The 72,089-nt window shown below is 35.9% G+C and overlaps 6 protein-coding genes and 1 pseudogene across 10 annotated transcripts; 3 read left to right on the forward strand and 4 right to left on the reverse strand.

The window, feature by feature from the left end:
* Nucleotides 1–342: 342 nt before the first annotated feature.
* On the reverse strand, nt 343–1,460 carry LOC106373703 (beta-glucuronosyltransferase GlcAT14A-like). Its single transcript, XM_048750573.1, has 2 exons — nt 1,343–1,460; nt 343–910 (listed from the first exon to the last, which is right to left on the reverse strand). Exons 1-2 carry the CDS (start codon nt 1,443–1,445, stop codon nt 615–617), a joined length of 399 nt encoding a protein of 132 aa, XP_048606530.1. The 5' UTR covers nt 1,446–1,460; the 3' UTR covers nt 343–614.
* Nucleotides 1,461–20,580: 19,120 nt separating this feature from the next.
* On the forward strand, nt 20,581–29,727 carry LOC106373702. Of its 4 annotated transcripts, none has more exons than XM_048750576.1 (5): nt 20,581–22,179; nt 22,278–22,692; nt 24,136–24,206; nt 24,362–25,799; nt 25,880–29,727. In XM_048750576.1, the coding sequence occupies exon 5, from the start codon at nt 27,909–27,911 to the stop codon at nt 28,980–28,982; it is 1,074 nt and encodes a 357-aa protein (XP_048606533.1). In that variant the 5' UTR covers nt 20,581–22,179; nt 22,278–22,692; nt 24,136–24,206; nt 24,362–25,799; nt 25,880–27,908; the 3' UTR covers nt 28,983–29,727. The 4 variants fall into 4 exon arrangements, with proteins under 4 accessions (XP_048606533.1, XP_048606532.1, XP_022549981.2 ...); XM_022694260.2 differs by having other exon boundaries at nt 20,736–22,179; nt 22,278–22,389; nt 22,558–22,692; nt 24,362–26,187; XM_048750575.1 differs by having other exon boundaries at nt 20,590–22,179; nt 24,362–29,727.
* Nucleotides 22,718–24,086, forward strand: LOC125575185 (glutathione S-transferase T3-like). The gene has a single exon (XM_048750577.1). It carries the CDS (start codon nt 22,940–22,942, stop codon nt 23,909–23,911), a length of 972 nt encoding a protein of 323 aa, XP_048606534.1. The 5' UTR covers nt 22,718–22,939; the 3' UTR covers nt 23,912–24,086.
* A 91-nt stretch (nt 29,728–29,818) lies between the features above and the next one.
* On the reverse strand, nt 29,819–30,803 carry LOC106376748 (annotated as a pseudogene).
* A 5,920-nt stretch (nt 30,804–36,723) lies between these two features.
* LOC106373701 (beta-glucuronosyltransferase GlcAT14A-like) lies at nt 36,724–38,725 on the forward strand. Its single transcript, XM_048750578.1, has 4 exons — nt 36,724–37,324; nt 37,399–37,474; nt 37,575–37,690; nt 38,155–38,725. The coding sequence occupies exons 1-4, from the start codon at nt 36,781–36,783 to the stop codon at nt 38,685–38,687; spliced, it is 1,269 nt and encodes a 422-aa protein (XP_048606535.1). The 5' UTR covers nt 36,724–36,780; the 3' UTR covers nt 38,688–38,725.
* Nucleotides 38,726–40,991: 2,266 nt separating this feature from the next.
* LOC111213634 lies at nt 40,992–58,459 on the reverse strand. 2 transcript variants are annotated; one of them, XM_048750579.1, is made up of 2 exons: nt 58,019–58,459; nt 40,992–42,064 (listed from the first exon to the last, which is right to left on the reverse strand). In XM_048750579.1, the coding sequence occupies exons 1-2, from the start codon at nt 58,244–58,246 to the stop codon at nt 41,213–41,215; spliced, it is 1,080 nt and encodes a 359-aa protein (XP_048606536.1). In that variant the 5' UTR covers nt 58,247–58,459; the 3' UTR covers nt 40,992–41,212. The 2 variants fall into 2 exon arrangements, with proteins under 2 accessions (XP_048606536.1, XP_022571152.1); XM_022715431.2 differs by lacking the exon at nt 58,019–58,459 and having other exon boundaries at nt 40,992–42,580.
* Nucleotides 49,869–54,739, reverse strand: LOC106374786. The gene has a single exon (XM_013814734.3). It carries the CDS (start codon nt 52,853–52,855, stop codon nt 51,749–51,751), a length of 1,107 nt encoding a protein of 368 aa, XP_013670188.1. The 5' UTR covers nt 52,856–54,739; the 3' UTR covers nt 49,869–51,748.
* Nucleotides 58,460–72,089: the final 13,630 nt, after the last annotated feature.

The raw sequence follows: 72,089 nt of genomic DNA on the forward strand, positions 1-72,089 counted from the left end.
CCCGCTGGCCACCAGGGAATTCACATGCGGACTTGCTCTGGCGCCCGAGACCGAAGACCACTGTCTGGGTGTTAAACCTGCTAAGGACTCGGTCTCTAGTCTGGACCACCACGGTGGGGCCAGGACACTCGGTTATCAAAAAAAAAAAAAAAAAAAAAAATACAACACATAAAAATGTACAAATGATTCTATCTTTAGTTCACCAAAATAGAAACACTGCAGTTGTATCCTGAAAATTTGTGCACTATAAAACTGTCACACTATAAATCGTTTAAAGATTTAAAGAAATAGATTTATTATCTTGACTTTGCAATTCATCTTTATCAATTTATTTCAGTATGGTAATTTAAATTTATTTTCTTATTATTTTTACAAGTATCCTTTGTCCCATTGTAGTAAATTAACGTTCCCACAACTTTTTCCTGATTTAGCTTCTGAAACTAACCTATCTACAAGCCCCTTGAGCCTCTCTGCTCCTGATCCAGGATTAATCCTAGCCACGTCTTCCACAACCGAGCACTCAGGTTTCCCACCGCACCACCCACCAGGAGTGAAACCCTCTTGGTTCGTACGCATAAGCAGTTCCTTATCAATCCTATCCATAGCACTGTCGTTTAATTTCTACTGAATTTTCGAGCAAATGCAGCACCGCTCGCAATAATCGGTCTCATGTTTGTTAAGGACAACAAGCGAGGATGCTGCCTCGGCAGTCTGTGCCACGCAATGTAGTGAAGATCATGGTTCAACGCGGTTTTGGAGAACTCAGGCACGTTACATATGATTGTGTGGAAGTAAAACTCAGGAGAAGAAACAAAGTTTGTGTAATACATGAGTAAAGTTCTTGGTAAGTTGTCCCAACCCCAAATGATATACTCCACGAATGGGCGCGAGAGAACCATCCAAGCTGATCCTGCGAGAAACCCGACAAGAAGTTTTAAACTTCACTATAGCTACAAGAAGAGCATAATTATTGTTTATTGCAACAAGAACATAGTAAATATGTTTTAACTACATGACAAGAACATAGTTACTTCTTATTGCAACAAGAACATCGTAATATGTTCTTAACTACATGAGTTATTGCTTATTGCATCAAGAAGATAGTAATATATGTTTTTAACTACATGCAGGACAAGAACATAGTTATTTTTTATTGCAAAAAGAACATTGTAATATGTAACTACATGACAAGAACTTAGTTATTGCTTATTGCAACAAGAATGGTACGTAATATATGTGGTTTTAACTACATGACAAGAACATATAGCTAATTATAATTGCTTATTGCAACAAGAACATAGTAATAAGTTTTTAACTTGAGGACTAGAAGAACAATACTGACCGGTATGTAACTTAAACGCATTTGGTAAACTTCGATCAGGCCTGACCCAAATAATGTTTGATTTGTTTAGCATGTAGAGTGCAGGATCAATGATTGATGGCATTGCTCGGTATTTGCTTCACCATGAGACACCAAGAGTCATTTGATTCAGCCAATGGAAACTAAAATAGAGCTTGAGAAACTCATGTATATATATATATAGAGAGAGAGAAGCTCACTTTTTCCAACCTAAATCAGTTGTGTGTTCGATAAAGGTGAGGTTACGTCCAAAGTTGAAAACGTATACAACAAATCTTCAAAACATGTAACGTTGTTAGGTGAAACCCAAGATCAAGAAGATAAGGAAAGAAAGATCAAGCTTTTTTACCATCTTGAGTCACAAGTGGATAATCCGAAGCACTGAGATTGATAAACCAGTCCGAGTCCGGGCTTCTCTTTAGAAGAATGGCACAAGCATGAAGAGTATTCGCCACCATTCACTACAAGAAAACATCGGTATTCTGACGGACATTCCGACGGAAAATGAAATCCTCAGAATTTCCCGAGGAATTTCCGAGGAAATTCCGAGGAAGCCCAAATTTTGGGTTTCCTCGGAATTTCCTCGGAATATACCGACGGAATTCCGAGGAAACATTAATCCGTCGGTATATTCCGAGGAAATTCCGAGGAGAAATGTGTTCCTCACAAAATTCCGAGGAAATTCCGACGAACAAGTGATCGATCGATGCGTTTTTGGACATATACCCATCGATCGATCACATTGTTACGCTTTGGTCCATCTTAGTGATCGATCGATGCGTTTTTGGACATAAATCCATCGATCGATGCGTTTATAAAAAAACATTCGAGATTTTGAAACCCAAAACAGTAGTTCCTCGGAATTTCCTCGGAATATTCCGAGGAAATTCCGAGGAACACTTGATATCCTAGATCGATCGATGGGATAATCTCATCGATCGATCACATTGTTACGCTTTGGTCCATCTTAGTGATCGATCGACGCGTTTTTGGACATATATCCATCGATCGATCCGTTTTAAAAAAAATTGACGTTTTGAAACCCCAAACACTAGTTCCTCGGAATTTCCTCGGAATATTCCGACGGAATTCCGAGGAAGAAAAGGGTTTCCTCGGAATTCCCTCGGAATATTCCGAGGAAATTCCGAGGAAATAGGGTTTTTAAACCGAAAACAATGTTTTGCGGTTTGAATAACACATATATAACCCTTATTAAGTGTCTTACGTTCATTATGAAGTCAAAAATTTGTTCCTTACCCTATAATAAACACTTTTCCGATTGTATGAACGAAATCCCCACAACATAAGAGAAACACTTATACACTTTAATGAACGGTAAATGGAATACTTACAATTCGTTTTGAAATTTGTTATTTCATGGTTTATGCTCATCTATACAAAGAATCCTCAATGGTATACATTACAATTGTATAAGAAATGAAATACGGCAAAAAAAATTGATGTTTTGAAACCCCAAACACTAGTTCCTCGGTATTTCCTCGGAATATTCCGAGGAAATTCCGAGGAACAATATAAATTAATAGAAATATATGCACAAGATATTCTTTTTCCTCGAATTAATGAAAATATTCTGAGGAAATTCCGACGGATATTTAAGTGGCCGTCGGAATTTCCTCGGAATATTTTCATTTAACCGGGCAAACAAGCCGCCAAATATTTCGCGAAAATTGAAATTGAAAATACTGAGGGAATTCCGACGGAAAATATCCGTCAGACCGAAGGTTTTATAAACTCGAACTGCATCTTCTTCCCCATTTCTCTCTTCTTCCTCTCCGGCGATCTCTCTCTCCTCCCGGCGTTCTCCACCTTCTCTCGCGACGATCTCTCCGGCGAATCCTTTCCATTCCCTTACAAATCATGTAAGGACCCTATCCCACTCTCTTAGGTCCTATTTGTTAGGTTTTTAAGTAGATTTGATGATTTTAGAAGTTTTTTGATAGATTTTTGTTAGGGTGATTGGGTAGGATTGTGATTTGTTGTGTAATAGGTTTAGAATTGTGATTTGGTTGTGTTGAATTCGATTTTTGGATTTATAAAAGATGATTTCATATTTATAAAAATATTTATATTTATTAAAACTAATTTTGTATTTATAAAACATTTTTTTTATTTATAAACACTATTTTTTTTTTTGTATTTATAAAAACTATTTTCAAATATACAAAACATTCTTTGTATATAAATTCGATTTTTGGATTTATAAAAGATGATTTCATATTTTAAAATTAATTTTGTATTTATAAAACATTTTTTGATTTATAAACACTATTTTATTATTTTTTGTATTTATAAAAACTATTTTGTATTTATAAAAAGATGATTTCATATCTATAAAAATATTTATATTTATTAAAACTAATTTTGTATTTATAAAACATTTTTTTTATATTTATAAACACTATTTTATTATTTTTTGTATTTATAAAAAGATGATTTCATATTTATAAAATATTTATATTTATTAAAACTAATTTTGTATTTATAAAACATTTTTTTGATTTATAAACACTATTTTATTATTTTTTGTATTTATAACAACTATTTTGTATTTATAAAAAGATGATTTCATATTTATAAAAATATTTATATTTATTAAAACTAATTTTGTATTTATAAAACATTTTTTTTATTTATAAAAACTATTTTATTATTTTTTGTATTTTAAATATGTTTTCTATTTCAATTTTAATTTTATATTTTCGAATTTCAATTTAAAAAAATAATTTTATAATTTTTTTTTTTAATTTTGGAAATATTCCGAGGAAGTGTATCCCTCGGAATATTCCGACGACATCTTCCTCGGAATATTCCGAGGAATTTCCGACGAAAAAATTCCTCGGAATATTCCGAGGAAATGAATTTCCTCGGAATTCCGTCGAAATGAATTTCCTCGGAATTCCGTCGGAAATTTCCGAGGGATTTCCGAGGAAAGATGAATTTCCGAGGAATTATTTTTGAGGACTTTTTTCGTCGGTATGTCGTCGGAATAGCGTTATTCCGACGACATACCGACGATTTTTTCCCTCAGTATGCCGCTGTTTTCTTGTAGTGATTGTTGGTCCGGTATAGCTCACAAGATTAGCTTTAGTTATCATATAAACATTACCGATCTTTGAATACATAGAGTCGTTACTAACTCGAGAAGCCAGCTCTAGTCTCTCTTCAAAGGGTGATTCAAGATCCATGTGAACAATGTATTGGTTTCTTGGATGGTACAATGCTCTAAGAGTTCTCCAAAGGCTTTCAAGATCTCCTTTAGATCCCGACACAAGGTAAGCGAAACGTGGGAGATTGTCAACTTTGGAATGTGAGGAAGTTTCAACGATTGGTGGTCGAAGTGAAGACAATAATAGACTCATGTTGAAGTAAGTTACGATGAGGAAACCGCAAACAAGAGATGCTATCAGTAATGAGAATACCCATTTCTTCTCCATGTTTGCACACCCCATTGATGAAGAGAACTTGTGCCATGAGATATAGACTTCTCCATGTTATGCTTGAATCATAAAACTTACTTTAGCAAATTTTACAGAATAAACTATCATGGTGCATTTAAATGCTAGTCTCATTTTGTTTTCTTTTGGGGGAAGATAACCGTCACTCTCTTGCATCACAAAGCTGAAAATGAAAAAGATAAAGAACGTTGAAAATTTAGTATAACTTATACTACAAAAGATGATATAGATTATAGAGCTAGTGTCTAGATGTGAGTATAGGAGATTCACATGTGGCATAATCATTGGGTTAATGCAATTGATACGCACAAGCAAATTAATCCAAGTTACCAATACCATTCGCTTTTTAAAAACTCAATACTTTGCTTTAACTAAGAAACATTTCTATATATGAAATTTTATTAATTACGTATTTAATTTGAGTTATAAATCTAACATTCAATTCTCATAACCAATTAAGTTAGTGGTTAACTTATTTGATAAATAAATAAAATAAAGAACTTTTGTTGTAACTTGTAATAAATTGCGTGTAGAAAAACTATTTTTGTTTGCTCTTTTGGTTCAGTTGCAATAACTGGATCAGAAAAATAGAGCCATAAATGGTAATGAATGTACTTATCGACCACGTTTATTCCTGAAAGTAATATTTTTCTATATTTGAAAAATTGATGTTTAAAATTTTTTACATGTATTATTAAAAAATAAATACACTGTTATCTATTGAATTTTTTGTTTTTTTTTGTGTAGTTTCCAATAAATTATACCACTCATAATTTTAGATTTTAATTTATGTTTTAGTTTAAAAAATTCATTAACTAAAATCTTAAACATCAATTTTTAAATATAAAAATAAAAGTTAAAACATCATACGTAAGGAGTAATAAACATTTAATATTATTCGTGCTTATATTTTTTCTAAAAAATATTCCTAAGACCGATTAGTTTTGATTAACCAAGATTAACATAGAACTAGCTCTGAAGGACCTATAGCACAAATACTAGGATCAGGGGTAGGCCTGAGACTTTTATCCGAGATCTGGATTCGATCCGAGATTCGATCCGGATCCGATCTGAAAATCCGGATATCCGGAGGGGCCGAATCCGGATCCGGATAGTAAAATGTTGGATCCGTCAAAGCCGGATCCGGATCCGGATATCTTAATTTTTAAGTCCGGATATCCGGATCCGTAAGTTTTATTAATAAATATTTCAAAAATAGTAATATCTATATATAAAAATTAATTTTATTTAATATATTTTCATTTTTATAATAATATATATAAATTTTATGTAAATTTTGTAATATTGTACATAGAAATAATTAAAGATGTTATATATATATATATTTTAAATTATTGTTAATATTTTATATATATATATTAATATTATTTTTTATTTATTTTAAGGATCCAAATCCGGATCCGGATATCCGCCGGATATTACAATTTTTAGGAGGATATCCGACACCCGGATATCCGAGAACCCCGGATCCGGATAAGGATAGTAAAATTATGGATCCGTCGGATAAGGATCCGGATCCGGATACCTTAAAATTGCCCGGATATCCGATCCGTCCCAGGCCTAATCAGGGGTATAGTAAGAACATCTTCATCCACAACATATGTATAAAAATAAAAGCTTACTAGAAATTATGAACCATCATGATTTTTTGTTGTATATGTATAATATATTATTATACCAAATTAAATTTTTTTTAGTAAAATAAGTTAGAAACAGTATTGTGTTTATATATCTAAATTATTAAAAAAATGACATCTCATTTAAAAAAAAAATATTTATATGTAGATTTAGATTTATGATTTAAGTATTAAATGATATGGTTTATTTGTGGATGATGATTTATTATCACAAAAAGAGATATAATTAAGAGATGATATAAGGTCAAATAATAAGAAAATTAAAAAAATATGAAGTTTTATATAAAATTATGAAATAAATGATGATGTGTCAGTTTTTGGTGCAATACTTGCTTATGTGGCTTTATGAAAAAAGAGAAATGTCTACTTTATATATATAGATATTAGGATATCATCTATCAATGACTTAAAAATAGATTATGATTTATTATAGAGATGATTTCTTTACTCCTCAATTATATGTATCCCTTTGAATTGTTATGTTTTCACAAAACAACCTGAATATATATATATATATATATATATATATATATATATATATATATATATAATTGGTCAATTAAATGCACAAACTATTTAAATCGAATACATTTCACAGATTCAATAAAAATCCTATAACTATGATGGGCATATCTCATTCAAAATAAAATAAAGCAATGAAAATGATTTCAAAATTTTACTTTACAACTCTTTTTAAATTTTAAATTTAGCTTAAATATAAAATACACAAAGTTATTTTTCTCCTAATTTCCAAATTGTTAATTCATATGAGCTTCATCAAATGCTAAACAAAGACTCTAAACTAAAGAGAAGTATAAACGATTATCCAGCATGAGTTTTTAATGATATGATTTTGTGATCTCTAGCTAATGCCTAGCTAGGCCTTTGTCTTGAAATTTTGGTCGAGTTTAGTGCACTGTTGTTCTCTTATTCGAAATGTGTATGTATACACATACATGTTTTGGAAATAGTTTCCTGAAATTAATGAATTATCGCTGTGGACATGTATCTTTATGAACAATATTATATTCTTATTATCACGAGAACTGAGATAATTGTTTCGGTAGAAAACAACAATATCACATTTTTTTGCAGGACAATGTATAATTTTATTTATAATGGATAAATGTGAAATTACGATGATTTTTATTTTGTTAACCCAAGATGTTTAGACCAAAATTCAACTAATCTATCAAGAGATCTTACCGACGATTAATCTAACTTCAGATTTGTAAAATTTATCAAATCATGTTTTTACATTTGCAAAATGCATTAAAATATAGTTTGCATAATAGTTATTGATAGTTTGATATGATCACAAGTGTTTTGATTGGTGTATTTGAATAGACATTATCTTATTGGTTAATGTTGAATGTTTAGTTGACATAGTTCGTTCTACATTTGGTAGTTATTCAAAATAAGCAGCAATTAAATCATGTTATGAAGAAAAATGTGTTGAACATGGTAGGATGATGATGGTTATGATGATCATAAAAGAATGTTGGTAATGCTGAAAATATTATGATGATAATGATATCACTATGACCAAAATAATTACTTTATGATTATGATATTTGCTGTTATGATGGTAAGGTTATGTTAATTCTGATTTGTACTTGTAAAATTGTCTATTTTATATTTGATATTTAATGAATAATGAATATTATTGAATACAACATAAATATTGTTACTATAATAAAATTATGAAATAAATTGATTATATCCTGTGAGTAATCCATCTGAATATATTTTACACATTGGTGTATCATACATTTTATGTAGATATTATGTTTTAACTGTATTTTTTGTAAACAAATTGAGTGTTGTTAATTGAATTACAAGAAAGTAAACTATAGTAGTCTAACTGTTGAAATATTCACCATGATATTTGAAAATATATTAATTGTCAGTTATGACTTATGATTAGCTAATATATATATATATATATATATATATATATATATGTCTTAATAAGAACTCCACATAGATGTGTGCATCACCATATCAGTCCCGGCTTTGGAGTATGGCAAGTGGGGGCAATGGCTCTGGGATCTTGGGTCCAAAAATATATTTTAGCGTAACTTTACTAATTGTAAAAGGATCACATCAATTAATTAAAAGATCAAATAGTTTAGTAAACCTATAATAAAAAGCCCATACTCACCTAAACCTAATTAACCTACAAAAATAATAAACTAGAAAAAGATCTGTATGCTTCTTATTTTCTAATCTTACTGCTGACGGTAAAAGAGAAGCTCTTGAGTCTTGAATCCAGCGAAAAACACAAATCATAAACCAAAATATATATTCTATTCACTGATCGGTTAGTGAGATCCCTTTTCAAAATAGAGGGTTGTTTAATTGATTATATCAATATCTTTTATTTTCTTAGTTTATTGTTTCAGATTTTTATATTATAACTCTTTCTGATATTTTTGTTGCAGTTACATAATTTTTGTTGGCATCTGTTGAGTATTTTGGACTAGGCCTATTTTGGACATATCAATTCCAGGTGATATTGTTCTTTTAAATTTTAAAGATATGGTGTTGTGTGGAAATGATAAGAGAAAAAGAAAAAAAAAACTTTATGAACAATTTGTAGAACTTCAGAGGGGAGCTTTTGATAAGTTTGTTACAAAAAAAATATAAATACTGAGAGTTCTAGAGCAAAAACAAATGTGGAATCTCATGATGAGAAATATAGAAATGATGGATTTAGGTCTAGTATGAACATGGCTAAGATCTTGCTCATGAGATATGGATATTGATGCTATATATATTTCCCAAAAGCGTCTGTTTTAGAAAAAGAAAAACAATTTGATGAAACTAATTATAATGAAGTAATTCAAACAGTCGAAGATGATTTTAAAAACAATTATTTTCTTATTGTTGTGGATATGACAATTATTTCGTTGAATAATGGATTTGAACAAATGAGAACATTTGAAATGTTTTTGGGTTTTTATATAATTCAATGAAGCTAAAATCACTTGATGTTGTTGAATTAAGAGAAGATTGCACCAATTTTTATAAAACATTCTCTCATGACGATTCGTCAGACGATTTTTTTTTTTTTTGAGTCAAGAATGTTGCAGGTGAGTTTGTCCGATGAATCAATAACATCTATTCAGGTTCTTGAGTTGGTAAAAACTATAAATTTTACTAACCACACATGTGACAGTTGCATCAGCTGAAATAATTTTTTCTAAGCTAAAATTGTTGAATAATTATTTGAGATCATCAATATCTCAAGAAAGGCTGAATGGTTTAGCAATTTTATGCATAGAAAAATAAGTCTTAGAGAGTATGAATTTTGAATCAATTATTAATGATTTTGCATCAACTGAAACTAGAAAAAAAGTTTTACGTGATTGTCTTTTCGTTTTTAAAGAAATGATACCTCCTTTTTTAATTGTTTCAGGTCATGAAAAAAGAGTGGACACGATACTCGTCGAAGAATTGATCACGGTCAAGGCAATGGAATGAAGAAAAGTTGAAGAAACTTTTATAAAATGGTTCATATTCCAAGTTTCGCCCAAGGCTATAAAATAGTTTAAGACGGGGCTGCACACCATATAAACAATTATATTTCTAAACTCAGCGAAGAAGTGGAATGTCAGCAACTGAGCCACCAGCCATGACGATCCATAGCTTGGTCTGGTGGAGGTAAGAACCATAGTATTCAGTAATGTATGGGAAATGTCGCAGAAATTTCGTGGGGTTAATAAGACAAAGTGAACCACAATCTTGCATAGCTAATAATTGACAATATTTGCTAATAATTACCAAAAAAATTACCTTAATCCAAGAAATAGCTTCTGTATATCTTCAATCTCGTCTTCTCTGTCTTATGAAGTAAAAGGTCTAGTTGATCATTGTGGTTTACAGACAATATATCAATTAATACCTTCGAGAATCGCAAAAAGTAGCTTTATACAAGATTGTTGACACAAATATTCAAATTTATTAGATAGCAAAACATAATAAATCCAAAAGCGAAGTGATGACTACATATTTGACACCGAGTAAAAAACATATAGAAACACAAAATACTTACGGTTCTTCCAGATCAATAACTTTAATGGCATGTACTTCTTTGCTAAGGTCCGTCTCAAACCTGATAAGCAGAGGCAACAGCTCAGCATAAGAATAAGCAAGACACACTTTTCTAGTCAGTTCTTAATTCGAAAAGAGAGAAAACTAATGCCACTCAGATTTCCTAGAACAAGGCTGGAAGCCTGGAACAGGATAATGTTTATTCCACAAAGATTCTGCTTGTTTTCAATTAATATCAACACTCAGTCTCAAAACATAGTGGATCAGCTCCTATTGGTAGTGTTGTATGAATGATAAGAGAATACCAGAAAAGATGCTTCCATGAGTTTTTTCATATTTTCAGATGAAAGCACATCCATCAGAAGTACCACTCTGTTCTTGCCAGGGGAAAGAACCAATCTTGAGAGCAGATGACCTAAGATAACATATAACCTCATTACTACATCGAGGTACGAGCATTTTCAATGGCATGGTGGTCAAAGGCCATGTACGTGCCGGTGTGGAAAAAAGAATCAGTTTTGAGGATAGTGGAACACGTGAACAGATGCGTGGCAATGAGATTTTCTTCTTCGCTTTTGAGTTCTTGTAAAGAGTTTCTTGAAGAACAAAACACGTGTTGTAAGTTATTGAGATATTAATTGGAACTCTATTCTCTCACAGAGCATATACTAAGACATATTTATTTTGATGGTTGAAAGATTTTAAAGAAAAGACAGACTCTACTAGACTCGACTCAAATCCCAAACTTAATATTCTATATTTTGAGGTGGAAAAAAGTAAGGGGACGTGATTCTGTGAGTATAACTTATTATGGAAGAATCAGTAAGCTTGAAAAATGCCACCTCCCTGACATCCAAGATATTGACTTGGTTAGGAATCACCCCAGGAAAAGAGCTAGCACGGACACAAAAAGGTTCAGACTTTGAGAGGAAGATGGCGAGATCTCCAATGTCTTGAGTGTACACTGCATTTCCTGTAGAAGCCGGATAACCAGACTGAATAAACGAAATAATAAAAGCGATATGTTAAGGAAATAAACGATCGTAAAGAGCGAATACAAGAACGATAAGAAATCGTATTCGTAAATGAACATGGAGTCAAGATATAATTTCTTTCCTTAACTCTAAATATTCGCTCCGTTAGTGAAACGGTACTGTACGAATATCGAGTCTCAGGATACAACCATGACAGACGATCACGCTTCACTCGTGAATCGCCCTATCGAACTATAAATCTACGAAACACTCTCGAACTATAGACTTACGCTAAGGGATTTTTGCTGTTGGTTTTTGATACGGAAAAAATTGAGAAATGAAGAGAGAAGAGAGTCGATATATAAAGAGGAGACGAGGAGCGGTTTTTCGAAACTGTTGCCAACGTTTTCCGAAAATCTCTTAAGGATCTCGTAGTGGAACGTTGAGCAACTTTCTCCGCAAGTTTCTCTCTTGTTGACTCGGTTCTGATCCATTTCGAACAGATAAACTTCGTGTCGTTTTTAGACAAACTACATGTCGTTTATACACAAATGTTATGCTGTTTTTTGGAAATGAAATGGCAAAAACGTTGAGCTTAACTTGGTCCAAAAAGAATCTTATTGGGCCGGAGGCCCTCTACCAAGACCCAAGACCCAAGCCCAAGCCCAAGCCCACGCCCACGCCGAGCCTAGCCCACGCCCACGCCGAGCCTAGCCGGCCGGGCGGCGGCGGCGCGCGCGTGGGGAGCCTTCCTCTCTCTCCAAGCTGTTTAAGCTCTCATAGTGAGAAGGCATATTTATATCACTCCAATTTTCTCCTCTTGGCCGATGTGGGATACTTCCCCATGACCTCGTATTCATTTAATTGACATTTCCTTGGGTTTATTATATCTAAAGCCCATGTCATTTACATTCACCTTTTAATTAAAGCCCAAAGGCATTTAATTGATCCAACAATCCCCCACATGAATAGAAATGACTCTTCTAAACATATGCAAACTAAATGCAGACTCGATAGACTCTAAAAAACTATACTTATTCTAATCCTGACTAGACTAGATAGACTTATCGAGAGTGTTTGCAAAAAATTCACTGTGTTTGAGTTGGTGGCATTTTTAAGCCTTGAACCACTCATAGTCAATATATGTCGGGTCTACTTTACCAGAAGGTGAACATGATGTCTTGAACCAACCGGTGTTTTATGTAGACCGAGACAACATGCATAACACAACTTCATTTTCTCGTAGAACTTAGTTCTCTATTGTGTTCATTTTGGCCCTGGACTATTCCTGATTTTCATGAGTGAACTTAAAGAATATAGCCTTGCATTCATTCTCCTAGAAACGGTCCCATTTCACACTCATTAGGTGATTGACCATGAAAAGTATTGAGTAATACTCCGCTTTAGAAGCTATGGAATCAGTAAAAGCTTATGCTTATCCTTCTCACATTCTTTAGCACTTTTATCATCTTAGGAGCTGGGAAGAGACTACTTTGTCTCAAGTGCTTTGGTTAGATTATGTTTGATTTTGTTTTCCCTTTGAACCTACGTCATGGGATCTCCAGTCATGATAGGTAGGGTTGCAGTCAAGCATCCTCATTCGCTACAGGCTTTAAACTTTTGATGATTTAGCAACAACATCTCGTGGCAAACCTTTAGCAAATAGATCCGCTAGGTTGTCAGCCGATTTGATGTAGTCTATTGTGATTACACCAGTTGAGAAAAGTTGTCTAATGGTTTTATGTCGTCTTCTGATGTGACGAGATTTACCATTGTAGAGATTATTCTGAGCCCGAGCTATAGCTGATTGACTATCACAGTGTATGCGTATAGCTGGCACAGGTTTCTCCCACATAGGAATATCTTCCAAAAAAATTTCTAAGCCATTCAGCTTCTTCTGCTGCTTTGTCTAAGGCTATGAACTCAGATTCCATGGTAGATCTGGCTAACACTGTTTGTTTGGTAGATTTCCATGATATTGCTGCTGCTCCTAGTGTAAAGACATATCCACTTGTGGATTTTGAGTTTTTAGAATCTGATATCCAGTTAGCATCACTGTATCCTTCTAAAACTGCTGGTTCTTTACCATAGTGAAGCCCAAAATCTTTGGTGTAGCGCAAGTAATTAAGTACTCTCGTTATAGCTTTCCAGTGTGTATGACCTGGATTACTTGTATATCGACTAAGTACGTTTACTGCATGCGCTAGATCTGGTCTCGTACAATTAGTCAAGTACACGAGACTTCCGATCACACGTGCATACTTGTTTTGTGACACCGCTTCACCTGAATTCTTTGTCAAGTGCATTTTGGGATCTAAAGGAGTTTTTGCCGTACTTTTAGAGTAATTTTTAAATTTCTCTAATATAGTTTCAGCATAATGAGATTGGGTTAAGATAATTCCGTTTGAGTTTCTTATAACTTTAACCCCGAGAATTACATCTACCAATCCCAAGTCTTTCATCTCAAATGTCCTTTTGAGCATGTTCTTTGTTTGATTGATAATGTCTTTATTGCTTCCAATAATGAGCATATCATCTACATATAGACATAGCAAAACATACGCATTTTTTTGTAGTTTTGTAGTATATGCATTTGTCACATTCATTTATTTTGAAACCATTTGACATCATTGTATTGTCAATTTTTTGATGTCATTGTTTAGGAGCTTGCTTAAGTCCATAAAGTGACTTTACAAGTTGGCATACTTTGTCTTCCTGTCCGGGAACGACAAAACCTTCAGGTTGTTTCATGTAAATTTCCTCTTCTAAATCACCATTTAGAAAAGCGGTTTTTACATCCATTTGATGGATTTCCAGGTCTCTTAAGGCTGCGATTGCTATCGTCAGTCTTATTGATGTTATTCTCGTTACTGGAGAATATGTATCAAAATAGTCCAAACCTTCATTATGTCGGAATCCTTGAACTACAAGTCTAGATTTGTATTTTCCACCAGGTTTTCGTATCATTATCCATTTATTTCCTAATGCTTTGCAACCAGGTGGTAAATCTGTTATGTACCATGTATAATTTTGCATGATAGAATCAAATTCACTCATTACAACTTCGTTCCAAAATGGAGCTTCAGGTGAAGCCATGGCTTCTGCCAAAGTTTTTGGAACATTTTCTACTAAAAATGCCATTAGGAAATCTTCACCAAAAGATTTTTCCTTTCTAGCTCTTTTGCTTCTTCGAGGTTCATCTTTCTCTTCATTTTCTGAAATATCATTTGTAGAAATCTCGACGTTTGTCTCAGTTTCTGAGTTTTTGACATTGTTTATTTCTTCTCGAGTTCGTTTTGAACCTTGTTTTTCCTTATATGGAAAAATATTTTCGAAGAAAGATGCATTTCTTGATTCCATGACTGTATTTTCATGAATGTCTGATATTGCAGATTTATGTACCAGAAATCGATAAGCATTACTGTTATGTGCATATCCGATGAAGATGCAATTCACTGTTTTAGGTCCAATAGTGACCTTTTTTGGTGGCGGTACCGCAACTTTTGCCAAGCACCCCCACATTTTGAGGTGTTTATACGAAGGTAAATTACCTTTCCATAATTCATATGGAGTTTTGCCAGTTACTTTGTGTGGAATTTTGTTGAGGATATAATTAGTGGTAAGCAACGCTTTCCCCCACATGTTCTGGGGTAACCCAAATTCCTGCAACATTGCATTCATCATCTCTTTTAGAGTTCGATTCTTGCGTTCAGCAACTCCATTAGATTCTGGTGAGTAAGGAGCTGTAGTTTGATGGATTATTCCATGTTCTTTACAGAATGCATTGAATGGACCATCATACCCGCCTCCTCTGTCGCTTCTAACTACTTTAATAGTTGTTTTAAGCTGATTTTCGACCTCGAGTTTAAATTCTTTAAATTTTTCTAAGGTTTCGTCTTTGCTATGTAATAAATATACATAACAATATTTTGTGCAGTCATTTATGAAGGTCACAAAGTACTTTTTCTCACCTCTAGTTTGTATGTATTTTAAATCACATAAATCGGTGTGAATGAAATCTAGAGGTTTATTAGTTCTTTCAACACGAGGTGATGGTGTTTTTGTGAGCTTAGCCTGTACGCATACTTCACATTTTTGTTTACTTGTTTTTCATTTAGGAATTAGATTTAAATTCATTAATCTTTGTATAGATTTGTAGTTTACATGACATAATCTTTCATGCCATATATTAAAAGACTCAACCAAATAAGTAACTGGCTCTTTCTTATTCATTGAAACTTTTGGAGCTACAACTTTCGGAAGGACTGTCATTACATTCAACTTGACAAGTCCACCCTTAACATACCCCTTTCCCAAATACATCCCATTCTTCCTAATCACGAGCTTGTCCGCCTCAAAACTTATGGCGAATCCATTCTTGCTGAGCAAGGTTCCCGAGACCAGGTTCTTCCTCTTGTCAGGCACATGCTTCACATTCGTCAGAGTGACCTCACGTCCAGATGTCAACTTCAAAATCACATTGCCGCATCCTTCAATCTTGGAGACTGCAGTGTTTCCCATCCTGAGCTTCTCATGAGTCTCGCTTTTCTGATAGGTGCCGAACATCGCCCTATCGGTGCAAATGTGGGTGGTTGCACCAGTGTCATACCACCATTCCTTGGGGTTGTTGCTTTCAACCATGTTGGCCTCAGTCACCACAGCAACAAGATCCTCCTCAGTGAGATTTGCCTGAGCCTTCTCATCCTTGATCTTTTTGCGACACTCAACAGTCTTGTGCCCCACTTTGTGGCAGTAGTGACATTTCCCCTTGAACTTCTCCACATTCGCATTGATCTCAATACCTTTGTTCTTGAAGTTTTTTACAAAAGCCTTCAAGCGCTGCAGCAGTTTTGGAAGACTTGGTAGGAGAATTAGCGTGTGCCTTTCCTTTGCCTTTGTGCTCAGCCATGTTGACACTGTGCTCCTTAGCAGTGACCTTGTTAGCAGTTCAGTTTCTGGATTCTATCTGAAGCCTCATGATGAGCTCCTCGAGCCCCATCTTCTTCTTCTTGTGCTTCAAGTAGTTCTTGAAATCCGCATAGCTTAGAGGAAGCTTTTCAATGAAGCTGAGAGTTGTGAATGTCTCGCAGATGGACATTCCTTCAGCAGCGATTTCATGGCAAATGAGCTGAAGCGCTTCCACCTGATCCATGATGGGTTTTGAATCCACCATTTTGAAGTCGTGGAATTTTGAGACCACATACTTCTGACAGCCAGCGTCCTCACCTCTGTACTTCTTGTCCAGTGATCTCCATAGCTCTTTCGCCGTGGGGATCTCACAGTAGACCCGGTACAATGGGTCAATGAGACGACCCAAAATGTAATCTTTGTAGATGAAGTCGGAATGCACCCATATGTCAACAGTTGCGAGACTGTGAACATCATCAATCCCGTAAGGCATAAGGGGCTTGTCCTCCTGGATGAACTTGTCCAGCTTCATCTTTGTCAGGAAGAACATCATCTTCTTCTGCCACGTTTTGAAGCCTTTGCCATCAAACTTGTCTGGCATCAGTCCTTGAGTGAACATACTTGGGACAGCCGGAGGAGTTTGAACTGCCACCGGACCACTTGCAGTTTCTGAAGCTGAACCCGTCTGATAAAAACCAGCACCGAATAGGCTACGGCGAGTGGTTTTATCAGCAGCATTTCCCGCAGGGAGGATAGTGCTTGTTGTTGACGCTGTGATGTTTCCAACGTTTGTCACGGTTGCATCAGTTGCTGCAACGTTGAGTGGAGTCTGATTGACATTTGTGGTGTCAATGGGGGTGTTGTTATCGTTCGTCATTGTTTTTCCTGTAGAGAAAACCATGAAGGCGAATCAGTACTCCATTCAACAATTAACATATTATTTTAAAGAAAAATAATAGTTTAAAATCGATGGTCATTTTTGGTGTTTGAACCAAATCATATCGATATTAGTCTGGAAAAACGGTTTCTGCAAACGCTTCTCTAAGCGAGTTTGGAAAAACCATTTCCCAAACTCGCTTAGAGAAGCGTTTGCAGAAACCGTTTTGTATAGACTAAGAATGTTTCATAATCTCGCTTAAGGAAGCGGTTATGTAAACGATTCATATACTTTGTTTTAAGAATCGTATATCAAAAAACTTTTCGCGATAATGCTAGAAACAATCCGCAAATCGTTATGAAATACATAGGAAACGTTTCGGGGAAGAGCTATAAAGCAATTCGCAAACACGTTTACAAAAGAACAAAGAAACGTTTCGCGGATAAACAAAGAGCAAATCGCAAATATCGTTTTGAACGAAACCAGAAAAGGTTTATATGCATCGTATATCAATAAACAGAACGTTTCACGGAAATGCTACATAGGAAATCGCAAACAGCGTTCTAAAAACAGTTAACAAATCTTTGTTGAACCGTTTTTCAATCCGATTAAACGCTTTAAATAGAAAGCGAATTTAGAGTTAAGATTGTAGAAGCCGGATAACCAGACTGAATAAAAGAAATAATAAAAGCGATATGTTAAGGAAATAAACGATCGTAAAGAGAGAATACAAGAACGATAAGAAATCGTATTCGCAAATGAACATGGAGTCAAGATATAATCTCTTTCCTTAACTATAAATATTCGCTCCGTTAGTGAGACGGTACTGTACGAATATCGAGTCCCAGGATACAACCATGGCAGACGATCACGCTTCACTCGTGAATCGCCCTATCGAACTATAAATCTACGAAACACTCTCGAACTATAGACTTATGCTAAGGGATTTTTGCTGTTGGTTTTTGATACGGAAAAAATTGAGAAATGAAGAGAGAAGAGAGTCGGTATATAAAGAGGAGACGAGGAGCGGTTTTTCGAAACTGTTGCCAACGTTTTCTGAAAATCTCTCAAGGATCTCGTAGTGAAACGTTGAGCAACTTTCTCCGCAAGTTTCTCTCTTGTTGACTCGGTTCTGATCCATTTCGAACAGATAAACTTTGTGTCGTTTTAAGACAAACTACATGTCGTTTATACACAAATGTCATGCTGTTTTTTAGAAATGAAATGACAAAAATGTTGAGCTTAACTTGGTCCAAAAATAATCTTATTGGGCCGGAGGCCCTCCACCAAGACCCAAGACCCAAATCTTATTGGGCCGGAGGCCCTCCACCAAGACCCAAGCCCAAGCCCAAGCCCAAACCCAAGCCCAAGCCCAAGTCCACGCCGAGCTGAGCAGGCCGGACGGCGGCTGCGGCGCGCGCGTGGGGAGTCTTCCTCTCTCTCCAAGTCCAAGCTGTTTAAGCTCTCATAGTGAGAAGACATATTTATATCACTCCAATTTTCTCCTCTTGACTGATGTGAGATACTTCCCCATGACCTCTTATTCATTTAATTGACATTTCTTTGGGTTTATTATATCTAAAGCCCATATCATTTACATTCACCTTTTAATTAATTTTGTTTAATTGGAACTCTATTCTCTCGGAGCATATACTAAGACATATTTTATTTTGATGGTTGAAAATTTTAAAGAAAAGACAGACTCTACTAGACTCGACTCAAATCCCAAACTTAATATTCTATATTTTGAGGTGGAAAAAAGTAAGGGGCCTTGATTCTGTGAGTATAACTTATGATGGAAGAATCAGTAAGCTTGAAAAATGCCACCTCCCTGACATCCAAGATATTGACTTGGTTAGGAATCACCCCAGGACAAGAGCTAGCACGGACACAAAAAGTTTCAGACTTTGAGAGGAAGATGGCGAGATCTCCAATGTCTTGAGTGTACACTGCATTTCCATGGTCGTCTACCTTGAACACCATTACACCTTTTGTTTTCAATTTGGTACCTTTTACTTTCAAACTGGTACCGTCCACGGTCTGTCTGAACAACTTGACCAAAAAAGTTTCACCAGTGGATCGAGATTCCACCAAGTGTTCGCTCGTGAAACAGGAGTGCATAGTCTCGGTTCCCGGTCGGTTCGAATCGTTCCGGGTCCGAGTCGGGTCGGGTCGGGTCTTAGATAGTTAGATCCATTCGGGTAACTAGAATTTATCGGTTCGGATTCGGTTCGGTTTCGGGTCGGGTTCGGTTCGGGTTCGAGTTAAAAAAGACCTAAAAATACAAAAAAATATCTGAAAATATTTATATATCCGAAAATATTCGAAATTTTATTCAAAATTTGTGTTTTTATTATATTAAAATGTGTATATATATTAAACTATGCGAGATACAACAACAATTCGTTGTCTCCTAGTGGTTGACCCCCAAGTTCTCTAGACGAATAACCCATCTTCGATTCCCCCTTGATGCATTTTATTTAATTTACATTATTAATTTGGATACCCATCGGGTTTCGGGTTTGGGTCGAATCGGGTCCAAGACCCGCGGATCCTCTGCAACAAGACCCGATAGGATAATTTGATCGGGTCGGTTCCTACCCGAACCGGATTTTTTCGGGTCGGTTTCGGGTCGGGTCTTCGGGTCCGTGTAAAATGCCCATGCCTATCCTCAACAACCTAGGGTACAACCAAACTTAAAGCGTCCTAGGCCTCTCACGAGTGATCCCAACGAAAACAACAAAATCAAAGCCATTGACAATCAATAAAATATAAAAGACAATAGCATAAAGTTCAGCTCCACTCGATCCCGAGTTTAGAGCTTTCACAAGCTGCGCCGAATCCGTTTCAAAGCGCAGGGTCTCCAATATGTGTAGCTTAATAAAATCCAAAAATGAGTGATTAAAATATCTAAATTTTTATGCTCATAATCAGAAGTCTAAATGCAAAATAACAAAAAATTATCAAAATTTTAATCTATTTCAGCACAAAATAGTTAAACTTGGAGAAGTAAATACATTTTAACATATCCAAATAATAAAAAAAAATTAACTAGAAGTTAATTATCCAAACTAAATGTTTAATTAAAATACACTAATATTATTTAAAATAAGTCATACATATAAATTAAAAAATAATAAATATTAAAATATTAAAAAAAATATAATATATTTATTTAGAAACATTTATACACGTGCATAGACACAGAAAAATCACACCTAATAAATATTTAAACCGCTTGATCCGCTAGTGTATCATTTGATCCATCTGATCCGCTTTAGTTTCACTCAAAATATGTTTGATCCGCAACACTTGAACTTTAAAGTATAAATCTGCTTGATCTGCAACACTAAACTTTAAAGTATAGTAGCACAAAAAAAAGACACCCTGTTGACACTAGTCATCACTCTCTCTTTTGCTCTTGTTCATCAAATGTTTTTTTTACCTTCATCTTTCCACAAAACCCATCAATCCATCATTCTTAATCCTGAATTCCACAAAAAGAACAGATGCAAAAACTCTGTCAATGGAAAATGACTCTTCATCAATGTGGGCAAAACAAGAGATTAAGAAACACACGAGCAATGATTGTTCCAAATTCTATCTGCCACTCAAGTATTAGCAGCAGGAATGAACCTAAAACGTAATTAACAAATGTTTTTACAACTCGATGTAGATTGATAGAGCACTGTTCCTAATTGATTTTGGCAAGAAAGAGATATGTTTCTTGAGTAAAGGGGAAAAAGCTTGGGACTCTAGCTTCAAGGGGGGTTAAAGGCTTCCAACACAAACACAAGAGTATAATAAGAGGATTACATATGTATTTAATACAAGAACAGACGTGCTAACAGAATCAGGATACAACAAACAAGATGTGAACTCACGTGACTAGAAGAACACAATAGAGTTTACAGAAAATGGTTTAATTGATATAAGCATTCGATTCATAAACACACAACAACAAGAACAAACATTCTGTATTACACAATGTAACCATTTCTGTTGCACAATCTAATGTTTTGGATCTCGTTCAATGGCCAGAATCAGATGAAGCAGACGAGGGCTTGTATCTGTGATCATCTTGTACGATCTGACACCATGCTGGTACACGATAATTCACCACTAAAAGCAAACACAATGCCTGGTATTGCTGATTGGTAATGATGGTGATGATGATAATGATGGTGATGGAGATCGTTGGTAGTAATGGACTGATGATAATGATGATCGTTGGTAGTAAGCTTGAAAGAAGCTTGAGAATTGAGAAGGAAGCAATCCGAATCCTAGTTGTGTTAAGATTATAAATACATAATGACGATGTGTTTTAGGAGATATATTTATGATTACTTATCGGATTTTGAGTTGTGTGTGTATGATTATTTATGATTTACTTAAGGTTTTGAGTATTTTCCTTAAGAGAGATTAATAAGAGCAACTCCATCCGTAGATCTTAGAGGAGGCACTAAAGTAATTAAGGGAAAAAATTAAATCATAAATGGTTTTATTAGGTAGGAGCGCTCCTTTATTAGGTGATTTAAGGAGCGGTAAAGATCCCAGACGTGGCAGCAAGGGGTTGGCTGGGTCATTTAAGACGAAAGGTCTCGTTTACGGTTTGTCTTTTTTTTTTTTTTTCATCTTCGATGTCATCGACATCTCTTCCTCCTCTCTCTCTCGAAATTTCCTTGACCATGATTGATCCGTTTTTTGTCTGTGATTATGTCGTTTTCTTGTGTGATATCGTCTAAATCCTATCACCGGGTCTTCCTTCCTCGTCGATTCTGTCGGAATCTCCAACGGAGAAAACGTTTGATTCGTTTCACCCACTTCGTCGATGTTCTCCTCCGGACTCATCCATGCAATCAGCACAAAGGTTCGGTTTCTTTTTTATTTTTGTTTATGTGAATTGAATCCCTTTGTCGATTATTTTCCAAAATTTTGTTTGTTATGAGAGTTGCCTCTGTCTATCAGGAAAGATCGATGGGGAAGTGGTGGTTTGAAGTCGTGAGGAACGGACTATGATGATGAAGAGAGTATCTTCCGACAACTGTGGATACGGTATTGGTGGTCCAATCCGACAAAGGTCATTCCTTTACGCTGTTTTATTTGATGATTTAAAATTTTATAAGAGTTTTTCTTGAGTTAGAAGTTTGAGTAGACTTTTGTGTTGATTCAAAACAGTTGATTGATTAAATCTTCATTGTCTTAATTGTGAACTAAGAAGTGTCTTGTGTTTTGATTTCAAACACAGTTGGAGCTGCGTGGGAGACAGTAAATGAGAGCAAAGAGACAGTAAATGAGAGCATGGAAGACAAAGGTCTTGCAGGGAGCAGCAAGATACAGAGGTCACACAAAGACGTCAAACCATCGATCTTTAAGTTCATAGGTAAGTAGAGACAATCCTTTAATGAGTGTTAGACATTGTTTAGGTTGGAATTAAATGGTCTTTAGGAGTAGATAAATTTATTGGCATTGTTTACGTTAGAATTAAATGGATTTTTGAGGTGTTTTGGTTGTTTTATAATTAGGTAGATACATTGATGAGCATTTACACGAACAAATCCCATACTCTCATTAAGTTTGCTTTAAAAAGTGACTAACTTTCCCTTTCTCAATTCATATTTCTTTCATTTATGTGGAATTCATTTCTCTTCTCTTATCAGAAGAAGCTATATTTCTTCTTTTTTAATTTCTCCTCCTTCGCTATGGATCCATTTAGTGAACCTTGTGGCTTTCAAAATCTCCTAAACAGTCAACAACCAAACCCCTCCTTCTCCTACCTCTCTCGTGAACCAAGTATTGAAGTCTCTGGATGGCCTGAAGATGCAAACGAAGATGAAGTCATCTTGTCTGACCGTAAAGAAAGGCGGAAATGGTCACCAACTGAAGACAATGTGCTCATTTCTGTTTGGTTAAACACGTCCAAAGATCCTGTCATGGGAAATGAGCAGAAAGCAATTGCGTTTTGGAAACGAATTGCTGCTTATTTTGGTTCAAGTCCACAGCTTGCCGGTTACCAAAAGAGAGACACAACTTGCTGTAAATCGAGGTGGGGGAAGATTAATGAGGGCGTGTGCAAGTTTGTTGGTTGCTATGATGCTGCAACCAAACAAAAATCGAGTGGCCAGAGTGAGGATGATGTACTGAAGATGGCTCATGACATTTTCTTCAATGATTATAAGAGCAAATTCACACTTGAGCATGCATGGTTGGAGTTGAGGCATGATCAAAAATGGTGTGGAGGTCTGGCGAGTAAAGATAATGTGAGCTCTAAGAGAAGAAAGCTGGATGATCAATCATCACAGTCATCAACGTCAGTGCCATGTAGCCTTGGAGGAGATGAACCAACAGCTCGGCCTGCTGGTGTCAAAGCTGCGAAGGGCAAAAGTAAAGCGGCTGTGAGTAAGGGTAAGACTTCTGAAGCAGAAGGGAAGTTGTGTGTTGACTTTCAGAACATGTGGGAGATCAAGCAAAAGGATTTTGTATTGAGAGACAAGCTTAACAAGCAGAAATTGCTCGACTCCCTAATTACCAAGACAGAGCCATTAACTGAACCAGAGATTGCTTTGAAAAATAAGCTCATTAATGATATGTTGGCTTCTTAGTTTGAGTTTATGGATCTTTACATTCTCTTATTTTATGTATGAGTTTCAGTTAATGTTTCTGGTCAAGTCTGTATTTGTTTCTCTTTGTTTTCGAGTCTGTATACATTTTCTTTGGAGTCTGTATTATGTATAATATTGGCTATTTCAATGAATAATATTGGTTTCTGTTTTTCTTATCCTACATAGGATTGTTTTGTATACATACTCGACTTTTGCTGTTGCAGGACAATGAAGAAGAAGGTAGTGGGAGACTGATACAACCGGCAAAATCAAAAGAAGAAAGCAATGGCTTATGGTATGTTTCAGTTACTCAATACATTTTCACTATATGGCGACTTGTTAGGATTGTAACTGATGGCTAGGGTTGTGGCGCCTTGTTAGGATAGTAACTACACGTTTTGAGAAGTGTTAATGATGCATACTCATTTGCTTTTACGTGTGTGACATCAGAAACAAAGAACAAAAGAAAAAGAAGTGAGTGGCATGTGACAGAAACACACCAAAAGAAAAAGAAAGCTTGCAGTGGCATGTGACACAAACAAACACCAAAAGAAAAAGAAAGAGAAAAACAAAGCTTGCAGTGGCATGTGACACAAACAAACAAACACCTCTTCTTCCTTTATAAAGAGTAGATGTAATTAAAAACGCCCAAGTGCCATATGTATTCTGTTTTCTCAAACGTTTGATGCTTTGTAAATCATATTGTCCTTTACCATTTTCCAATTAAAGAGTTGAGTTACTTTGTCTCTCTTATCAATTTCTCTCTTACCATTTCTCTCTTATAATTTCTCTTTAAAATGGCTTCTTCTTCTTCTCATGATCTTGATAACATGATGGATGAAACATTTGATCAACTTTTAGAGCAACAATTCGAACAACTTTCCATCCACTACGAAGAACGTTAAAATGCATCAAGGTCCAAAAAAAAGAGAGCCTACGTTGAAAGACAACGAGAACAAGGACACATGCAGTTATGGAACGATTATTTTAGTGAAGATGCAACATATCTTTCTCACATGTTCCGACGCCGTTTTAGAATGAACAAGCCCTTGTTCATGCGTATTGTTGATCGACTCTCCACTGAAATCCCATACTTTCATCAAAGAAGAGATGCTACTGGAAGGTTCGGCCACTCTCCATTACAAAAGGCAACGGCAGCAATACGTATGATGGCATATGGTTGCCCAACTGATGCGGTCGACGAATATCTCCGACTTGGTGAGACCACGGCGCTTTTATGCTTGGAACATTTTGTTCAAGGAATCATAAATTTATTTGGAGCTGAGTATCTAAGAAGACCCACGCCAGAAGATCTTCAACGACTACTCGATATTGGCGAGATACGCGGATTTCCCGGGAAGATAGGAAGCATTGATTGTATGCATTGGGAGTGGAAGAATTGTCCGACCGCATGGAAAGGTCAATATACACGTGGATCAGGAAAGCCAACAATTGTTTTAGAGGCTGTAGCTTCAGCAGATCTCTGGATATGGCACGCGTTTTTCGGACCTCCAGGTACATTAAACGATATCAATGTTCTTGATCGATCACCAGTTTTTGATGATATATTACAAGGTCGAGCTCCAAACGTTAATTACATTATCAACGGACACGAGTACCATTTGGCTTACTATCTCACAGATGGTATTTATCCAAAATGGGCTACTTTTGTCCAATCTATTCCACTTCCGCAAAGTCCGAAAGCAACCTTATTCGCTACGCATCAAGAAGCTGTACGTAAAGATGTCGAGCGTGCTTTTGGGGTCATGCAAGCTCGCTTTGCCATTGTCAAAAATCCAGCTCTTTTGTGGGATAAAATAAAAATTGGCAAGATAATGCGAGCATGCATCATTCTACATAATATGATCGTAGAAGACGAACGAGATGGGTACACTCAGTTTGATGTATCAGTTTTTGCACAACCGGAATCAAACCGAAGTTCACAAGTGGATTTTACATATTCTACAGATATGCCTTCAAATCTCGGGAATGTGATGAATATGATGAGCAGTCGGAATCAAATACGTGATAACAAAATACATCAACGATTGAAAGCTGATTTGGTAGAGAATATCTGGCAAAATTTTGGAACAAATCAAGATTTCAACTAATCGGTGTTTTCTCGTTTACGATTTGTATTTGTATTTTTAATATGCTTTTATGTAATTTCTTTTTAAAATTTCATGTATGTTTTTATTTTAAATCATTTTACTTAAAAAAAATTTTAAGAACCCCATAGGGGTTCTCCCAATGGAGGAAAAAAAAATTATCTCCACTAACTAAGGTCCTAAACTTGTCAAGTCACATTATATATTCTTAATTTAAACATTAGGACCTCTAGTGTTTAAACCGCTTGATCCGCTAGTGTTTCATTTGATCCATCTGATCCGCTTTAGTTTCACTCAAAATATGTTTGATCCGCAACACTTGAACTTTAAAGTATAAATCTGCTTGATCCGCAACACTAAACTTTAAAGTATAGTAGCACAAAAAAAAAGACACCCTGTTGACACTAGTCATCACTCTCTCTTTTGCTCTTGTTCATCAAATGTTTTTTTTACCTTCATCTTTCCACAAAACCCATCAATCCATCATTCTTAATCCTGAATTCCACAAAAAGAACAGATGCAAAAACTCTGGCAATGGAAAATGACTCTTCATCAATGTGGGCAAAACAAGAGATTAAGAAACACACGAGCAATGATTGTTCCAAATTCTATCTGCCACTCAAGTATTAGCAGCAGGAATGAACCTAAAACGTAATTAACAAATGTTTTTACAACTCGATGTAGATTGATAGAGCACTGTTCCTAATTGATTTTGGCAAGAAAGAGATATGTTTCTTGAGTAAAGGGGAAAAAGCTTGGGACTCTAGCTTCAAGGGGGGTTAAAGGCTTCCAACACAAACACAAGAGTATAATAAGAGGATTACATATGTATTTAATACAAGAACAGACGTGCTAACAGAATCAGGATACAACAAACAAGATGTGAACTCACGTGACTAGAAGAACACAATAGAGTTTACAGAAAATGGTTTAATTGATATAAGCATTCGATTCATAAACACACAACAACAAGAACACACACTCCGTATTACACAATGTAACCATTTCTGTTGCACAATCTAATGTTTTGGATCTCGTTCAATGGCCAGAATCAGATGAAGCAGACGAGGGCTTGTATCTGTGATCATCTTGTACGATCTGACACCATGCTGGTACACGATAATTCACCACTAAAAGCAAACACAATGCCTGGTATTGCTGATTGGTAATGATGGTGATGATGATAATGATGGTGATGGAGATCGTTGGTAGTAATGGACTGATGATAATGATGATCGTTGGTAGTAAGCTTGAAAGAAGCTTGAGAATTGAGAAGGAAGCAATCCGAATCCTAGTTGTGTTAAGATTATAAATACATAATGACGATGTGTTTTAGGAGATATCTATTTATGATTACTTATAGGATTTTGAGTTGTGTGTGTATATGATTATTTATGATTTACTTAAGGTTTTGAGTATCTTCCTTAAGAGAGATTAATAAGAGAGTTTTTATTTGTGAGTTCTTAAGTTCCGGTACAATAGAAGCTCGGCGAGGTTATTTAATGGCGGATTTAGCTTTCTTGACAAGCCAATCAACGCTTGCTCTGAGTCTATCTCGTAGAAATGAATCGCCGTTGATGCTGAGAGGCTCACGCGCCAGTCACGTGGTCCTTTGCAGTACAAAATTTGTTGTACAATGTTTTCTTCTTCAACCTACGTTATCTCGCCATTTAATGGAGAGTCTGACCAATCATTAAAGCTACATCCAATTAAGATTCTGTCTAAATGGAAATTTTCTTATTTATTCTTATTTTCAATGGAAAACTTGGTGGCCAAGTTCCGTGCTCTGTATTTATAGAAGGATTTAGGTGGAGATAATGTGAACATCTCTCCAGTTCCCGTTCTTCCTTCTTATTATTTATTTTGTTTAATTTTCGCTAAGAACATTCATGTCTCTCCTTCTCGGCTACTCCCCGAAGCTCTTCATTCGGAAACCAGTGTTGGTAAGAGCCTCTGCTGGCGGCTCATCTCCCCTGGTGCAGACCCCTCCTTGTTACGTCAAGGGAGCTGATCCTTGTGGGGCGGATCACGTATTACTCGATTATTCATACTTTATGAAAAATCGTCCTATATTGATAAAAAAGGCGCCTGAGGAGTTGGTGTATAACGATGCAGAGGTAACAACAATCGGGTCCTCTCATGGCTGGGTAGCCTCTTTGATGCATGGCGTTGGCATTTTGCGTCTTCATGATGATCTAAACCCGGTTGCATCTGATGCAAATCCAAAATGCATCACGTTGCCTCCTCTTGTAACTTTGCCTCAATGCCAAACCCAAATCATCACCAACGTGTCCTTGTCCTCACTATCTCCAGAGGAAGAAGATTGTGTCGTGGCTGTTAAGTTCATGGGACCCCAACTCAGCTACTGCCGACCCTCTGCTCAAGGCAACTCCAAGTGGTTCAACATCAGGATCACAAACCCTTGCTTCTTCTCCTCCCGTCTCATGTTTTCCAAGAGACATAACATGTTTTGCATACCTGGATCTGGAGGCCAACTCATTGCATCATGGAATCTCTGCAAAGACGAACACACACCCAAGATTCAGGTGTTGCGATATGTTGACCTTCCCGAGCTGAGCGAAGCAGAACGTGAGGTTATGGATACCTGTTTCACCACCGAACACTTGGTGGAATCGCCATTAGGTAGAACCATTTTGGTCAAGTGTTTCAGACAGACCGTGGACGGTACCAATTTGAAAACAAAAGCTGTATTGGTGTTCGAGGTAACCCCCAAGGGAAATGCATTCTACACCCGCCACCTTGGAAATGTCACTATTTTCATCTCAAAGTCTGAGTCATTCTCTGTCCGTGCTAGCTCTTTTCCTGGGGTGAGTCGTAACCAAGTCTATATCTTGGATGACACCGAGATTGTATTATTCAGCCTTGATGATTCTACCATCTCATCTTCTACTGATAGAGTCGTGGCCCCTTACTTTTTCCCACCTCAAAATATAGAATATTAAGTTTGGGATTGAGTCGAGTCTAGAGTCTGTCTTCTCTTTAAAAGCTTTCAGCCATCAAAATATAATCTGTTTTAGTTTACTCTATGTGAAAATAGAGTTCCAGCTAAAACAAAATTAATTAATATCTCAATAATTTACAACACTTGTGTTTTGTGAAAGGACCCATAACTAATGTGATCGATCTTCAAAGACCCATCTTATATCTTCTCATTTTTTTCTATATCTTTGGGGGTCCTCAATTCTGAATCTCATCAAATTAGATCAAATTTGGTTCTTCTAATAAATTACACATCAAAAGTTGTAACTTCAATGATCAGTATAAGATAGATGTACTGACAAGATTGGGGACCATTCATTGTTTAAAGCTTACAAACTTTTTCCCCAATTTTGGTTCCATCATTTTCTTACACTTTGATATGCTTTTTTTATAATTGAGTTCATGTCTTCTTCTCAACATGGGATAGTTTCAAAGTCCTCCAATATATTATAGCATAAAATCAAACACATTTTCAATGAAATTTAATTAACATTAACTCTATTATTTTAACATTCTTATGGATGTCAATATGTTATGGACGAGCTCTTCCTTTCAAGTTTCCTTTATTTAGATCAACATGGGTCTCTGCATGTTCCTAATTGGGTTTGGCAAGAGAGAGAGAGATATTTCTTGAGTAAAAGGAAAAAAAGCTTGGGACTCTAGCTTCAAGTGGTGTTAAAGGTTTCCAACAGAAACACAAGAGTATAATAAGAACATACATGCTACAGAAACAGGATACAACAAGACAAGATGTGAGCTTGCGCGACTAGAAAAACACAATAAAGTTAACAGAAAATGGTTTAATTGATCCAAATTGAATTCAAATCATCAAAGGCTTAGTTACATGGAAGAAAGAAGAAGATGTAAATGTTGATAACACACATAAGCATTCGATTCATAAACACACATTCCGTATTACACAATGTAACCAAACTAATGTTTTGGATCTTGTTTCAATGGCGAGAATCAGATGAAGCAGACGAGGGCTTTGTACGCTCTGATACCGGGCTGGTACACGTAAACCGGATAATTCAGCACTAATGCCTGGAATATGGTAAGGATGGTGATGATGAATTGATGATGATTGTTAGGTAGTAATTGGATTGATGATGGTGATGGTAAGGATCAAACCAAGCATGAAGCATTGGTGCGTTAATGGACTGAAGGGGACCCCTCTTGAGAAAAAAACTGACTTTGGCCATAACCTGTCTGAAACGACGTCGTTGTAGCGGGGAAGCAAACATAAACCCTCCTCCTCCACTTGCGGCTGAATCAGCAGCTCCGCCGCCGTTGTTCCACGTCACCAGTCGATGATTCCGTTGCGACTTTCCGAGCTCGCCGTCGATGAATCAAATATTAACGGATTGCTCTGGCCAGAGAACAGAGCATGCTCTGTTTGATCAGCGAAAGGAGGACCCTTTTGGAAGGAGTGAAGCAAGAGAGGAAGGTCTTGGCTTTGTGTAGTGGCTTCTGACGGTGGCTGATGATAATGCGGCGGAGGAGCTCCCGATGAAAGAGACGCCGGTAGAAAACTCAACTGATGATGCTCTGTTTCTTCACCGGAACCACCGCGAATTCTCGTCGCCGGCGGAGGAAGCTCAGCGAGGCCAATCAACGGCTTTGCTTGGTCCGAGTCATTCTTGACCATCGTAGAACTGAATCGCCGTTGGAGCTGAGAGCCTCACGCGCCGGTCACGTGGTCCTTTGGCCGTACAGACTTTGCTGTGTCTGTCTTTTGTAAAATAACTGAACAACCTGTCTCTTATTGATGTGGTACAAGGGTTTTATATACAACTCTACTCGACAATGTAGATCCTTATCTATAGGATCTTGTATATATCGACACACTTTTCATATATATCTCTAACATATATCATCATTATCCAATACTCCCCCTCAATTTGGGAAGATGGAAATTTCGAACTCCCATCGAATGTAACAGCTTCTCAAATTGGACTCTTCCAAGTGCCTTGGTTAGAACATCTGCAAGCTGCTCATTCGTTCTTACATGAACGGTAGTGATCATCCCTGCCTTGATCGAATCTCTGACTTGATGGCAGTCAGATTCCACATGCTTCGTCCTTTCATGAAAAACAAGATTAGTAGCTATGTATATTGCCGATTTGCTGTCGCAAAATAGTCTAACTAGATCCTTAGGAGATGCTCCCAAGTCATGTAACAAGCGTCTCAGCCATTTGATTTCTCTTGATGCTTCTGCCATGAACATGTACTCTGCTTCAGCTGAGGAATGTGACACTACATCCTGCTTCTGCGTTCGCCATGAGATAACTGAGTCTCCTACCATTTCTACATACACACTCAACGATCGTCTGGAAGTGGGACAAGACTGCCAGTCTGCGTCGCAGTATACTGATAGACTGAGATCGGGGTTTGAGCTCAGAAGAATTCCCTGACCTGCAGTTCCTTTCAAGTACCTGACAACTCGAAGAGCTGCTTCCCACTGCGTCACCCTAGGCGTTTGCATAAACTGAGCCAGAATATGAACAGAGTACGAGATGTCTGGTCGCGTGATTGACAAGTATATCAGCTTCCCCACCAATCTTCTGTATTGTCCTGCTTGTTGAATAAACAGACTTTTATCTCTTCCAAGTTGGTGTTGCTGCTCCATTGGTGTTGTACATGGCTTAGCTCCTAGTAATCCAACCTCTGCAATTAGATCCAACGTATACTTTCTTTGTGTAAGCATGAAGCCTTCACTTCCTCTTCCAACTTCAATGCCCAAAAAATACTTGAGCTTTCCTAGATCTTTCATATGGAAACACCTCCCAAGATACTCTTTGAATTTCACCAGAACATTCATGTCATTCCCACATACTACTAGATCGTCCACATATATAAGAACTCTAATTTCAACATGACCCTTAGTATACATAAACAGCGAGTAATCTTCATATGAGTGTTTAAAACCAGCGTTTGTCAATGCCTCACTTAGTTTCGCATACCAACACCTCGAGGCCTGTTTTAGTCCATACACAGCTTTGTGTAGCCTACACACTTTCTTTGGGTCAGAATGAGCAAACTCCTGTGGGAGTTTCATGTATACTTCTTCTTTGAGTTCTCCATGCAAGAATGCATTTTGTACATCCATTTGGTGGACAATCCAGCCTTTGCCTACCACTACACGCAACAAGCTTCGAACAGTCGTCATCTTAGCTACCGGCGCTAATGTCCCAGTGAAATCTACTCCTTCTACTTGTCTGTTCCCGAGGGCCACTAGTCTTGATTTGTGTCTCTTGACTGTACCATCTGCGCCATACTTGTATTTATATAACCACATATTGCCGATGGCTTCCTTCCCCGGCGGTAAGTCGACGATGCTGAATGTTTTGTTGAGAATAAAAGCATCAATTTCATCATTCATAGAGTCTCGCCACACGTCATACTGCACTGCTTCTCTATAACTCTTTGGTGCAACTCCTTTGGTGACTGCAGCTAGAAATGCTTTGTGTGCCTCAGAAAAATTCTCATCAGACACATAATTTACCAAAGGATATGGTGTGGAATTCGTACCTGAGACCATCATCGAAGGCTCTTGATCTGAGCTGGGAAGAACGTGATGGGGGTTGTCGAGGCACTTCGCATTGTAGCTGACATAATCTCGTAGTTTCACTGAAGGGATCTTTTTTCTATGACCTCTTCCTAAATCTGGTTCTTTTACTTCTTCAGTGCTAACTGTCACCGGTTGATCACCCTCTGCATTGTTACTTTCGTTGAGTCCCCCTTGTACATTAGACTCATTTGCCTCTGCAGACTTACTTTCCTCCATCGCCAAAAAAACACCATCTGCTGCAGTCACTTGTTCTGCTCCTTCTACCGTACGAGCCACGATTTGTTTCTCCTTAGCCACATCAATAAAATCACTCCCCCTCTCTTCAGTATCCAAGCCAGAGTTGATAATCCAATCATCATCAGGTCCCCCAGTCAAGTTGGTTTCATCCACCTGAGCCGACTCTGTTTCTTTATACAGAAAAACGTCTTCCTTGAACACGACATCTCGAGAGACGAGGAACTCGTTTGTTTCAACATCATACACTCGCCATCCTTTCTTCCCAAAAGGATACCCTACAGAAACACAATTTCTGCTTCTAGGACTGAATTTATCTCTACTCCTGTCCTTTCTATGCACGTAGCACAATGAGCCAAACACCTTCAGAGAATTGTTATGCGGCTTCTTCTCAAATAAAACTTCATACGGTGATTTTCCTTGAAGAATTTTTGAAGGAGTCATATTAATGACATGAGTTGCCGATGATATTGCTTCTCCCCAAAACTTCACAGGCAACTTGGATTGAAACAGCATTGCTCTTGCTACATTTAGAATGTGCCTATGCTTCCTTTCCACTCTACCATTTTGTTGTGGAGTATAGAAGCAAGCTGTCTGATGTATAATGCCATTGCCAGCAAAGAATGTACTCAAACCCATAAACTCCTGTCCGTTGTCACTACGTACTGTCTGCACACTTTTACCAAATTGTTTTTCTGCATACTTACAGAATCTTTCTACTACTTTTCGTACTTCTGACTTTGCAACCATCAGATAAGTCCATACGGCCCTGGAATGATCGTCTACTATTGTTAGAAAATATACTGCACCATTCGAGGAAGGCACTCGGTTGGGACCCCATATGTCCATATGTATTAACTCGAAACACTTTGTAGTTTTATTGCAACTTTTGAAAAACACATCCCTAGTTTGTTTAGTTCTAAAACAAATGTCACAAAGACTGGAGCAAACATTATTCTTAACACCAGAAATCATAGGTAAAACAGAGAAAGCTGGATGTCCTAATCTTAGATGCCACAACAACTGATCTGCCTTGCTCTGAAATGCATTGCTTCTGGCCATTGAAACATCCTTGAAGTAGTACACCCCATCACGCTCCTCACCTGCTCCAATCAAAGTCTTCGAAGAACGGTCCTGCAACAAACATATAGCATCAGTGAACAAAGCGAAACAGTTCATATGTCTCAGCAATTTAGAAACTGATATCAGTGAGCACTCCAATCTCGGCACATATAACACATCCTTGAGTGAAATTGTGTCACTCAATACGAGATCACCCATGCTCGTTGAAGCCGTGGTTCCTCCATCAGCGAAACCCACAAGACAAGGTGACGTGTCTCTCACGTTCACAAGTTGAGAAAGCTTTCCGGTCATATGGTGTGAGGCACCTGTGTCGATAATAAAATCTCCAAGTGTTTTACCTGATAGTTTATCATTACCACCATTCGACTTCCCTTCTTGAATGATCTGCGTGATTTTGCTCCATTGCTCAGGGGTAAGTTCGTTTGAAGCAGAGCCATGTGAGCTAGTTGCAGTCATTCTAACTCCATCACTAGCCTTGCCAGACTAACCCGCGTAGGGGTTGAATATTTTCTTCCTTCAATGTATCCAGTGAAGATAGCAGGGTACGCGAACCGCTTACGATCATCCCGAGACCACCCTTCGCATCTCTCAAATGCTGCTATTATCTCCTGAGTAGATGGCCCAGCTTCGATATGAACTCCCAACATCTCCCAGAAAGAAGTCAACTCCTTTGTAACAACACAGTGAGGTCTCTCAAGGTCCTCGATGTACTCGCAGTTTAGACCAGTGAGGTTTTCAAACTCTAACAGTGAAAACCTCACAGTTTCTGGACCAACGAGACTTCACAGCTCATACTTCTTCTTTATGTCCAGCTGGAAACCGAGCATGTAGTGAACCAGCCTTGAAGCCCAATCAAATCCCAGATCTTGGAACTTGATGAAAACTCCCAACTTCGACTCCTTCAGCTCTTCATATTCGTCATCATGAAGAGCTTTCTTTAAAGCAGTATGCAACGTCCAACAAGTATGATACGAAATGCTATGCACTGCGGGGGCTCTTAATGTATGTATCCTACGGGGGGAGTTCTGGTATATCCATTTTTTGCCTGCAAAACAATCAAAGACAATTATCTCAAAACAATCAAAGACTTATAATTAAGTCAACCATCTCAAAACAATCAAAGACTTATAATTAAGTCGTCTGCAAAATCTGGAAGATTTTGCAGACGACTTAATTATAAGTCTTCCAAGACTTCCAGTAGAACATTTTAAAGCCGACCTGAAAATTCAGAGAAGATATAGTCGCCTTTGACATAGCGGTTATATATCTGCAAAAATAGACGTGAAAAAAAGAACGAGTGTATAAATTGATAGAGACAACGTTTTATGTTCATCTTTTCCTCAATCAATCACTCGACAGTAAGAGATATAACTTACCAGCGGCGGAGTTCAACGAGACGGCTCTGAGAGAATGCGCGCTAGGGTTTCCTCTAAAATCTTATATAGAGGAAGCGGCTGTGAGAACGGTGGTGAGAATGATGGTGATAACGGTAGAGAGATAACCGGCGGTGAGAACGATGGATTAGAGAGAATCGACGGAAATCGCCTTCGAAATCGCATTTGAGAGAAACGACTTTAGGGTTTTCTGAATTTCGCGAAACAGTGAATAAAAAAAAACACCTTATATATGTCCGGTAAATAATCCAGTTAGGTTTTTTTTTTTTTTTTTTTTTGTCGACAATCCAGTTAGATTTAAAAGTACATTAAAAAATTAAAGGTTCGGTCCGGTTTGGACGACTTACTAGTAAGTCGTCTGTTGAATATTGTACATCAGTCGTCCCAGACCCTAAATTTAACCCCTAAACTAAATTGACTAAATTAACTAACTAACCACGTTATAAAGCCGTAGTTATACTTAAATGATGTTTACTATACACAGAAATAAACACACTTAGGTAAATTTTAAAGTTTTCAAAAAAACATTTATCCATTCCAAAATCTAACTCTAAGAACACATACAATACTACAACATATGTTGGCAAAACCTACACCAAATAATATCAAGACTCACTACTTTCACTCATCTATGTTGAAAACAATTAACTTTTGTTATATCTTAATTTATATCTCTTAAAACATATGTTAATTACATGATTTCAATTTTTCACTTATCAAAATATTTTTTACAAAAATTTTAAATTATTTCTAAGTAGAACTAGTCCAGACGACTTACGGGGGTTAGAAATGTAAAAAAATTTCGGTTTTTTTGTTTGTTCACAAGGGGCATGTTGTAATTTCAATAGCATTTTAGGTTACTTTTGCATTTGATTCAAGTTTGAGTTTACTTTTGCATTTGAAATCAAGTTATGAGTCATATTTGGCAATTATTCCTAACTTGTTTTTCAAATCCAATTACTGCAACTCAACCAGAAACAAAACAAAAATCGTTTTCTTACACGCAATTTATTAAAACTAAAGTTGTTTGTTTTTTAGTTTATCAAACAAGTTAACCATTCAATCCGAAGGGTTATGAGAATAGAATGGTAGATATATAACTTAAATACATAATTAATAAAATTCCATAAACAGAAAAGTTTCTTAGTTAAAGCAAATCTCTTTTTTTTTGAAGAAATGGTATTGGAAACTTGGTAGTGTTGTAGACTTGTAGTTGAAGCGGTGTTATCACATTTGCTTGTTCGTCTGTTACAATTGCATAACCCAATGACTACGCCATTTGTTACAAAAATTGCAACCATTCTTTATGTTTTTCATTTTCAGCTTTTTGTTTTCTTTTCATTTTCAGCTTTGTGATGTAAGAGAGTGACGGTTATCTTCCCCCTAAAGAAAACAAAATGAGACTAGTATTTAAATATACCAAGATAGTTTACATTCATGTAAGATTTGCTAAAGTAAGTTTTTTGATTCAAGCAAAACATGGAGAAGTCTATGTCTCATGGTTCCAAGTTCTCTTCAATGGGGTATGCAAACATGGAGAACAAATGGGCATTCTCATTACTAATAACACCTCTTGTTTGCGTTTTCCTCATCGTAACTTACTTCAACATGAGTCTATTATTGTCTTCACTTCGACCACCACTCAATGAAACTTTCCCACATTCCAAAGTTGACAATCTCCCACGTTTCGCTTACCTTGTGTCGGGATCTAAAGGAGATCTTGAAAGCCTTTGGAGAACTCTTAGAGCATTGTACCACCCAAGAAACCAATACATTGTCCACATGGATCTTGAATCACCCATTGAAGAGAGACAAGAGCTGGCTTCTCGCATTAGTAACGACTCTATGTATTCAAAGATTGGTAATGTTTATATGATAACTAAAGCTAATCTTGTGACCTATACCGGACCAACAATGGTTGCGAATACTCTTCATGCTTGTGCCATTCTTCTTAAGAGAAGCCCTGACTGGGACTGGTTTATCAATCTCAGTGCTTCGGATTATCCACTTGTGACTCAAGATGGTAAAAAAGCTTGATCTTTCTTTCCTTATCTTCTTGATCTTGGGTTTCACCTAACAATGTTACATGTTTTGAAGATTTGTTGTATACGTTTTCAACTTTGGACCGTAACCTCAACTTTATCGAGCACACAACTGACTTAGGTTGGAAAAAGTGAGCTTCTCTCTCTATATATATATATACATGAGTTTCTCAAATTCTATTTTAGTTTCCATTGGCTGAATCTAATGATTCTTGGTGTCTCATGGTGAAGCAAATACCGAGCAATGCGATTAATGATTGATCCTGCACTCTACATGCTAAACAAATCAAACATTTTTTGGGTCGGGCCTGGTCGAAGTTTACCAAATGCGTTTAAGTTACATACCGGTCAGTACTGTTCTTGTAGTCCTCAAGTTAAAAAACTATTACTATGTTCTTGTTGCAATAATCAATTATAATTAACTATGTGTTCTTGTCATGTAGTTTTTTTTTTTTTTTGAAAAAGTTCTTGTCATGTAGTTAAAACCACATATATTACCATTCTTGTTGCAGTACGCAATAACTAAGTTCTTGTCATGTGGTTACATATTACAATGCTCTTGTTGCAATAAACAATAACTCTTTTCTTGTCCTGCATGTAGTTAAAAACATATATTACTATCTTCTTGATGCAATTAGCAATATCTCATGTAGTTAAAAACATATTACGATGTTCTTGTTGCAATAAGAAGTAACTATGTTCTTGTCATGTAGTTAAAACATATCACTATGTTCTTGTTGCAATAAACAATAATTATGCTCTTGTTGTAGTATAGTGAAGTTTAAAACTTCTTGTCGGGTTTATCTCGCAGGATCAGCTTGGATGGTTCTCTCGCGCCCATTTGTGGAGTATATCATTTGGGGTTGGGACAACTTACCAAGAACTTTACTCATGTATTACACAAACTTTGTTTCTTCTCCTGAGTTTTACTTCCACACAATCATATGTAACGTGCCTGAGTTCTCCAAAACTGCGTTGAACCATGATCTTCACTACATTGCGTGGCACAGACCACCGAGACAGCATCCTCGCTTGTTGTCCTTAACAAACATGAGACCGATGATTGCGAGCGGTGCTGCATTTGCTCGAAAATTCAGTAGAAACGACAGTGCTTTGGATAGGATTGATAAGGAACTGCTTATGCGTACGAACCAAGAGGGTTTCACTCCTGGTGGGTGGTGTGGGAAACCTGAGTGCTCGGTTGTGGAAGACGTGGCTAGGATTAATCCTGGATCAGGAGCAGAGAGGCTCAAGGGGCTTGTAGATAGGTTAGTTTCAGAAGCTAAATCAGGAGAAAGTTGTAGGAAAGTTAACTTACTACAATGGGACAAAGGATATTTGTAAAAATAATAAGAAAATAAATCTAAATTACCATATTGAACTAAATTGATATAGATGAATTGCAGAGTCAAGACGATAATTTATTTCTTTAAATTTTTAAACGTTTCATTGTGACGGTTCTATAGTGCACAAATTCTCAGGATACAATTAAGGTTTTTCTATCTTCCAACACCAAAGATAGAATATATTGAACATTTTTATGTGTTATACTCTCGGATACCAAAAAAAAAAACTAAAAATAATAATAGCATATGACGGATTTAGTATGAGTTGATTAATTACTTGGCTTCTTTCGAATGAAAGGGGGATGGCTCTTTTGTAGCTCATATGGTAAAAAATAACCATAAAGTGGAGATTTGAGAATTGACTCTCATATTAATCATTTGACAAATATTAACTTACTACAAAAAAAAAAAAATCACAACTGATTTTTGTGTATGCTAAATGGTCCATAATAATAATATTTCTATAATATTATTTGAGAAGTCAGTTTCTTATGTGTCGCGCTCACGTTAACTTTCACGGTGGGTTATTACACTTACACCCTTAATGAATTAAAAATATTATTAGTGGTTTCCATTTTTATTATTATTAGTGATATCCATTAATAACAGTTATCTATGTTTCCTTTTTCTTAATAAAACTATGACTAACTTCTTAATGTAATTTTCCTTTTATTAAAACACATAAATAATATAAAATATAAAATATAAAATATAAAAATTCAAAAACGAATTTAGTTTTTATATATATATAAAATATATATATATATAAAAATAACTTCACAAAAACTTAAAAATATAATAATTCAGATATATTTTTCTAAAAGATAATAATATTTTTATTATAAATATCTTTTGATCTAATAATTAATAAGAAAATAATTTGGAACAACATAAATGATTATTTAATATCTTATTTTTCCAAAAATTATTATATCTTATGATTATTTTAAAACCAAATAAATATTTTATAAAGTGAGGCAACAACAATATATATAATATTTCTTATTTATCAATATATTTTTGATTGAACAATTAGAATTTTCATAACAAAATTTATAACACTTCAATTTTTTAATTTTATGGAAAACAGCATATAGCAAATTATACAGAATCTTACAAAATATATTTTTCATCCTAAGATAAAAGTAACAAGATGAGTTTATTTTAGTTTAATTGTAACCAAAAAAACAAATTTGATCAGAAAATCGATACAATTCAATATACTAAATTATGAAAAATCAAATCAAACAATTATTAAGATTTAATGTGTAGTAGTGTTCTGTTGTATGAATTTTCAAAATAATACAAGTTATGTTTATTAATGCAATTCTGATTTAATATTTATGTTTCCTATTTTCTAAAATAATATATACCCATTTATACAAAAAAACACCAATATATTTACAAATGTAAGAAAATGAACTTAACTACATGAAATTAAGAAAATAATAGTCCAATTTTAATATAGTTAAAAAATCATTTTTAATTTAGAATAATAGATATAATTTAACACAAAAATAAATATTTGAAACTATACAAAATATTATATGTGAAATCATATATCCAATTAAGATGGGAACATAATAATACATAACAAACTGACATTTCAAATAATATTATAGAGATTAAAAATTAACTTAAAAGTTATAAACAAAGAATATTCTTTTATTAATTGTTTAATTCAATCATTACGTAAATGTTTGTATCCGTGCATAAGCACGGAAAAATCACCTAGTTAATATCATAAATTATAATAATATTCTTTTTATTTTGTCAAACCAACTTGGGTTTTGACATATGGTTACACTATTTCATTGTGTCCAACATTCGGTTATTTTAACGAAATTTTTCGCCCGAACACTTACCGAAAATAGTATAAAACCATTTTGTCAAAAAAAATTCCAAAAAATCGGTGTTAATAGTCAAGAAATAAATCTTGGAGATAATCTTGCAGTAAGGCTAAATATACAACACAGATAGTATTCCATCGTATAAACTCAAGATTACTTGTACGTCAAGTAAACCTAGTGGTTTTATTAGGGCTTGCAAATATTACTATACGAATATAATCTAGCAAAACCTCCCATCACCAGACAAACTATGAGAATCACCAACACTTCTGATGAGAAGTTCTGCCATGTTAGTCCTCTAAGGTGACGATTGCTAAGAACACAGAGAGACATAGAATGTTGTTCATTGTCAGTTATTGAGATACGAATTAATTTTGTTTAATTGGAACTTTATTCTCACAGAGCATTTAATTTTGATCTAGTTGATGAGATTCAGAAAAGGACCCCAAAGATATAGAAAAAAGTGAGAAGATATAAGATGGTCTTTGAAGATCGATCACATTAGCTATGGGTCCTTTCACATAACACAAGTGTTGTAAGTTATTGATATACTAATTAATTTTGTTTAACTGGAACTGTATTCTCACAGAGCATAAACTAAAACATAATTTATTTTGATGGTTGAAAGCATTTAAAGAAAAGACAAGACTCTATACTCAACTCAATCCCAAACTTAATATTCTATATTTTGAGGTGGAAAAAAGTAAGGGGCCATGATTCTTTCAGTAAGAGTTGTGATGGAAGAATCAGCAAGCTTGAAAAATGAAATCTCCATGACATCCAAGATATAGACATGGTTAGGGCTCACGCCAGGAAAAGAGCTAGCACGGACACAGAATGCTTCAGCCTTTGAGATGAAAATGGTGAGATCTCCAATGTCTTGAGTGTACACTGCATTTCCCTTGGGGGCTACCCTGAACACCATTACACCTTTTGTTTGCAATACGGCAATACCGTCCACAGTCTGTCTGAAACACTTGACCAAAAAGGTTTCACCTGTGGATTGTGATTCCACCAAGTGTTCGGTCGTGAGACAGGTATCCATAACCTCACGTTCTGCTTCGGTCGGCTCTGGAAGGAAATGATATCGCAACTCCTGAAACTTGGGTGTGTGCTCGTCTTTGCAGAGATCCCATGATGCAATGAGTTGGCCTCCAGCTCCAGGTATGCGAAACATGTTATGTTTCTTGGAAAACATGAGACGGGAGGAGAAGAAGCAAGGGTTTGCGATCCTGATGTTGAACCACTTGGAGTTGCCTTGAGCAGAGGGTCGGCAGTAGCTGAGTTGGGGTCCCATGAACTTAACAGCCACGACACAATCTTCCTCCTCTGGAGATAGTGAGGACAAGGACACGTTGGTGACGAATTGGGTTTGGCAACGAGGCAAAGATACAGGAGGAGGCAGCGAGATGCATTTTGGATTTGCATCAGATGCAACCGGGTTTAGATCATCATGAAGACGCAAAATGCCAACGCCATGCATCAAAGAGGCTACCCAGCCATGAGAGGACCCGATTGTTGTTACCTCTGCATCACTAACCTTATCGCCTTCTTCAAATTGTTCAGCCGGCCATGGGATGATCGGATCATTAATATCGTTATACACCAACTCGACAGGCGCCTTTTTTATCAGTTTAGGATAATCTGTAGAAGTATATGAAAAACGGAGCTCTACATGATCCGGCCCACAATATTTCGCGCCATCAACGAAACAAGGAGGGGTTTGCAGCGGGGAAGATGAGCCGCCAGCAGAGGCTCTTACCAACACCGGTTTTCGAATGAAGAGCTTCGGGGAGTGGCCGAGAAGGAGAGACATGAATGTTCTTAGCGAAAATTAAACAAGAAATTAAAACAAAATAAATAAGAAGAAGGAAGAACCGTAACTGAAGAGATGTTCACATTATCCCCACCTAAATCCTTCTATAAATACAGAGCAAGCAAACTTGGCCACCAAGTTTCCATTAAAAATAAGAATAAATAAATAAAAGTTCCATTTAGACAGAATCTTAATTGGATGTCGCTTTTAATGATGGTCAAACTCTCCATTAAATTGCTATCCATATTTAGTAGTATCTTTGCGCTAAATTTCTATATTAGTTTGTTTGTTTTTTATGAGTACTGAGTTTGAACCACATTTCATTCAAAGTAAAGCCATCTCAACTTTAGGTGGCATATGCATTAGGGCCTGTAAATGTGACTGTTAATACAAAGAATTGGTTTAATATTCTCATTTTTAATTTTGAAAATTAACATATTTTAAAAAAAAGTTGTCACGGTTAAGTCTCCCATGTTTTGTCTTCTCACAAAGCTTCATTTCTTCTCTCGGATGCTTTTACGATTTCAATAATGCTCTGATAGCAATTATTAAATGTAATCACTAAGATCCAAGTGTAAAAACAAAATTTATTATAGCTTTAGAAACTAACTCAAAACTAAAGCTCTCTCAAATTTCACAAGTTATGCCACACTTTGGCATCTACTTATATAACAAAATATAATCTCCTAAACTCATTAGGAGGCACACTTAAGGTAACTCTGAACAATATTTAACTAAAAACAAACACACGCGCCCCCAACTCACGACCCAAAAAGAGAAACCCTAGAAACTCAGTTCTGTTCGATCCGTCGGCGTTCTCCGTCGTGAGTCGCTGCTGCTGGGTCTCTCCGCACACCTGAATCACCTATCCTCTTCTGCATAGTCCTCTCGCTTGTTCTCTGATGGATCCTTTCAATGGGAACTCGCAAGACCCTCCCTCTCCGGTCATTGAATCTCAGCCAAAGTCATCCGGTGTAGCCGTTGAAGGCGAAGCCCTGCGTCAGACTCCTACCCCGGACCCTCGATGGCCGTATCTAGGACGCTGGTCAAGTCCAGAACCCATCATTCCTGTAACTCCATTGTCATTGGTGAAAGAAACAGAATCCGATGCTCCTCCGGCTTCCGCCACCGATCCTCCTCCTGCTACTGAAACCATCGTCGTACCCCCTCTTGCTACTGAAACCACCGGTACTCCTCCTGCTTCTGCAATCACCATCATTTCTCCACAAACCACCGCCTTTCCTTCTCCTGCAATATTAGCTGTTACAAACACCAAGTCTCCTCCTCCTCCTGGTTCTCTCATCCACGAGTTCAACGTAGTTGCCGAGGTAACACTAGCACCAGATTATTCGGCTAATATGATTTCTGGAATTGAAGACAGTGAAGCTGAATCCGATAAAGACAGTGAAGCTGAATCCGATAAAGGTATTGCCTTTGTCCGTTCCATAGGTGCTTGGTCGAAGCCGCTTCACTTCACGCCCCCACATACTCCTTCGGAACCAGCCACTCCAAGGCTGACCATTTCTGAAGCGGTAAAAAGCCAAATCGATTCATTCTGGCCTTCTCTTGGTGAAACTTCCACAAATGGTCAGAAGCAAAAGAAGGGGAAGCTGTTTCCGGTTCAAGCAGCACCTCAACTGCCTGTAAGAAAATTTCCTCCTCCAACACTCAAGGAAGATGGAAGCCTTCGGTTTCCTTGGGCTGCCCGGATGAATCAATCCTCCAGAAACCTCTATCGTGTGGCGGAACCAACCTACCGACTGGATGGCACTCCTCAGGTGACTATTCCTTCTAAGGTTCTAAAGTTAGGACCGGAGAATAACGAGGAATACATAATTGGACAGTTCCATAGGTGCTCAAGCCCGCCTGGGGATCTTATTCATGCTGTCTTGAATAGGTTATGGGGACGGGAATGTAAGATTTCTTGCCGGAAATTAGGAGATTCATCGTTTTTATTTCATATCCCTCATGAAAATACTCGTAAATGGGTTGTTCAACGGGGTGTGTGGCATATCGATGACTGTCTCCTTTTTGTGGCCCCTTGGAGTCCCGTAAATTCTTTAAAAACCCCCGAGATATCTACATTACCGGTCTGGGTAACACTTAAGAATATACCGGATTCATGCTTCTCTAGATTAGGCATCATGCATATAGCTTCAGGTTTGGGAGAACCAATGCTTACACACAAGCCTCGATTAGATCCAACAAACATGGGAGAAGCTAAAATTTTAGTGGAGGTGGAGTTAGATAAACCATTTCCGAAGCTCATTGCGCTTGATGATAAGCAAGGCAATATCTTCTTCGTAGATGTGGAGTACTCTTGGATCCCTAGTGCTTGTGGAAGATGCGGAGCACTTGGCCATAAGGAGAAGAGATGTTTTCTTCCTCCTAAGCCACTAGAAGTTCATACTGCAAAAGAAGCTCCGGCTGCCAATGAAGAGATCCCAATTGTGGACATAGCTAAGGTGTTGCATAACACTCCGAGTGCACATATTGACCATCTCGAACCAGGATCGCAATCTCCCTTCTCCCGCCAATTACACGAGGCTCCAACTGAGTCTCATGACACTCCACCGCCCGAGGTTCTTGTTAGTTCACCCACACAGTCGCATGAGGTACATACTGCCCCTTGCTCAAAGAATGATATCATTTTTCCTATATTAGTAGCTGCAAATGCTGTGCCACATCAGACAGATTATGGAAGATGTTCCATCACAAATTATCACTTTGGAAGGCTCTGGCACTTCTAAAAGGGAGCAACATATTGGTGCCTACACTCCCCTCGCTCACAACCATCAACAATTTCATATTGAGCCGGAGATTCCGGTTTCTTTTGAGAGAGATGGTAATGATGTGGTTGGAGAGACTTCTAGTTACTTAACTAGAGGAGGAAGATCAATAAAACCAACTCAAAAGATTCAAGACATGGGATGGACGAAGGTCGGTGGAAGAGGTAAAGGTCGCCGTGGCCGTGGCCGAGGAAACCAAAACCATTGATCAATGTTTTTTTTCAATTTCTTGCTGCTTATGATTCTTAACTGAATCATTCATTAGGGTTGTGATAACTCTCTTCTTGTTCCAAGCTTTCCAAAACTTACGAGTGAAAATTCATACTTGTACCCTTTTTATGCATTTAATATGAAAGCTTTTTTGCTTTTTTTACAAAAAAAAAATTCTATTTAGTCCTAAACTCAGTAGGATAACTTAACTTAGCTTCATGCTTAAGTCAACAACAAGTCTAAAACCTAGCACATTTGACAGAGGACTTTTCTTAGTCGTTTCTCATTTTATATCGACTTTTTCTAACCCGTAAGTAGTAAAGTGAGGAATCAACTTTTTTTTGTTCTAGTCTGTCTTAAGACTTGGTTTAAGCGGTTGGTCGTTTTTACCATCCAACAAGCCAAAAGTGACTCACAATTTTGATGCATAGACTTTGTTTTAAGACTTGGTTTAAGTCATTAGTCGTTTTTACCATTCAACAAAGCTAAAAAACAACTCAATTTCTCGGTTCATAGTCTCTGTCTTAAGATTTGGTTTAAGCAGTTAGTTGTTTTTACCATCCAAAAGCCAAAAAAAAAAACTCAACTTTTGGTTCATAGTCTCTATCTTAATAACTTGTTTTAAGCCGTTGGTCATTTTTACCTTCCAACAAGCAAAAACCGATTTGGTTTATAGTCTATGACTCTCCGCCTTAAAGATTTGTCTTAAGCCTTTGGTCGTTTTTCCCATCCAACAAGCCAAAAAAACGGATATGCACGTTTTTGTCTAAATACTTATCCAAGGCTTGTCGTGAAGTAAGGATTCGGTTTTTGATTCATCGTCTTTGTCCTAAAAATTATTTTCAGCCATTGGTCGTTCTTTTTTCTGATGAATTTTTAAGCCTTGTGGTTAATGTAAAGAATTTGTTTTTGGTACATAGTCTCTGTCCGAAGACTTCTTTAAGCCGCTGGTCATTGGTAGCAATATTGTCTAAGGATTCTTCATAAGCCGTTTTTTTATTAATAGTCTGCTCTAAAATCTTTTTAGCCATTGGTCTTAAGACATTTTGTAAGCCATTGCCTCAATCAGTCTTTGTTTAGACACTTTTTATTAGCCGTGGGTACATAGTAAAGTAATGAATCTACCCTTTTATAAGCTGTGTTTTTACTATAAAGTACAATTTTTTTCAGTTTAATGTCTTTGCCTTAAGACATTTTCACAAAGTCGTGGGTATTAAAGCAATGAATACGTTTTGAATTCATAAGCCGTGAGTAGTAATAACCAAATGAATCTTGTTTAGTTCATAGTCTTTGCTCTAAGACCATTTTTGGTCAGTTTTTTTTCCATCCAACAAAGTTAAAAATCAGTTCATTAGTCTATATCTAAGCTGTGGGTACAACTGTAATGAATACATTGGCAATCGGCAATCAGTGTAAAGACCATTTTGCAAGCCGTGGGTACTAATCACGTTTAGAATCACAATCTTTGTCTAAAGACTTGTTTGGTAATCACTGGGTACTAACTTAATATGTTTACACTTTACAGTCACAGCCTCAGTCTAGAGACTTGTTTTGTAAGCCGTTGGTACGAAATTTGTCTCACATTTTACATCCCAGACATCCTTTGCTTCATAAAACTGTGGGTAAGCAGTGGATCTGGTTAAGCTTCAGTGTCTTTGATTGAAGACTTCTCTCAATCCGTACATACCAATAGTGTCTAAAGCTCTTCATAAGCTGCGGGCAAGAAAGCAATGAATCTGTTTTCAATTAACAGTCTTTGTCTAAAGACTTTTCATAAGCAGTGGGTAGCAAGATTTTCCTATTACTTTTCTTAACATGTACTCCATCCAACAAGTTCAAAAAATATTCCATAGTCTTTGTGAAGTGAAGAATCATTTTTTTTTGGTTCATCGTTGTCTCAAGACTTGGTTTAACCTGTCCGTTATTATCATCCACCAAGCCAAAACCGACTCAAAATTCTGGTTCATAATCTCTTTCATAAAACTTGGTTTAAGCCGTTGGTCATTTTTCCCATTCAACAGCCTTTGTCTGTAAACCCTTCATAAAGCGCTGTTGGTCGTAACTAGACTCTATTTAAGCCGCATTTAGTAAAGAAATGATATAAGTCTTTCTCCTAAGACTTTTCATAAGCCGTGAGTGGTAGTTAAGTAGAGAGACTTTTTTCAATTTGTAGACTTTTTAAAGCGGTTGGTGTTTTTCCTACATCTAACAAGTTGAAAACCAATTCATAGTCTCTGTCTTAAGACACTTTCTAAGCCGTGGGTAGTGATGTAATGAATATGCTGTCACAGCTATTGTCTCAAAGACTATCTAACCTATTGATTGTTTTGTCCATCCAACAAATTCATATTCTTTGTCTGTCTAAATACTTTCATGTAAGTTGTTAGTTGCTTTATCCATCCAACCACTCCAATTCATAGTCTTTGTCTGAACACTTATTTTTGTAAGCCGTAGGTACTAAAGTCATGAATCTGTTTTCAGTCAGTCTTTGTCTAAAGACTTTTTATAAGCCGTGTGTACTTAGTAAAGTAATGAATACAACCTTTTCAAAGCCGTTGGGTTACTATAAAGTACATAATGTTTTTTAAGTCATAGTCTTTGCCTTGAGATATTTTATGCGCAGTTGGTCGTTTTTTCCATCCCACAAAAGTTTTCCAAGCTGTGGGTAATGGTAAAGCAACAAATCAGTTTTCAAATCATAGCCTTTGTCTACAACTTTTTTTTGCATGTCGTTGGTCGTTTGTAACTCTAAAGACCCATGAAATTATAAGACATTGGTCGTTTGATCCATCCAACACGTTCATTGACTTTAAATACTTTTTGCAAGCTGTGGGTACCAACGTAAATCACAGTCTTCTTCTAAAGACTTGTTAAATATTTTCATGCTTTACATCTCCAAACATCCTTTGCTTCATTGAGTTTTGGGTAAGCAATGAATCCGGTTTAGATTCATGGTCTTTGTTTGAAGACTTCTCTTAAGCCGTACGTACCAATATGGTCTAAAAGCTCTTCATAAGCCGTAATTAGAAAAAACAATGAATCTGCTTTCATTTACCTCAAAGACATTTTAAGCCATTGGTCGCTTTTTCGATCTCATAGCCTTTGTCTGAAAATTTTTTTTGCAGGTCATTGGTCGTTTTATCCATCCAACACATTCAGAGTCTTGTCTCTCTAAAACTCTTTTGTAAGTTGCTGGTCGTTCGATCCAGCCAACATATTCAGAGTATTTAAAGATTTTTTCTTTTGCAAGCCTTGGGAACTTGTGTAGTGAACACGTTTTCACCCCCTTTCTCTTAATAATTTTCATAAGCAGTGGGTAGCAAGATTCTCCAATGACTCTTCATAACCCGTGGTCGTAGTTATTTTCATCCAGCAAGATTCAAAACCAATTCATACTCTTTGTCTTAATGAATCTTTCCAACGATCTGATAACCTTTGTCTAAAGACATTTTGTAACCCCTTGGTCGTTTATCCATCATCAATTACATAGCTAGAGACTTTATTTAGGCCAAGCCGTTGGTCTTTTTAACCATCCATAGTCATTTTATGTCTAAAAGACTTGTAAGCCATTTGTTATTTATCCATCCAACAAAGTTATAGTCGTTGCCTTTATTTCTAAGCCGTTGGTTGTTTTTGTAAAGCCAATCCGTTGGTCGTTTTAACCATATTCAACAAACCTTAGTCACTTTCTGTCTATACAATTGTAAGCCATTGGTAGGGATGTTAATATGGGCTCAACCTAAGAGGGTTAGCCCTAACAAACCCATTTGTAACCCTAACCCTCATTTTTGAAATAGGGTTTAAACAGGGTTGGCCCTAATAGAACCAGGTTTTAAATTCTAATCTTTTTATTTTGACTCACACAACTATTATACAATATTTAATAATGTTTTTCACCAAAAAAAACTTAGAGTCGAGTTTTCTCGCCAAAAACTAAACAACGAAATTTTCCGTCGAAACCGCAAAATCGAGTTTTCAACTAAAACAACAAAATCGAGTTTTCTCTCCAAAAACGCAAAATCGAGTTTTTCGTCAAAACTTCAAAATCGAGTTTTTCCGCCGAAACCGCAAAATCGATTTTGATTTTTTTGGCGGGAAAACTCGATTTTGCGGGTTTGGCGGAAAAACTCGATTTTGCGGTTTCGGCGGGAAAACTCGATTTTGCGGTTTGGGCGGGAAAACCCGATTTGCCGGTTTCGGCGGAAAACTCGTTTTTGCTGTTTCGGCGGGAAAACGTGATTTTGTAGTTTTGGCGGGAAAACTCGATTTGCCGGTTTCAGCGGGAAAACTCGTTTTTGCGGTTTTGGCGGGAAACTTGATTTTGCAGTTTTGGCGGGAAAACTCGATTTTGCGGTTTTGAGGGAAAAAACTAGATTTTGCGGTTTCGGCGGAAAAGTTGATTTTGCTGTTTCGGCGGGAAAACGCGATTTTACAGTTTTGGCGGGAAAACTCGATTTGCTGGTTTTGACAGGAAAACTCGATTTTACGGTTTTTGCGGGAAAACTCGATTTTGCGGTTTTGGCGGGAAAACTTGATTTTGTGGTTTTGGTGGAAAAACTCAAATTAGGTTTTGGCGGAAAAAAAACACAATTTTTGTTTTTTGGCGGAAAAACTTTATTCTTAGTTGTGGAGCAAAAACTCGATTTTACGATTTTGGGAGGAAAACTTTTGATTTTGATGCTCAACAAATTGGCGGAAAGAATCATATCATATCTTAATTTTTCTAGTTTTATCTTTAAAATTTAAGAACAAAAATAAATAAAATATTTTTTTCAATTAAATGAGTTAACCCTGGTAACAGCCCTAACCCTTGATTATAATAGGATTAAAATAGGGCTAAGTTAAAATATGGCTGAGTTAAAATAGGACTGGGTTTATAATAAACAAAAGAGGGTTGAGCCCTAATCCGGTAGTTAACATCCCTAGCCATTGGTCGTTTATCCATCCAATGGAGTTATTATAGTCTTTGCCTTACGACTTTTTTCTAAGCCGATGGTTGTTTTTGTAAAGTATGTTCTACTTTCCATCCCCCTAAACATCTTTTGCTTAGACATGCACTAGTACCAACCAATAGTTTATAGGGAGATGGTTTACATTTCCTCTGGGTCTCTAAGCTTTCACGCAAGGGGACTCGATCGGGAGACAATGTACCCAAATAAGAATCTGACAGAACACTACTAAATTAATGTCTGCCTATGATCTTTTTGGAGTTTTGATTGAAACTAAAACAAAAGTAAGAATCAGCAGTAGAAAAATGTCCACCGAATCTCTTGAGTTTCATAAAAACAAAACCCAAGCAATCAAAAAGCATAATCACTAAAGCAGTAAAAGAACTTATTTGTTTTATATTGCTTCAACTCAAAGATTCACACTTATCTTCAATCTGTCAATGATGGCTTCTCCTCACACACATACTGTAAACAAGGAGGGAAAAAAAAATAACAGAGAGAGGCTCGAGTGAATACCACACTATTACTTGTACAGCGAAAACAACTAAAAGAACTAATCTTAGACTCAGAAAAAAATCTGTCTTAATTTGATTACACAATGTCTATTCGCAGCAACCATTTAATTTAAGTAATCTTATTGAATTATCAGATTCAATATGTGATTCTCCATTTGTACAAAGAATATAATATCATCAGCACAAGAAAGAAAGGTATGTATATAACCATCGCTTTATATAACAAATTTCAAGTCTAGACACACACAGATAATATCCATAACAGAACCTCAAGTAGCCCAAATCTAAAGCACGATCAAGAGATCAAGTTTTAAGTTATACTGTAAATCAAATATCATGAACATGGCTTATGTCAATCGCTAAAATACAGAAAATATATCTCACCGACGAGAAACGGTCAAATCGATGACGCGGAGTCAAGCGCTTTCCAAGTAGATTTAAGATCACTACAAAAATAAATAAATAAATGATTAGGAAACTTTGAAACCCTAAAATAATCGCAAAGAAGAGGAAGAAACCAAACCAATCGCATCAATATCACGCAACCCCTAAACAATATAAGAACAGAACAAAACAGATTCACGATGTACAACTTATATTGTTGTGAACTTCCGATTGAAAAAATCATCCCATAAGAGTTGTCTCCAGAGAATTCGTCGAGCAAAAATCATGTGCCGGTGTGGAGAAAGATCAGTTTTGAGGATAGTGGAACATGTGAACAGATGCGTGGACATTAGAATTGTGTCTTCGGTTTTGAGTTCTTGTAAAGAGTCTCTTGAAGAACAAAACACAAGTGTTGTAAGTTATTGAGATATTTATTAATTTTGTTTAATTGGAACTCTATCTACTAAGACATATATATTTTATTTTGATGGTTGAAAGATTTTAAAGAAAAGACAGACTCTACTAGACTCGACTCAAATCCCAAACTTAATATTCTATATTTTGAGGTGGAAAAAAGTAAGGGGCCTTGATTCTGTGAGTATAACTTATGATGGAAGAATCAGTAAGCTTGAAAAATGCCACCTCCCTGACATCCAAGATATTGACTTGGTTAGGAATCACCCCAGGAAAAGAGCTAGCACGGACACAAAAAGGTTCAGACTTTGAGAGGAAGATGGCGAGATCTCCAATGTCTTGAGTGTACACTGCATTTCCATGGTCGTCTACCTTGAACACCATTACACCTTTTGTTTTCAATTTGGTACCTTTTACTTTCAAACTGGTACCGTCCACGGTCTGTCTGAACAACTTGACCAAAAATGTTTCACCAGTGGATCGAGATTCCACCAAGTGTTCGCTCGTGAAACAGGAGTGCATAGTCTCACGTTCAGCTTTGCTCAGCTCGGGAAGGTTGTGATATCGCAACTCCTGAAACTTGGGTGTGTGCTTGTCTTCGCAGAGATCCCATGATCCAATGAGTTGGCCTCCAGCACCAGGTATGCGAAACATGTTATGTTTCTTGGAGAACATGACACGGGAGGAGAAAAAACATGGGTTGTCGATTTTGATGTTGAACCACTCGGAGTTGCTTTGAGAAGCAGGTCTGCAAAAGCTGAGTTGGTGTCCCAAGAACTTGACAGCCACGACACAATCTTCTTCCTCTGGAGATGGTGAGGACAAGGAAACATTGGTGATGATTTGGGTTTGGCAATGAGGCAAAGTTACAAGAGGAGGCAGCAAGATGCGTTTTGGATCTGAATTCGAAGCAACCGGGTTTAGATCATCATGGAGACGCAGAGTGCCTACGTCATGCATCAAAGAGGCTACCCAGCCGTGAGAGGACCCGATTGTTGTTACCGCTGCATCACTAGCATCGTTATACACCAACTCGACAGGCGCCTTTTTTATCAGTTTAGGATAAAATCTAGTAGCATATGCAAAACTGAGTTCTACATGATCCGGCCCGCAAGGATCCTCGCCACAGACGAAACAAGGAGGGGTTTGCAGCGGGGAAGATGAGCGGCCAGCAGAGGCTCTTACCAACACCGGTTTCCGAATGAAGAGCTTCGGGGAGTGACCGAGAAGGAGAGACATGATCAATTTTCTTCAGTAAATTAAAACAAAACAAAACAAAGAAAGAACGGGAACTGGAGAGATGTTCACATTATCTCCACCTAAATCCTTCTATAAATACAGAGCACGGAACTTGGCCACCAAGTTTTCCATTGAAAATAAGAATAAATAAGAAAATTTCCACTTAGACAGAATCTTAATTGGATGTAGCTTTAATGATGGTCAGACTCTCCATTAAATGGCGAGATAACGGAGGTTCATGTTATCTGGTTTCGGTTTTTGGTTAATTTGGTTCGGCATATATCTTACCGAATTAATCGGTTTTTGTGAAGACTGAGGATTACAATGGGAAGTTAACAGCTGAACTTGTTGTCCCTGTTGTTGGGGGTGGATTTACATACTACTCAAGATCCATTAGACATTGAATTAGGCCTATATTGCTAGGAAGCTCTAGGCTTCATCTTTCTATAAATAAGGAGCTACCTCCTTATGAGAAATGATATTTCTTCTCTCATTTTACATATTAAACACTTCGTACAAATAGCTTATTGATTCTTAGATTTATTTACACTTGTAATGATACATGTAATATAATCTTTAATCAATAAATTCTTTTTGATGTTCTTTTTCCATTTAATTTCTATGTTGATTTCTCTTTAGCCTCAAGAATCTAAGAAATTTATTTCTTAAATTCTTCATTGTATGAATCCGACAAACACACCATTTTCAGTTCAAACAATTGGCGCTAGAAGGAGGGGGCCAAAGAGAACAATCTTAATACCATATCAAACTTGGCAAAACCGTAGATCTAGGGTGTAAAAAAAAAAAAAAAATCCAAAATCGATTATTTCTTCTCCGACTTCTTTCTTCTTCGATTTGGACGGCTAGAAAATCTGGAAAAACACGAGTCTTGAAAAAGGACGAAGCTTTATTCGAAACCTTGCCGTTGATGTCACCAACGAACCGAAGATTCTCAGCTTGCCGTCTCGTCGAAGAAGAACCGATCCGGCTGGCGGAGGAACCGGAGCTGCCAGTCCCGCTGGGCGACGATGACGGAGGAGGGGCAGCTGCCGAAGCTTCCGTTGTTAATCACCTTGTCACAGCGATCTCGGCGTCTCGTTATCACACGATTCGGTTTCTGTAGTCTCTAGAACTCAACTCAAGCCCTTCCGGTTTGTTCATCACAAGATAGGATAAGCTGTTCGAGACTCACGTTCTCGGCTTTGATAAGGCGACAGTTCTTTTGTGATGCAGCCAAATCATCGAACTTGAAATCGGCGTTCTTGGGTTGATGGCGGCGGTTTAGGCATGTCATTCTCCAAAGATTCGATCCAGGCGAAGCTCACAAGCTTGACCTTGGTACGAGTCTGTTGTGATCGGGAAATCTGAAGAGTTGAGAGCAGACTCAGGCTCTCAGTGATGAAATCCCATCACGCCTCCATTGAAAGCTCTTGCTTCTCTTTGCCAACTTGTTTTATGATACGCAGAGCTCACCACCATCTCTGACAAGAGCTGAACCATTGAGGGTTCTGCAAAGAAATATGTACAGTTACAATTACCGGAGGAGAAGGCACCAGTGTGTGAACAAGAGAAGCTTCGTGTTTATCGTCTCTCAACTCAACTAATGATCGACAAGTTTCAGGCTTCTGTGAAACAATTTGCTCAGGCAGAGGAAGAGAAAGCAAGGCGATGATGACTCAACAGTCTTCTTCTCCATCGAAACCCAGCCTGAGGACCAATCCTATTTGGTTCCAGCTGTTTCAGCCTTTGCCTCGCCATTAAAGCTGAGACCTTTGAGTTACTGATGATGTCAGTGATGAATGCGATGACTATCGTTGAGCCCTCTCCAGCGTCTTAATGGCCGAAGCAGTGCAGCCTTGCAGCCAAGCCGTTCCTTGCCTCGTGCTTTGAGGATATCACCAAACTTCAGGAGGAGGTTAAAGCCTTACCATTGGCTGGAATGGAAGCGATAGAATAAACAGCCAGAGAAAGCTTCTTCCTTTATCCAAGACGTCATGATCGCCGAGATCGAGTCATGTCGCTGAGATCGTGAAGCTTAAGGCTTTCTTTCGCCGAGTCGTGGCTTCACCAAGCTTCAGGAGGAGATTAACTCTTACCGACTGGAGCTCCAACGCCAACGGGAACAGTCGTGTTCGTCCTCATCACAACTCATTTCGAGAAGTGGAGATTGCAGCATATCCGTAGACAGACGAGCCTCTTTATGATCTCACCATCAAAGGAGAGCTTCACATGATCTCAGCAAGGAGGCCATCTCGTCTACTACTCCATCTCGTATATTTTCACTCGGCATCTGGTTCTCGACAAGCAGAGGTTTCTTAAGCTCCGGGATGTCTTCAACAGCTCCATCGCTAGAAGCTTGTTCCGAGTTAAAGACGTGCTACAAACGGCTTGCGGAGTCGATGAAACTGACGGAGCTTGAAGTCAGACGAGTAATTGCTCCTCACTTCAACAAATCGACAGAGTGTAGCTTGGGCCTCACTCAAAAGAAGAAGCAAAAGGCTAAACTCCAAGCCCAATCTCATTAACGAACGTTTAGCTTGACGTGGAGGTCAAGATTCTTTTGGTCGGCTATGATTTCACTCCATCGCTTTTTGCTCGAGGCTTTGGGTCGGCAACAGTTCGGTAAACTTATCTTTTACTAGGCACGAGTTTAAATTGAACTTGCTTTTTATTAGGCACGAATTTGCATTAGACTCGCTTACTGTTAGACACGAGTTTATAAAAACTCGCCTTTGGCAAAGCATGAGTTTACAAAAACTCTCCTTCTACTAGGCACGAGTTCTCAGTAAACTCGCTTTTTGCCTCAGCATGAGTCCAGTAAACTCGTCTTTCGCTAAGAACGAGTTTAAAGCAAACTCGCCTTTTACTAGGCACAAGTTCAAAGTAAACTCGCCTAAATCGTCATAGGCATGAATGTGTCTAGTTAATTGTCTAATAAACCCTATTCGTAAAATTCATAGAGATCGACTGCATATCTCTCTACAAACTTGGGGGGCTTACTGTTGGGGGTGGATTTACATACTCCTCAAGGCCCATTAGACATTGAACTAGGCTCATATTGCTAGAAAGCTCTAGGCTTCATCTTTCTATAAATAAGGAGCTACCTCCCTATGAGAAATGATCTCTCTTCTCCCATTTTACATATTAAACACTTCATACAAAGAGCTTATTGATTCTTAGATTTATTTACACTTGTAATCATACATGTAATATAATCTTTAATCAATAAATTCTTTTTGATGTTTTTTTTCCATTTGATTTCTATGTTGATTTCTCTTTATCCTCAAGAATCTAAAAAATCTATTTCTTAAATTCTTCATTGTATGAATTCGACAAACACACTATTTTCGGTTCAAACACCTATGTTTGAACTGGTCAACAAGTTCGAGTTTCTTGTAACTGAAGATGCGGGAGGGATCATTAAAGATGAGAAACAGTTTGCAACTGGAGAGGACTATGAGATTTGCCGAAACAAAATACACACACATATCCAGAAGAAATATACAAAACTTTACTAAAAACATATTAGTCTCAAAACACGACAGTGAAAGGTATAAAAGGCATCCATTGATTATAGAAAATTTTCATTACAATAGTTTGGAACTGAAGCTACAAATAATATAAACTCAAACTCTTAATCATTACCGAAGCTTGAACATGTTTGAGTTGCATCAGTTTTCTATTATCTGAGAAAAAAAAAACTGATCCAAGATCAATCCGGACTCTCCTCAAATTACATACGAAATAAGACTCATCATCACATGAGAAAAGAAGCCGCGAACCCATCGCTGCTCAAACATTGTGGTAATAGCAGAGCCACAGAGGGTTGTTGTAGTTGCAACAATTTTCATAAACCACCAAAACCTGATGATCATCATCATCTTCTTCTTCTTCTTCTTCTTCTACAGTTTTATTTCCAGAATCAAAACCATTGAGGGGTTGCTAAATATCCATCAGGCAATCATGTGACGGCCATATTGTCTCTTGCTAATCTAAATGGCAACATCGAGGTACGAGAATTTTCATTGGCAAGGTGGTCCAAGGACATGTACCGGTTTGGAGAAAGAATCAGTTTTGAGAATAGTAGAACATGTGAACAGAATGCATGGATTTGAGGATTGAGTCTTCGGTTTTGAGTTCTTGTAAAGAGTTTCTTCAAGAAAAAACACAAATGTTGCAAGTTATTGAGATATTAATTAATTTTGTTTTAACTGGAACTCTATTTTCACATAGGGTAAACTAAAACAGATTATATTTTGATGGTTGAAAGCTTTTAAAGAGAAGGCTGACTCTAGACTCGACTCAATCCAAAACTTAATATTCTATATTTTGAGGTGGCAAAAAGTAAGGGGCCACGACTCTTTCAGTAGAAGATGAGATGGTAGAATCATCAAGGCTGAATAATACAATCTCGGTGTCATCCAAGATATAGACTTGGTTAGGACTCACCCCAGGAAAAGAGCTAGCACGGACAGAGAATGACTCAGACTTTGAGATGAAAATAGTGATATTTTCAAGGTGGCGAGTGTACAATGCTCTTCCCATGGGGGTTACCTTGAACACCATTACAGCTTTTGTTTTCAAATTGGTACCGTCCACGGTCTGTCTGAAACACTTGACCAAAATGGTCATACCTGGGAATGGCGATTCCACCAAGTGTTCGGTGGTGAAACAGGTATCCCTAACCTCACGTTCGGCTTCGCTCAGCTGGGGAAGGTTATGATATCGCAACACCTGAATCTTGGGTGTGTGTTCGTCTTTGCAGAGATCCCATGATGCAATGAGTTGGCCTCCAGATCCAGGTATGCGAAACATGTTATGTGTCTTGGAAAACATGAGACGGGAGGAGAAGAAGCAAGGGTTTGTGATCCTGATGTTGAACCACTTGGAGTTGCCTTGAGCAGAGGGTCGGCAGTAGCTGAGTTGGGGTCCCATGAACTTAACAGCCACGACACAATCTTCTTCCTCTGGAGATAGTGAGGACAAGGACACGTTGGTGATGATTTGGGTTTGGCATTGAGGCAAAGTTACAAGAGGAGGCAACGTGATGCATTTTGGATTTGCATCAGATGCAACCGGGTTTAGATCATCATGAAGACGCAAAATGCCAACGCCATGCATCAAAGAGGCTACCCAGCCATGAGAGGACCCGATTGTTGTTACTTCTGCATCGTTATACACCAACTCCTCAGGCGCCTTTTTTATCAATATAGGACGATTTTTCATAGAGTGTGAATAATCGAGTAATACATGATCCGCCCCACAAGGATCAGCTCCCTTGACGTAACAAGGAGGGGTCTGCACCACGGAAGATGAGCCGCCAGCAGAGGCTCTTACCAACACTGGTTTTCGAATGAAGAGCTTCGGGGAGTGACCGAGAAGGAGAGACATGATCAATTTTCTTCAGTAAATTAAAATAAAACAAAACAAAGAAAGAACCGTAACTGAAGAGATGTTCACATTGTCTCCACCTAAATCCTTCTATAAATACAGAGCAAGGAACTTGGCCACCAAGTTTTCCATTAAAAATAATAAATAAAATTTTCCATTTAGACAGAATCTTAATTGGATGTCGCTTTAATGATAATCAAACTCTCCATTAAATTGCTTTCCATATTTAATAGTTTTTTTGTGTTCTAAATTTAATAGTTGCCCACTTTGTTCGTATAGTCTTATTTGTATTATTCTTAGCTTTACTAGAAAATTTATCTAGCTGTAACCAAATGATATGTGTGATTCGTAGACAGGGCTAAAGCCCAAAAATAAAGATTAAATTAGATTTTAATCCGCACTGCAGATTTTCTTTTATTTTATAAATATATTTTATATTATTACAAATGCTTTATATATAAAATTTTTAATTTAATACTATCTATTATGCAACTTTATAATATAATTGTTTATATTTTTTATTCGGTATTATTAATATATAGTGATTTGTTTGATATATTTTACTTTGTTATTAATTTTTATTACTTACTAACATATGTTCGAGTTAGGTATAATAAAATAACAATATAAAATAATCAAATTGATAATCTCCTTCAAAATACATTTTTTTAATTTATACATTTTGCTATAATACATTTTTAAAATTTATTTATTTATATTATAAAAATAAATATGCTTAAGATAATTTTTATTTACATGTTATGTTTAAAAATTATACTTTAACTTATATTTTAATATTTTACAGGATTTATTAGTAAAAATACTGTTTTATTTAAATAATATAATCCTTATTATTTGAGTAAATTTTATACATAATATCATCTGTCATATTATTTTAGTAAATTTTTTTGATATAGGATATTTTTTGGATGTTATGATATTAAGTTATCTTTTTATTTTTAATTAAGATTTCAAATATTAGATAACTTTAATTTTTACAACATATATAGTTTGTTTTTTTCCTGGTGCATTTCGAAGAGTTATTTTTTATTATCTATGATTTTATATTTTAAAATTTTAAAATATTATCATTTTGAGTTTGAATATTTATTTCAAATTTTATATTTTGTCAAGAAATTTTGAAAAATTACATTACTATTTTTGAGTTTGGAATATTACATGAATTTTGAATTTGTTTTTGTTACTACATTAATACATTAATTTATAAAAAAATATTTGAATTTTTGGTAATATTTTCTAAATTTTCCTCAACAGATTTTGTTACAATTAAAAAATAATTATAATAAAAATCTGATTTGTCATTAATATTTAAGTGAATTACTAAAATTTGATATTTCTAATAGCATCTTTTTTAAATAGTATTTGAACTAAGGTTATTATATACTATTACATTTTTGTATCTAAACATTTTAAAAAATATATTTTTGAGAGTTTCAAAATAAATAAAAAAATAATATATAGTTGTAGATATACAAGTTTAACCTATGTTAATAAATTTATTTTTGTATAAGCATATTATATAATTTACGAATTTTAATCCATTTTAATGATGTGTGATCATTTATTTAAATGAAACAGTTTGAAAAATAAAATTTGTTAATTTACTATTTATATAATTTTGTCATTTTTAATTCATATAGCACTTCTATTTCTATATTGTACAGAATATAATCATAGAGTTTATAAAAAATAGTATATAATTTTATTTTCTTGTTTTATAATAAAATTTTAGTTAACATTGATTTATAACAATATTATATTATTAATTAAGAAATTAATTAATATGTTATTTTATAAAAATAATTATAAAATTTTATATAGATTTTGTTAGATTTTTTCTCAACAGATTTTGTTATAATTAAAAAAAAATCAAATTTATAGTTGATTTATTATTAATGTGAGTAATCAAATATATCATATTAACTAATTCTCTTAAGTGGTCTTACTATGACTTGTTAATGGTAGATAACAATAAAACTCTAAATTAATAGATTAGAAGCATCAAAAAACCCAAAAACAAAGATTAAACTATATTCTAACCCGTGTTAAAACACAGAATTATTATTATTTTTAAATAGTGTTAGAAGTGTTTTTAATAATTTATTAAACTTGATTTAGAATGTATGGCTTGTAGTTTGGATACTTATTTTTTTTGTTAGTAGATCATATATGTTTCTTATATAAATATTAGGATGAGTTTGTTCTAGTAAATCTATGTCAAAAACATAATTTAGATATTCCATTCTCGAAATCTTGAATATTTTTAAAGGGTATTACTTTATATGCTACCGATAAATTGATTTGTTAGAATTTCTATGTGATTAGTTTTATTTTTATAAGTCATTAATATGAAAAAAGAGAGAATCACACAATATAAATATTGACCATATTTTGAGGATTTTATAATTTTTAGTAACATTATATGGATTATATGTTGGGTTAGAAATAACATGTGAGGGTAATCTATTAATATAATACATGATAGACTATAATATTATTCATTACAAATAAAAAACTAGGGTCGGCCTGGGCGGAGATTTTTCTATTATATTTATTTTTAATTCTATTATTTTACTTTATTTCAATATAATGTATATATTTATATTTATTATTAAAATATAAATTATTAAAAAAAAATTAAATGTACTTTTTATTTTGTAAATTATTGGTCTAGAAGATTTCCATTGAAAATAAGAATAAATAAGAAAATTTCCATTTAGACAGAATCTTAATTGGATGTAGCTTTAGTGATTGGTCAGACTCTCCATTAAATGGCGAGATAACGGAGGTTGAAGAAGAAAACATTGTACAGCAAATTTTGTACTGCAAAGGACCACGTGACTGGCTGTTGCAAACTGCAGAAAATTGCAGGTTTTCTTCGTGCTTATCTTTTTCTGTTTTTGGTCTTGTTCAAAGAAAAGAAAACAGAGGAATGTTTGTGTAGAACGTATGAATGAGAAGTAGTAGAGAAAGATGAAGTAGAGAACTGATTTCTTACTTGCTTACTTTACACAACAATGGCCATTACATATTTATACAGAGAACAGAACACTCTCGATCTTTCTCCATATAGCCTTATTATTAACTTAGACTTAGGAGTACTCTTCACACTTTTGACTTATACTTAGACAACTGCAACACAAAGACTTTTTCACACCAAAACAACAGTTACCTTGACTTATTACTCTTCTTTTCCCACGTTTTATGTTTTGTGGTTTGAGAACAAATAGGCATTATTCAACACTCCCTCTTGCCTTTTTGTTCCTCAAACCAAGTTGAACACGAAACCTTTCAAAAGGCTGTCCTCCCAATGCCTTAGTGAGTGTATCAGCCAGCTGCTCTTCACTCTTGCAATATTCCAGCTTGATGTCTCCATTTTTCACAGATTCTCTAACAAAGTGATACTTGATTTGAATGTGCTTGGTTCTTCTATGCTGGACAGGATTTTTCCCAATTGCAATGGCTGATTGACTGTCACAGTAGATAGGAACTCCCTCTTGAGTGTTGAACTTCAAATCTTCAAGCAAACGCCTTAGCCATATTGCTTGATTTGTTGCTGCACACAAAGCCATGTATTCTGCCTCAGCGGTGGATTGAGCGATAGTGTCTTGCTTGCTGGTTTTCCATGAGAATATTGCTGACCCAATGCTAAAGCAATATCCAGTTGTTGATTTTAGATCTTCTTTGCATCCTCCCCAATCACTATCTGAATATCCAAGAAGCTTTGGCTCCTTGACTGCAGAAAACATCAATCCTATATCAGTTGTCCCTTTGATGTATCTGAGAACTCTCTTTGCCTCCTTGAAATGCTTGGCTTTAGGTTCCTTCAGATACCTAGACAAATAAGATGCAGAGAACATCAGATCAGGTCGAGTAGCTGTTAGATACAGCAGACCTCCCACAAGGCTCCTATAAGTTTTAGAATCAGCAGGTTCTTCTTCTTCATCTTGAATCTTGCCTTGAGGTTCCAATGGTGTTCTCATGATCTTGCATTCTTTCATGTTGAACTTCTCCAGCAGCTTCTTTGCATAGCACTCTTGGGATAGAAAAATTCCTTCTTCACTCTGCACAATCTCCATTCCCAAGAAATAGTTCAACAGTCCTAGATCAGACATCTCAAATTCATTCTTCATTGCCATCTTGAAATCATTCACCATTTTCTTGTCGTCTCCAGTGACAATATATCATCCACATAGATGCACACCACCAAAATCTTCCCATGAGCTTCTTTTGTGTATAAGGCATGATCATTGTCACTTCTCTTGAAGTTTTCTCGCAAGAAAAACTCATCAATTCGGTTGTACCATGCTCTAGGTGCCTGCTTTAAACCATAAAGAGCTTTGTGTAGACGAAGAACATAGTCTTCCTTTCCTTCTTCTTTAAATCCAGGTGGTTGCTCAGCATATATCTCTTCTTCTAGCTTTCCATTTAGAAAAGCAGACTTGACATCAAGTTGAAATAACTCCCATTTTTTTTGAGCAGCAACAGCAAGAAGTAGTCTGATAGTTTCATGTCTTGAAACTGGGGCAAAAGTCTCCAAATAATCAACTCCATGCTGCTGAGTAAACCCCTTGGCCACTAACCTTGCTTTGTGCTTCACAACATCTCCTTTTGCATTTGTTTTGAGCCTGAATATCCACTTGACTTCTACCACATTTTTGTCTGCAGGTCTTTTAACCAATTGCCATGTCTGGTTCTTTTCGATCATGTGTATTTCTTCTTCCATAGCATGTCTCCACTCAGTATGCTTTACAGCTTCTTCGAATGTTGATGGTTCTTCAAAACTCAAGTAACATCCTTCACATACTTCAGCAGATTCAACATCAACATGTGGAGCAGTTCGTAAGATATCATTCATTGATCTGGTTCTTCTATTTGGCTGGCTTGAACTGCTTTCTGGACCGTCAGGATCCAGATTAAAGGGCACCGGCTGAATGATTCTTCTCCCTCTTAATTCATCATCGCTAGAACTTGAATCACCAACCCTTACATCTTCTTGTCTACAATCTGGTTCCAGAGATACAACAGATTTTTTATTCACTTCTTTTTGCTTCCAGTCCCATTTGCTTCCTTCATCAAATATCACATCTCTTGAAACGTCTATTTTGTCTTCCTCCAGCAAATAGACTCGGTAGCCTTTAGTTTGAGAGCTGTAGCCAACAAAGATTGCTTTCTTGGACTTGTCATCCCACTTCTTTCTCTTTTCATCTGGTATGTGTACATAACATACACAACCAAACACCTTTAAATGATTCATTGATGGCTTTGTTCCATTCCAAGCTTCAAGCGGCGTCTTGTTCTCAAGTGCTTTGGTTGGAATTCTGTTCTGAATGTAAGCTGCTGTATGGACAGCTTCTGCCCAGAACTTCATTGGTAAGTCTTTAGCTTTGATCATCGCCCTTGCCATCTCCACTAGACTTCTGTTTCTTCTTTCCGAGACACCATTTTGTTGTGGAGAATATGCTGCTGTTAACTGTCTTTCGATGCCATGATCCTCCAAAAACTTTGTGAATTCTCCAGAGAGATATTCAGATCCTCTGTCTGATCTAATCTTCTTTATCTTGCAGCTAGCTTGATTTTCGACAAGGTTTTTGAACTTCTTGAAGGTTTGAAAGACTTCTGATTTTGACTTCAAGAAATAAACCCAGACCATCCTTGTTGCATCATCAATGAATGTGAGGAAATATCGGCTCCCAATGATTGATAAATTCTGCATTGGTCCACACACATCACTGTGAATCAACTCAAGTTTCTTTGTTGCTCTTGTCTCTGATTCTTTTGGGAATGAATCACGACTATGTTTGCTTAGAATACAGTTCTCGCAACCTTCCTTCTCCACCACGAACTTGGGAAGATTTAGAACCATATCCATTGACTGCAAGATCTTCAGATTTGAGTAACCAGTGTGCCCAAGCCTTTGATGCCATAATTCTGCAGCTTCATTTTTTGCCACCATTGATGTTTCAGGGCTCGTGGACCACTTGATGGGAAAGCTCTTGTTTACCATCTCCACTTCGGCTACCTTTCTTCCTGCACCATCATGTATGATGCAACATCTTTTCTTAAAGGTGACTTGATATCCATTTTCAATCATTTGAGGGACACTTAACAGATTCTTTGCAAGCGTTGGCACAAGAAAAACATCTCGGATGATTCTCTTGCCTTTCTTTGTCATGACTTCAACGTCTCCTTTTCCTTTTGTCATCAACACAGCTCCATTACCAACTCTTATTGGAACTTTGATGTTTGTGTTGATTCTGGAAAACACCTTTTCGTTTGGAGTCATGTGATTAGTGCACCCACTATCAATGAGCCATAAGTTCTCTTCAAATGAGGCTTGATCATCCTGTCTTGCGGTGAACAAGTGATTATCTTCTGCTTCTTCTTGTTGATGGGACACTTGTGCTTGTTCTGGTTTCTTGCTTCTACATTCTCTTGAAAAGTGACCAGGCTTTCCACAGTTGTAGCATTCACTTCTACCTTTGTTTTTGTTGAAGTCTGGCTTCTTTCTTCCACTCTTTAGATAGCAAACATCTTCATTGTGGTTATCTTTCTTGCAGAAGCCACACCACTTCTTTCCTTTTCCTTTATAACTTGTCTTCCATGAGCTTGTCTTGCCATGGTCTCTGACTTTCAAGCTTCTAAAACGTGCATGGAATGCACCTTCACCATTTTCTTCATCTTCAGGGAAGAACTTCTTCTCATGAGCTTCCAAAGAACCCACCAACTCAGCAAAAGTTACTGTCTTGAGATCTTTAGTTTCTTCCATCAATGATGACAATGGAGCATAGCTCTTAGGCATAGAAGCAAGAATTTTAACCACCAAATCAAAGTTTGATCTTCCTTCACCTAGAGCTCTCATTTGATTAGCTACAGCCTGGATTCTTTCAGAGTAAGGCTTGACCTTTTCTCCTTCCTTCATTTTCAGATTCTCAAAATCTCTTCTCAAGGCTTGTAGTCTAACCATCTTAACTTTTTCATTACCTTGATAGGAATGTTTAAGTAGCTCCCACGCTTGCTTGGCTGAGGTTGCAAAAAGAATTTTGTCAAAGACAACATCAGCTACAGCAAGTTGAATGAGTTGTAGAGCTGCTGTGTCTTTCGTCTTACGGGATCGCCAGTCTCCAAGCTCTTTTGCATAGTCAGCTCCAGACGTCTCCGGTGATCTAGATGGTGGTTCAGGAAGTCCCTCTTCAACTATTTCCCAAAGTTCTCTGTTCATCAGAGTTGTCTTCATCCTAGCTGCCCAGAATTCATAGTTATTTCCTTCAAAGACAGCCACAAGTTGTGAAGGTTGCAGGTTTGACGCCATGTGTTTTTTTTTCTTCTTGTTTTTCTTTCCTTCTTGTTCTTTTGATTTTCTGGTTCTGTCTTGTTCTTTTCTTGTTCAGACTTGTCCAAGCTTCTTCAGTCTTCTTCAGCAAGGCTCCAGGGATCAGCAGGAGCTCTGATACCATGTTGCAAACTGCAGAAAATTGCAGGTTTTCTTCATGCTTATCTTTTTTTTTTTTTTTTTTTTTTTTTTTAAGTAGAGAACTGATTTCTTACTTGCTTACTTTACACAACGATGGCCATTACATATTTATACAGAGAACAGAACACTTCGATCTTTCTCCATATAACCTTATTATTAACTTAGACTTAGGAGTACTCTTCACACTTTTGACTTATACTTAGACAACTGCAACACAAATACTTTTTCACACCAAAACAACAGTTACCTTGACTTATTACTCTTCTTTTCCCACGTTTTATGTTTTGTGGTTTGAGAACAAATAGGCATTATTCAACACTGGCGCGTGAGCCTCTCAGCATCAACGGCGATTCAGTTCTACGAGATAGACTCAGAGCAAGCGTTGATTGGCTTGTCAAGAAAGCTAAATCCGCCATTAAATAACCTCGCCGAGCTTCTATTGTACCGGAACTTAAGAACTCACAAATAAAAACTCTCTTATTAATCTCTCTTAAGGAAAATACTCAAAACCTTAAGTAAATCATAAATAATCATACACACACAACTCAAAATCCGATAAGTAATCATAAATATATCTCCTAAAACACATCGTCATTATGTATTTATAATCTTAACACAACTAGGATTCGGATTGCTTCCTTCTCAAGCTTCTTTCAAGCTTACTACCAACCATCATCATTATCATCAGTCCATTACTACCAACGATCTCCATCACCATCATTATCATCATCACCATCATTACCAATCAGCAATACCAGGCATTGTGTTTGTTTTTAGTGGTGAATTATCGTGTACCAGCATGGTGTCAGATCGTACAAGATGATCACAGATACAAGCCCTCGTCTGCTTCATCTGATTCTGGCCATTGAACGAGATCCAAAACATTAGATTGTGCAACAGAAATGGTTACATTGTGTAATACGGAATGTGTGTTCTTGTTGTTGTGTGTTTATGAATCGAATGCTTATATCAATTAAACCATTTTCTGTAAACTCTATTGTGTTCTTCTAGTCACGTGAGTTCACATCTTGTTTGTTGTATCCTGATTCTGTTAGCACGTCTGTTCTTGTATTAAATACATATGTAATCCTCTTATTATACTCTTGTGTTTGTGTTGGAAGCCTTTAACCCCCCTTGAAGCTAGAGTCCCAAGCTTTTTCCCCTTTACTCAAGAAACATATCTCTTTCTTGCCAAAATCAATTAGGAACAGTGCTCTATCAATCTACATCGAGTTGTAAAAACATTTGTTAATTACGTTTTAGGTTCATTCCTGCTGCTAATACTTGAGTGGCAGATAGAATTTGGAACAATCATTGCTCGTGTGTTTCTTAATCTCTAGTTTTGCCCACATTGATGAAGAGTCATTTTCCATTGACAGAGTTTTGCATCTGTTCCTTTTGTGGAATTCAGGATTAAGAATGATGGATTGATGGGTTTTGTGGAAAGATGAAGGTAAAAAAACATTTGATGAACAAGAGCAAATGAGAGACTGATGACTAGTGTCAACAGGGTGTCTTCTTTTTTGTGCTACTATACTTTAAAGTTCAAGTGTTGCGGATCAATAAAACGGATCAAATGGATCAAAAGAAACACTAGCGGATCATGTGGTTTAAATATTTATTATGTATGATTTTCCTGTGTCTATACACGTGTATAAATGTTTCTAAATAAATATATTATATTTTTTTAATATTTTATTATTTATTATTTTGTAATTTATATGTATGATTTATTTTAAATAATATTAGTGTATTTTAATTAAACATTTAGTTTCGATATTTAACATCTAGTCAATTTTTTTTATTAATATTTGGATATGTTAAAATGTATTTACTTCTCCAAGTTTAACTATTTTGTGCTGAAATAGATTAAAATTATGATAATTTTTTGTTATTTTGCATTTAGACTTCTGATTATGAGCATAGAAATTTAGATATTTTAATCACTCACTAGGTTAAGATCCGCGCCTTGCGCGGGATCAACATTATATATATAAATTATTTTATGTATCAAATATTTTTACATATTATGAAATAATAAATATATATATTAAATAATTAAAAGTCAGTAACTATTAAATATATAATTAAATTGGTGCGAACATATAAATCAATTTTATTAATCCAAAAAATATATTTTTTTATTTGATATGATATGTTATTAAATTTAAATGATACTAACATAGATAATATACTTTAGTATATTTTTAATATTAACGTCTATTAAATGATGATTTCTACTCATATAATTTTTTTTATCATTTGTATCTTTTATAGAAAAAAATTTAAATTAATAATAACAAAATTTTCATTGTGGGATTAATAGTCTTAGTAATTTATAATTTAAAAAAAAAAAGATAAGTTGTCAATGATCGTTCAAAACTTTTATCAAAAAAATTGTTCAAAGTAAATTTTCAAACTAAAATATTGTATTTTATATGGTTTATAGTTTAATTTAAAATGATATATATATTAATATTAATAATTAATCAAATTAGACTTTTTACTTATATAATTTTTGTAATCATTTGTATTTTGTCATAACAAAAATTTTAAACCATGGATCATAAAATTTGAATGTGAGACTTTTAATAGTTTTAGTAATTTATAGCCGTTTGTAAAAATTCAAAATATAACATATACATAAAAATCTAAATTTTTATTATATGGTTATTGTGGTTGTTTAATTTATTTAATAGTTTAAAATTAAACAAATATGATAGAAGATACACTATTTTTTATCAAATCTTTATTATTCAAAATCATTAATTGTCATATATACTTTACCCACATTAGACAATTCCGTAAATTTTATTTAAGGAAATAATAAAGTACATTAATGATGAATTTATTGTTAGTTTAATAAAAAAACATATTATATAATTAAATGGACCAACATATTTCTGTAATGATTCTAAAAATCATTCTAGTGATGACATGTGGCTACCAAAAGAAGTTATAATGCTTCTCAAATAATATATAGAGGATTTTTGGATTTTATTAATCATTAATTGGAGACCCTGCGCTTTGAAACGGATTCGGCGCAGCTTGTGAAAGCTCTAAACTCGGGATCGAGTGGAGCTGAACTTATGCTATTGTCTCTGATATTTTATTGATTGTGAATGGCTTTGATTTTGTTGTTTTCGTTGGGATCGCTCGTGAGAGGAGCATTATGGCGTATAGATTGGCCTAAGACGCTTTAAGTTTGGTTGTACCCTAGGTTGTTGAGGAGGATGGTAATGCCCCCAACTAATCTTTATATTAATGAATGTGTTTCAGAAAAAAAGATTTAAGCGACGCATATTTCTTCAAATGAAAGCACAATTACTTTTGATTCTAGTTAACTGATATTACGTGTATACGCACACCAATTAACCTAATATGCTCACTACCAAAATCGAATGGTATGTCGATGTAGCATTTTAGGATCGAATCCACAGAGACCAATGATTACACTTTATTTCTATAGGATCAATATCAACCTAAAACAATATGGGGGTTTTAAAGTTTGAGGGTTTCGTAACAAGCAAGTAAGAGATTGATTTGAGGTTTTTCAGATGATTAAGAATGCTAGCCTAGGGTGGTTTGATCAGGTGTTAAACAAGTGTGAGCCAAACAATTATTCAAGTTCAATTAAGAGTAAGTCCAGAACTCGGATCACTCAGGTTGAATCAACCCACTCTCGTGGTATTGATTCCTTTGCAAGTTGGTCTTGATGCCTAAACTTTCATTTGGATCAAGACACGCTAGCAAGCTTTAGAGATCAAGTCCGATATGTTCACAATACACCCTAATATCTACTCTCGCTGACTAGGGATGCAATGCTCATTCATAACAGATTTAGCAACCTATTACACGGTTAATGAACAAGTTAAACCTGGGATCTAACATTAAGCGGCCAATTTAATACAAGCATTAAGAATAGTTATGAATGAAGACAATTAAGGGATTCACTTATCTATGTTTAACTCACGGATCTAACACCCTAGACTAAACAAGTGGATTACTCAGCCATGGACAGAGAAATCACAGAGATAACAAATGAAGAAAACATGTCTGAATTAATAATAAAAAGCAAAGAGGGTTTAGAAATCTTCCCCAAAGGATGTAGAGATTATTCTGCCTTAACAAGAGTACAAGTTTTCTCTCTCCAAAATCTCTCTAAAAAGTCACGTCTAATGTCTAGAATAATAAGAAAATATATATTGCAGGTCTTTGGCGGCTGCAGGAGAAAAAGGGGGAAGCCCTAGGTAAAATCCCGAAATATTTGGAAACTTCCTTAAAAATCTCTATCACTGAAACAGACACGCTAGACTGCAGCGCACGACTGCTCCGCGTGAAAAACTTCAAATTGCACTATTTTTCTCTTCTTTTCCTCTAACTGGTTTATCGCATCCAATGCAACTCCAGACCTGTAATGACTCGAAAAAGACTAGGAAGACTCGATAAAGACTTGAAAACCAATTAGAAAACATATATACAAGATGCCAAAAACACCATATATCAACTACATTAGTTTAGTTCCTCCTAAATATGTATATGTACTTTTGTAAATTCTTTTTAATAATTTTATATTTATTTATTTGCAAAAAATAGTATAAAAACTGAAATGATGATAAGTACCAAGTTCTATAAACAAACATTACCAATAAAATTATGAAAACTCATGAACGGATATTAATATTTACAAAATATTTGTATTTTTTAAAATTCCAAGTAACTTTATACTTTAGATGTATAAAATATAAACTAAAAATTATTATCAATTATCTTAAGCATAAATTTCTTACTGGTTTATGCATTCTTATTATAGGTATATTATGTTGTATATAAATATATACGACTATTAACACTTAAGGAATTTTTAGTCGGGTATTAGGTTTGATTAAAGTTTGTAAATTTTTATATATATATATATATATATATATATATTATATTTTAATTCATGAATGTGAATTTTTTTAAAAAAATATAACTAAAAGAAATTATACAAAAATTAATAAAATCTCAATTGTATCAATTATAAAATATTTTACTTCCTCAATGATATTGTAGTATATGCTATTTAAATTACTCTTTGTAATAATCTGAGAAAATAGATTGATATAAATAAAATATTTTTATTAATTTTAAAATATATATTATGCTGTTTAGTATTATGTTTTAAAGATATTTTTATTTTTTGTGAACTTTCCTTTTTATGAAATCACATTATATATAAATAATATTTTTCATAAAATATGTTTTATTTATTTTTTTGTAAATATAATTTTTGTTTTCCTTTATTTATGAATAGTTCATTTCTATTATTTTCCTTTTTACTTGAAAAATATAAAAAAGAAAATTAAAATTAAAAAAATTAGTTGACATAATTTATTAAATATTTTTAATAATGACAATTAAATATATAACTCTTTGCAAAATTGACTCAAAAATCAAGGTCAAACACAAAACTAACCTATGATTTTTTGAAAATTTCAGCTGCCCTATTCACCTCAAAAGTTTGGATTATTCACGAAAATGCCATTAATTTTTTTTTTCCAAAAATGGTTTTTTACTCTCTCAAATTCATCATCTTCAAGTATTTACAAAATTGATATTGCCATCAATACACCAACCACCATGAACAACCAATTTGAAGTTCTTAATGCACCCAAAATCGATTTACACTACTTTCTCATTCTTATAAACTAAAAACAACATCTCTTTCACTTTCTCTCTATTTTAATCCAAAAGACTCAAGCTTTTGATTCTAAAATTTTTATGGTTCATTGAGCCATTCAAGCTTACAGTTCTTGGTGTGTCACATTTGTTTGAGCTTCTGAGTGCTTGGAGAAGACTTCTGTGTGTTAAACAAGTTATCTCACCGGTTGAACTAGTTTTTTTTTCCAGATCTGTTTGTTGTCTTCTGGCAGTAGAAGACTTACACGAGAGTCTTCTGGTCAATGAAGGTTTAGTTTTGCAAATTTACTTTTATATGTGTTCTTAGAGACGACTTCTCTTCCACTTTCTTTTGTTAACAAAAACAATTCGAAAATACCAGAGAAGACTTCTCGGTAAGTCATCTAGGATAAACATGTTAGTTTTGCATTTGACCGGATTGTGTCAGAAATTTGACCGGATCATCCGAAAAAAAATAAAACTTCAATATTTCATTATAATTAGCAACTTCCATGTAAGTCATTTCAGGTTAATTACTTTTGCAATTGAAAAATAAAACTTAAATATTTAATTTTATCTGGACGACTTACATGGAAGTCGTCCGGTAGACGACTTACACGGAAGTCTTTCAAGATTTTATTCCGAGATTATGGTCAAACCTTGGTTATTACAGAAAACTTTCGTGTA

Source organism: Brassica napus, chromosome C3, assembly GCF_020379485.1.
Source record: "Brassica napus cultivar Da-Ae chromosome C3, Da-Ae, whole genome shotgun sequence".
NCBI lineage: Eukaryota > Viridiplantae > Streptophyta > Magnoliopsida > Brassicales > Brassicaceae > Brassica > Brassica napus.

Bases quoted from the DNA above. Each gene is read 5' to 3' on its own strand.
- LOC106373703 (XM_048750573.1), bottom strand. From the start codon at position 1,445: ATGCCATCAATCATTGATCCTGCACTCTACATGCTAAACAAATCAAAC. The intron at 911-1,342 runs GTCAGTATTGTT...GGTTTCTCGCAG, and splicing joins TGCGTTTAAGTTACATACCG to GATCAGCTTGGATGGTTCTC.
- LOC125575185 (XM_048750577.1), top strand. From the start codon at position 22,940: ATGTGGAATTCATTTCTCTTCTCTTATCAGAAGAAGCTATATTTCTTC.
- LOC106373702 (XM_048750574.1), top strand. From the start codon at position 24,877: ATGCAGTTATGGAACGATTATTTTAGTGAAGATGCAACATATCTTTCT.
- LOC106373701 (XM_048750578.1), top strand. From the start codon at position 36,781: ATGGAGAAGTCTATGTCTCATGGTTCCAAGTTCTCTTCAATGGGGTAT. The intron at 37,475-37,574 runs GTGAGCTTCTCT...CTCATGGTGAAG, and splicing joins ACTGACTTAGGTTGGAAAAA to CAAATACCGAGCAATGCGAT. The intron at 37,691-38,154 runs GTCAGTACTGTT...TTTATCTCGCAG, and splicing joins TGCGTTTAAGTTACATACCG to GATCAGCTTGGATGGTTCTC.
- LOC111213634 (XM_022715431.2), bottom strand. From the start codon at position 42,355: ATGTCTCTCCTTCTCGGCCACTCCCCGAAGCTCTTCATTCGAAAACCG.
- LOC106374786 (XM_013814734.3), bottom strand. From the start codon at position 52,855: ATGTCTCTCCTTCTCGGTCACTCCCCGAAGCTCTTCATTCGGAAACCG.